The sequence below is a fragment of the Bubalus bubalis genome, chromosome 16, assembly GCF_019923935.1.
Source record: "Bubalus bubalis isolate 160015118507 breed Murrah chromosome 16, NDDB_SH_1, whole genome shotgun sequence".
Taxonomy (NCBI): domain Eukaryota; kingdom Metazoa; phylum Chordata; class Mammalia; order Artiodactyla; family Bovidae; genus Bubalus; species Bubalus bubalis.
This window is the reverse complement of record NC_059172.1, coordinates 26,621,290-26,693,378: the sequence shown is the minus strand read 5'-3', so window position 1 is coordinate 26,693,378 and position 72,089 is coordinate 26,621,290. Positions and strand designations below refer to the sequence as shown.

The following is a 72,089-nucleotide window of genomic DNA, read 5'->3' as shown; positions in this document are numbered from 1 at the left end:
GGGGGCTCCTGAATGCTTGGGTTTATTCTTTGAGCTAGAGTGAGCCATCAGAAGATCTTAAAAACTGAACAACTACAATTAAAACTATATTTTAGAAATATAAACAGAGGAAGAAACCTAGATTCTCATAGCAGATAGTAAGAAAATTCCTTTAATTCCTTTAATTCCTTTGCTTGAGCATTGTCTGTTAAGCTCCGGTTTTTAGAAAGTGCCAACTCTGCAAGAATGGAGAAATTCCACATAATTGGACCAGGTGAGGTGGTATGAGGTGATATAGGATGGGCGGTGAGATGAGAAGGGACAAGAGGGTAGGGGAGAAAGACACTGCTGAATTTTTTACTCTGAAATCCTTCCCTGCAGTCTCTGAAGCTACCGTAATATTTACAAAAATCACAACATGCTTGTTACCTTTGAATTTCCTGTGGAAGATGACTTTTGGTGGGTTGAAAGAGCATGATGGTAAGAATGGGATCCCAGTGGCTAGAAACGGGGCAAAGGATTTGGATGCTTTTGGAATAAGCAATTTCATCGCCCACTCCTTCCTTTTACGTTCTATAGTCTTGCTTCTCACATCTTCTCATGCTCCCCTAACAGTCCAATGTTTACCTGCCCTTCTTTCTCCATGACTTGGCTTTTCTTCTCTGATCACCCTTTGAAGCCCACTTCTAAAGGTCTATTCCCTGTACTTCACTTTTACATTACCAATATTGTGTTGTGTTTACTAACACATTTGTTTTCTCCAATCAGATAGTGAACGCTTAGGTTCACTAGAAGGATAGAGATGGTATTTCATTCTTCTTTGACTTTCAAGCAGGTCGCAAAGTATCTGGCATGTTACCCAAGCTTAGTGATCATTCATTGTATGAAATGTGGGTAAGGCTGGTGAGTGGTTTCTACGGTTTCAGACGGTAGCTCTGGACCTAGCTTGCTTTTACATGGCTGTTGTTAAAATGATACTTTCCCTTCTTATTAATTTTCTGTTTTGAACTTCATCTCCAAGCTTAAATATTTCCTTCCAATGGATGATATCAGGAGGAAAAAATACCCATAGTATGGTGTTAAGCCTGAGTGAATGGACTAAAATCAGGTTTCAATATGCTTTTTAGAAAGCTTCCGTGTTATTAATTTAACATCGACCGCTTATTAAGATCCCATTATTAAGGAAACGATTGTAAAAATCATTAAGAGCATTTCTACAAATCTAAGCCAGAGTCATCTTGCTGGTTCTCAATGAGCTTGGGCTGAATATCTCCTATTCAGAGTAGTGGGTAAAATTTTGTTTTTCTAATCATCAGTAAACATTTATCTGTGGGCTGATTTTTATGTATTTTTGTTGTTGATGTGAAGAAGGTTCTATATAGGAACAGCTGCTGTACATATGGGACAGTGCCCAGGTATGGTTTTTGAAGACCCTTTCCCAAAACATCTTTCCCCACACTGGTGGCATGCAGGGTCTCTGGTCTCAACACATAGTAAGTATTTCCATTGAGTTAAAGCATGAAGCCTCTAGTCTTATTCCCTCCTTTTGGATTAGAGTATAACTCTTGTGGTATCAACAACCTATATTTGGAATGTGAATTTGGAGTGGAATTCTGGACCTAGAGGTAGGGGAGATGTCTCTTGGGTTGTCATTGCTTCTATCAGATCAAGTTTTCTTCTCTCTTAAATAACTTTGGTGTGAAGTTTGTGACATCATTACTAGGTACCCCTCAGTATTGCTGTCATCTGCTGACTTGAGGACACTCCCCACATTCCTTACAGATTTAAGCTCTGAGCTCACTCTCACTTATTCCAATAATAAGCCTATCATAAGTCTTAGATCCAAGTAAATGATCATTCTGATACTCTGGCCTTTGACTCCCATGACCTCTTCTCCTCTAATGACCTCCTTCTCTCTCAACCTCAATCACTCATTCCAACCCGTGACCCCCAGAATGGACCACTCATCCCCTCCCCTAGACCTTGCTATCTCCCATATTTTACTCCCAAATATCCCACTTTAGGATCCCTACCTCATATCCTTTCAGTTTTCTGTCCCTCCCACTCTGACTTGAAAATACTTTGACCAGACAATTCATTGTCCTACTCACTGTCCACACCCCACATATCCTAACTTACCTCCTCATCCATCCTAGAATTTATAGTTTATCCTAATAATCACTTATATTACACAGCAGCTCTTGGGCACTTCTCTTACTTCTTTGTCCTTCTTTGGCAAAACTCCAATCCTGGTTATCTACAACTCTCTTCCCACTCTGCACTTGTTTCCTGGCAGCTGAACTTGGCTAGAAGAAAACACCCAGTGTTGCTGCATGGTCTTACTTTAAAGTTATGAATCAGTAAACTCAAGTGGGCCCAGCAATTCTAACTCACTTCCCCAGTCTATTCACTTTTACTTCACAAACAAGATTTCAAACCTTCTTTCCCTTCAAACTCTCAACACTTGCTCTTTCTTCATCATTCTCATCTAAAGACCTTGATTCTTTTTTCACTGACAAAATGGAAGCAATCAGAAGTGACTTTCCATGTGCTGCTTCCACCACTTCTACCAACCTACTAGCGTCTATGCACATGTTCCATCTGCCATTTGGTTACTCTGAGCATGCCTCTCCCCTTATCCACCAGTCTCAGAACCCCGTATCTACTCAAGGAGATTACTTTGGTAATTTTTCTCCAGAAATTTTGGAAATGCTCTCTATTCTTCTTTATCAGTGCATTTCCATCAGCATATAAACATGTTATGCTTTTCCTATTAATATGCTCTCCCTTGAGTCAATGTTTCCCTCCAGCCACCTGCCCATTTCTCCTATTCCCATTCCTATGGACAGAAGAGCCTGGTAGGCTACAGTCCATGCGGTTGCAAAGAGTTGGCTATAACTAAGCATACAGGCAGGCGCACACACACACACCCCTACAGCATTCTACCAAAACAGCCCAGGTCAATATCTTCAGCAATTTTCATGTTGTCAAAGCTAATTGTCAATGCTCAGCCCTCATCTCACTTGAAACAATTGATCATTCCCTTTTTTGGAATGTTTTCTTCATTTGATTTCTGGGCTATCACCTCTGGAGTCTTCTCTGACCTCATTGGACGCCTTTCAGTCGTATTTAATGGTTCCCCTTTTTAAAAAGATGATTTATTTATTTATGACTGCAGGGGCGTTTGTCGCTGCATCCAGGCTTTCCCTAGTTGCTGAGAGTGGGGCCCACTCCGAGTTGCAGTGCATGGACTTTTCCCTGTGGTGGCTTCTCCTGTTGTGCAGCACAGGCTCTAGACTCAGGAGCCTCGGTAGTTGCAGCACTCAGGCTCTGTAGTTGTGGCATTCAAGCTGTAGATCACTGGCTCAGTAATTGTGGTGCTTGGGCTTAGTTGTCCCTCAGCATGTGGGATCTTCCTGGAGCAGGGATTGAACCCATATCCCCTGTGTTGCCAGGCAAATTAAAAACAACAACAACAACTTAATTTATTGATTTATTTTTGGCTGCACTGGGTTTTGTCGCTTTGCTAGCCTTTCTCTAGTTGTGGCAAGCAGGGGCTACTCTCTGTTACAGTGTGTAGCAGGCAAACTCTTAGGCACTGCACCATCAGGGAGGTCCTAATGGTTCCTTTTTATCTCCCTGGGCTCTTAATTTTGCAGGTCCCCTAGAATTCTACCCTTAAACTTCTTTTGTTCTTTGTCTACTCTTACTGTCTAGATGATCTTCTCCAGGCTTATAACTACGTCCTAAGCTATATTAGCATCGTCTGATAGAGATAGAATGTGAGCTACCAATGAGTTTTAGATATAATTTTGAATTTTCTAGCTGCCTCTTTTAAAAAAGTGAAAAGAAACAGGTTAGATTATTTTAATAACATATTATTTAGCTAAATTGTAGCCAGTATTTTAACGTATCAATATGTAATCAATCTTAAATTATTAATTAGATGTTTCCCATTCCTATTTTCAAACTAACACTTTGAGATCCAGTGTGCATTCTACACTTAGAGCACATCTCAATTTGGATGAGCCACATTTTTTTTAAAGACTTGTTTTTTTAATCGAAGTATGATTAATTTACAAGTTTCAAGTATACTGCAAGGTGATTCACATATATTCCTTTTCAGATTCTTTCCCATTAAAGGTTACTACAAGATATTGAATATAGTTCCCCTTGTTATACAGTAGGTCCTTGTTGTTTACCTGTCTTGTATATAGTATTGTGTTTATGTTGATCCTAAACGACAAGCCAGATTTTAAGGGCTCAGTAACCACGATGGCTACTGTATTAGACAGCATGGTTGTTCATAGATGCTGAATACTGGCTTTTATTGAATGAGATGAAGAGTCATTGGAAAGTTTCAAGGAGGGAAATAACTTGATTTTTTTCTAGAAGATCATTCTGGCTGCTGAGTTAAAAATAGACTAGATGGGAGCCAGGAGGAAGCAGATAGATCAGGCAAGAGGCTAAATGTGTGAAAAAGAGGAGGACACTGGGGAAATTATACTTTAGGAAATGTAGCAAGTGGTTATATTTTGAAGGTAGAACAAAAAGGATTTTCAGATGGATGTTACAGAAAGTAAGGATGCCAGAGTGACTCCTGGACGTTGTTTGTTGTTTTAAATCGCGGTGTAGTTGATTTACAATGTTGTGTTAGTTTCAGGTGTACAGCAAAGTGAATCAGTTATACATATATCCACTCTTGTTTTAGATTATTTTCCCACATAGGTCATTACAGAGTGCTGAGTTCTTTGTGCTGTATAGTAGGTCCTTTATTATTTATGTGTCCAATGCTTTGCAAACTCATGGACTGTAGCCCACTAGGCTCCTCTATCCATCGAATTCTCCAGGCAAGAACATTGGCATGGGTAGACATTTCCTTCTCCAGGGACTTTATATATAGTAGTTTGTATATATCAGTCCCAATTTCCCAATCTATCTGTCCCTCCTGGGTTTTTGACCTGAGCTACTGGAAGAATTGCAAAAACAGAGCTGTCTTTAAGCAAGGGGAAGGGAAACTGAAGATGAGCATGTTTGGAGAAGGCAGATGGGTAGCTCAATTCTGGATTTGTCAAGTGTGAGGTCTTTATTAGACAGAAAAGAGAAGAAGATAGTTTCAAATAGTGATATATGTCATGAAAAAAAGAGAACAGCTGTAGAATGACTGGGGAGGTGCTCCTTAGGTGGGTTTATCAGTGGGAGCATCTCTGAGTCAGGAACAGTTGAGCTGAGTCTGGAATGATGAAGCAAAAATCTGAATGAAAAGCATTTCCATCAGAGGGTACTGCAAAAACAAAAATCCTGAGGCAGGAACGTCTGAGGAAGAGAAAAACAGCCAATGCATCTGAAGTGAGTACAATGGAAAGATGAGGGGCGGGGAGCAGCCATCCAGCGCCTTGTCAGATGGAGGAGCAGCCATCTAGCACCTTGTCAGGTGGAGGAGCTGGGGTTCTGTTTTACGTGCACTGGGAAGCTTCTGGGAGGTTTCAAGCTAGACGTGGCATGATCTGATTTATGTTTCACCAAGAAAACTCTGGTTCCTAAGTGGTGAATGGATTTATATTATATTACATTAATTATTATCATTATTCTTATTATAGGGGATGAAAGTAAAATCAAGGAGAACAATCAGAAGCTTTTCCAGTAACTGGCTAAGACTTTATGGCTCTTCCCATGGCACAGCTCTACTAAGTCTTTTCCTGAGTACAAGGAATTTCTGGTGGTCGAAAACAAATATCCCTCCTCTCTCTATCCTCCCCATGCCCAGCACTGTGTCCTGCTCGCATTTGTTGTTGTTGTTCAGCTGGTAATCAGTTCAGTTCAGTTGCTCAGTCGTGTCCAACTCTTTGTGAGCCCATGGCCTGCAGCACTCCAGGCTTCCCTGTCCATCACCAACTCTCAGAGCTTGCTCAAACTCATGTCCATTAAGTTGGTGATGCCATCCAACTATCTCATCCTCTGTCATCCCCTTCTCTTCCTGCCTTCAATCTTTCCCAGCTTCTGCTGCTAAGTCGCTTCAGTCGTGTCCAACTCTGTGCGACCCCATAGACGGCAGCCCATCAGGCTCCTCTGTCCCAGCATTGGGGTCTTTTCCTTTGAGTCAGTTCTTTGCATCAGGTAGCCAAAGTATTGGAGTTTCAGCTTCAGCACCAGTCCTTCCAATGAATATTCTGGACTGATCTCCTTTAGGATTGACTGGTTTGATCTCCTTGCAGCCCAAGGGACTCTCAAGAATCTTCTCCAACACCACAGTTTGAAAGCATCAATTCTTCGGAAGTCAGGCTTCTTTATGGTCCAACTCTCACATCTATACGTGACTACTGGAAAAACCATAGCTTTGACTAGCAAACCTTTGTCGGCAAAGTGATGTCAAGACTCAGTGTGTGTTGTTGAGTGCATTATAAGGCTCTACTCATCAAGGCTCAAAAGCAATTTTTGCACATATTTGTCTTTCTTATATGTTTACATTTTGTCTGTCTCTTAATTGAAACTCAGTAACTGTTGTCAGGGTGGTGCAAGGCCTCTCTTCAGATAACTGATTTACTGAAAGGGACTTTGAAGACCCAGAGGTAGTAGGGAGAGTGTTGGCCTTGCACAGGTGAAGGGTAGGGGGAGGTCAGGGAAGGTGGGACGTGTGGAAAGGACAGAAGCGGGTAGAGACCTCAACCTTGAGCATGTCAGAGACAGATCTGGCCTGATCTTTAATTTGGCCCAGGGCTGGTGGGTGGTGATGTGATCCCTCTGTGTGGGAATGACTGAAACAGTTTGACTATCGCGGGACCATAATCCATCATCCAAATCCTTCATTAAGAAGCTCTTGCTGTTCAGCCTTGTTCAAAACCAAGCCTAGAGGAATTTGCCATCCAGCATCAAAATTCTCTCTGTTGATACTGATGCTGCAAGTCCCAGCAAACTCAGGACGGCAGGCTGAATCCAAGCTTTCTGGCACTCTTCCTTTCCTGGCTGGGACAGATGTCCTCAGGCCTAATAGCAGCCTGGCAGAGGGCTGAAAGTTGGGCTGACTCTCGGCTTTGCTGCATGTGCTGGGTTTGAGTTTGATTCTATCCCATAGATGTTTGCAGACCAGAAGGATGACATTTTGGTACTGAGATAGAAACCCAGGTGTCTTGCTGGTTTTCAGTCTCAAAAGGCTTGTTCTTTTCCTTTAAGTCTCTGCAGCCCTTTGGAATTCATCTCTCATCACAGAGAAGTTTCAGTGCCTTTAGATTAGGGATCTACACCCACAAATGATGATCCACTGGACTCTGATCCTTGGCCTTGGAGAAGAGCCAACAGAGCTGGTTACAAATTCATTGTTAATTACTGTGTGTAATCACAGTAGATCCAAATATGGAGACACCCTACTTTGTTATTGTTTGGGATTTGAGATATGTATAAAATGCTTTTTAAAAGCATGCCATTTTTGCTTTCTAATTAGGATACAGGGGTTTGGAGTAGCCCCATTATGCTGTTATTTAATCATGCCTTTTCTGAGGAGGGAGGAAAGGAAAAGATTTTCCTTTTTCTCTCAACAATTACTCTCATTTCTGCATTAAGAGGGTGGAAACTCGGTTCCTCCCTCATCCCCTTCAGGCAAAGAGTCTATGGCTCAGATTCACAAAGGTTGTTGATTTTGACTTTAGGTTGCCTTGCTCTGTTTTTCCCCTTCTCTGCTGCTCCCTAATACAATAGGTAAGTTCTTTTAGCCAACACTCCCTAACGGTGGGGTAAGAAAGGCAGTCCATTTAAGTTTGTTTGTTTTTTTTTAAGCTTTGGGTGATCAGCTTTTATATTCGCCAAAATCAGCCAGGCTGGTGGCATATTTTCCTTTGTTGTTACATTTGAGCTGAACTTAGAGTTTAAATGGTGCCAGAACGGATCATATCGCTTGCATTCTTGTGCTTGCATTCTTGTAAGGAACTGCAAAACATTCCAGGTTTGAGAGCCAAACATCCCCTGGAAGATGGCTTGCATGGGGATGTCACTGCTGCCATATTAGCCACTCCCTACTTTGCTAAACACTTGCATTTCTTATATACTGTCCCACCCCACAGAGCAGAGGTCCTCAATATTTTTGGCACCAGGAACGGGTTTCTTGGAAGGCAATTTTTCCATGGGCTGGCGAGTGGAAGGGGGATGGTTTTGGGGGTGATTCTCTTAAGAAGTGTGCAACTAGATCCCTTGCACATGCAGTTCTCAGTAGGGTTTGCATTCCTATGAGAATCTATTGCCATGGCTTATCTGACAGGAGGTGGAGCTCAGGCAGTAAAGTGAGTGATTAAAGTGGCTGTAAATACAGATGGATCTTCACTTGCTTGCCACTCACCCCCTGTTGTACGCCTGTTCCTAACAGGCCACAGAGCAGTACTGGTCTATGGCCCGGGGGTTGGGGACCCCTGTCACAGAGAACTGATGAGATTCTAATATCATTCTTGCCCATCATCTCCCTCTTTTGAGAGGGAGTCAACATTTCCCCTTTCCTATCACACCCTCCCATTCATACTTTCTTGCTTTACAACCTGAGCCTCAGTTTCCTCATATGAATAACAGGGACAATAAGAAATAACTGGCATGCTACATGCCACAGAGTTGTTGAGGATCAAATGAGATAATGGCTATGAAAGTGCTTTATTTCTACAAATGTAAACCACTGGCACTATCATTTGCTTACTGTCCTTTGTTAGCCAGTGTTAGAGAGGAAGAAATTTTCCTCTACCCTTCTGGGGTTCTTCTGGCTATTCTAAGAATTAAACTGACATGAGACAGGTTAATGGGAGAAAATCAGATAAAAGTTTAACAACATCAAACCAGTCAATCCTAAAGGAAATTGACTCTGAATATTCAAGGGAAGGACTGTTGCTGAAGCTCCAATACTTCCACCACCTAAAGTGAAGAGCTGACTCACTGGAAAAGACCCTGATGTTGGGAAAGATTCAAGGCAAAAGGCAAAGGGGTGGCAGAGGTTGAGATGACTGGATAGGATCAGTGACTCAATGGACAGGAATTTGAGCAAACTCTGGGAGACAGTGGAGGACTGAGAAGCCTAATGTGCTACCGCCCATGGAGTTGCAAAGAATCAGACACGACTTAGCAACTGAACAACAGCAACAAATACGTGGGAGAGACCCAAGAGAATTGTGTAACTTGCAAAATGGCCGAAACTCTCACCTTAAATAACATATTCAGCTGAAGACAAAGGACCGTGTTGGGGTCAGTGGTTTAGGACTTCAAAGGGGAAGAAGACAACTGACATGGAGATAGAAAAGCAAATGCTTGGTAAACACATGTTTGTTGGGCATGCAGAGAAGATGGGACACAGATAGGGATTTTAACAAGCAGACTTTGCTCGGTTCCTTTCTGTCTATATGTTTAGTTTATGCTATAGTGCAGGGGTCCCAACCTCTGGGCCACAGATGGGTACCAGTCCTTGGCCTGTTAGGAACTGGAATGAGGGGCACACAGCAGGAGGTGAGCAGAAAGCAAGAGAATGAAGGTTCATCTGCTGCTCCCCATCGCTCCCATGACCACCTGAACCACATGCCGCATCCCACCGCCCCACCCCCGGCTCTGTAGAAAAGCTGTTGTTCATGAAACCAGTCCCTGGTGCCAAAATGGTTGGGCACCACAGCTATATAGCATTATAAGGTGACAGCTCCCTTCCTGAAAAAGGTCCTCTATCCACATTCTTTCGGCAATTAGGGGAAAGGTCAAAGTTTCTTCTTGAGCCTTTTGGGTTTTCATGCGAAATAATCCACATGCCAAAGAGACACTTTGAGGAGGCAAACTTTGCTCACCTCCACTAGCTACATGATGTAGCCTACCTTGTGTTTCAAAGGTGGAAGCTCTATTGGTCCTGCTAAGTTGAGGACCATTTCAAAGCCCTGAGAAAAGGACCTGATATGAAAGCGTATAAGAAAAACTTCTTGTTGCATGGTTGATTCATTTACTATGCATGTTATTTATATTCTTTTCACCCAGGCATGGGTTGAATGTGGCTGCCCGGGCTGTGAAATAAAAGGCAGCATCATAAGTCCTTTGGGGATCAAGCTTTTCCGTCCAAATGGCCGCCACTCAAAATTGGATTTCCCCTTGATTCTCAATAAATGGAGAACAACAGAATGTGATTTGTTCTAATTATATAGCAACAGGAATTCTAAGCATTGCTTTACAAATAGCTGCTTTTGTGTCATATTAACGAGTTTTGAGGGGAAGCATTCTGAGCCTTTGTGGCATATTCTTTGTTTTCTCTATTTGATCCCCTTGCAGAAGATGGATAAACTGAGGGCATGAAAATGAATGTAAACTCTCCAAAGCCGTAGAATTATTGGCTGAGCTATGACAGCTTCTCACCTCCTTCTTCATTTACACATTTTAAATGTTTTCTACAAGCTTGATAAAATATAATTGTCTATGTTTAGAATTTTCACACTGACTTTTACTTTATTTTTGGTTAGTGTTCACTGTAGGTTTCTGAGGACTGAAAGTTACCTGCTAAAACCTGCATTCTCTGTCCCGAAAAGAATGTTTAACCACTTCTACCAAGTCAGATCTGCCGGGTGAAGCACGTTCTGACACAGGAAAAAGCACAAGGAAGTCGTGTTCATCAGTGTCTACTCTATGTGGGGTCTCATGCTAGGCTCTTTAAACAGGTCATTTTATTTAATCCTCACATCAACTCCACAAATTATGTAAAATTGTTTTCATTTTATTGACAAGTGCACTGAGGCTACTAAGTTACATCTCTAGGACTTCTCTACCTATGAAATATTTAATTCCCTAGATGTTCTGGTCTATGGCATTTACATTTTTGAAATATTTATAATCTTTTCAAAATTATAGTCACATCTTTCCCCACTTGACAGACCCCACTGTCTTTGATTTTTAAAAAAAGTATACCCTCCATCTACAAAGTAGTAGTTCAGTTCAGTTGCTCAGTTATGTCCAACTCTTTGCGACCCCATGGACTGCAGCACGCCAGGCTTCCCTGTCCATCACCAACTCCCGGAGTCTACTCAAACACATGTCCATTCAACCATTTCCTCCTCTGTCATCCCCTTCTCCTCCTGCCTTCAATCTTTCCCAGCATCAGGGACTTTTCAAATGAGCCAGTTCTTTGCATCAGGTGGCCAAAGTATTGAAGTTTCAGGGTCAGCATCAGTCCTTCCAATGAATATTCAGGACTGATTTCCTTTAGGATGGACTGGTTGGATCTCCTTGCAGTCCAAGGGACTCTCAAGATTCTTCTCCAACACCACAGTTCAAAAGCATCAATTCTTCAGTGCTCAGCTTTCTTTATAGTCCAACTCTCACATCCATACATGACTACTGGAAAAACCATAGCTTTGACTAGACAGACCTTTGTTGGCAAAGTAATACCTCTGCTTTTTAATATGCTGTTTAGGTTGGTCGTAACTTTTCTTCCAAGGAACAAGTAATAGAGACTTAGTTATATTCTAAAAGTTAAATATAAATCTGCAAAAATGCTAATAATACAAATAATTTATTAATAATTTTTCATCAAATACAAAGATAGAATATTAGTGGTCCTGCATATATCATTTTGTGAAGACTTAGCCATTTTAATTATGATTTACATCAAATATTTCAGACTGCATTTTATGGTTCTAATAGAGTATGCAAATAGTACTTATCATTATTCCTTGAATTAAAAGATTCTCTGGGTACAAAGACTTCCGTGTGGCTGGGAAACTACCAGAATGCACACTGATGAAAGTACACTCAGGAAGTACAGAGACAGTCCTGTGGTCTGAAGCTTTCATTTCTGAAGTCCCATCAGTGTTTGTATCTGCCTCTTCACAGATGAGAAGGTTGTATTATCTTTGCTCAAGGTAAGCCCTTACTGTTATCTTTTTCAGTCAAATCTGAGCCACTTAACCACTTTGAGCACTGAACCATCACCCCCTAGTGGAAACTTGCAAATGACATTTGTACCTAGAAACTGAAGGGCAGAAAAGCAGATGGACTACCACCTTTTCAATTGTTTTCTGGGGAAGGGAAGAGAAAACTATAATTTGTTGCACAAATACTCCATACCTGGCTTTCCTAAATAACATTATCTGATTTATATCTCATAACAATCCTGCAAGGAAGATATAATTATCTCCATTTTTTTTCAACAAGAAGTGGTTAAGTATCTCACTCTAAAGTTATGTGGAGGCCCAGATTTAAACTGAGATCAGTAGTATTTTTCTGCTACAGGTATATCAGTAGTTCTTCATTGGGGGGGAACAATTACCAGGATTTTCTTCATAGAAGAGTTATCAAATACAGTAGAACAAGTAACTTTTAAAAATAATATGAAAAAGCAAGGACCTACTGTGTAGCATAGGAAACTACATTGAGTATCTTCTAATAACCTATGATAGAAAAGAATCTAAAAAGAATACATATATATCATATATATTCCTGTGTATCTCTCTCTTTATAATCCAGGTCGCCCGCATTACAGGCGGATTCTTTACCAGCTGAGCCACAAGGGAAGCCCAAGAATATTGGAGTGGGTAGTCTATCCTTTCTCCAGCGGATCTTCCCGACTCAGGAATTGAACTGTGGTCTCCTGCATTGCAGGCAGATTCTTTTACCAACTGAGCTATCAGGGAAGCTCACATATGTAAAATTTGGAGATGAGTGAAATAGTGTCTACTTATTTAATTTATAATTTTAGATGACATAGGTATTCATAATGACATATCATAGAAAAATATTTATTCAGAAATATGGCTTTTGTGAACTCAGATTTTACCACCCTTTCTCCATGGGGTCTCAGCACTGACTACCCAATGCAATCTCCCTGGAGGTTTAAAAACTTCATAATGCTTCCTGGAAACATTTAGTCAGAATCTCTGGGATTGGACACCAGGCATTAGTGATTTGCAAATCTTCCCTAGGGTTGAAAGGATTAAAACCTCTTATGTCGTCCTTCTGAAAATGTGAAGAGTAGTGACCTATTGGAAGGGTTGGGTCTGAACTGAGAAAGCATCTGTAAAATGTACTGTTTCTTTAAGTATCTCCTCTGCACCCCTAGTTGCTCCTAATATCACTATTATAGAGTTAGACACAGGAAGCCCTGGCATAGCCCCAGCGAAGAAGCTGAATGCTTCCGATTGGATGGGACATTACTGGTAATGGGCAGTCTCATTTCTGAATTGAATCTGAGTGCTGGGAAAGCATATTGGCTAACGTTTCAGTCCTTTGGTTGAATCTATATATTTGACAACAGATGCTGGCTCTTGGGGCTACACAATTCTCATCTCTTTCCATTTCCCCTCACCAGAACAAGCTTCCTCTATGTATTTTTTTAACTTTTTATTTTGTATCGGGGTATAGATGATTAACAATGTTGTGATAGTTTCAGGTGAACAGCAAAGGGACTCAGTATACAGTATACATGTATCCGTTCCACCTCAAATTCCCCCTCACCGCACCCCCCCCATACAGGGTGCCACATAACATTGAGCAGAGTCCCACGTGCTATATAGCAGGTGCTCGTTGATTACCCATTTTTAAATATAGCAATGTGTACATGTCCATCCCAAACTCCCTAACTATGCCTTCCCTCTATCCTTACCTCTGGTCACCACAGGTTCATTCTCTAAGTCTGTGACCTCTATGTGTTATTTCCTCCAATGGGGAAGAGGAATGATGTCAGTGACCCTTCTCTTCAGCTATAGGCTGCCTCTCTGCAAGTTGTAAGAAGGCAAAAGAGTAGGTAGTAAAGACAAGAATCCTTCTTCTATGAAGGTAGCCTGTTCCGAAGGTGGTCAGTTTTAGAGATGAAAACCAAGAGTACCAGTGGGGAGCAGTAATAATACCTTACAAGGGTAGGATGTGTTATAACTTTTAAAACACTTGGGTATTCATCACTTTTCCTTTGAACATTTCAAAGAGATTGATGGAACAAATATCGATAGTCTCATTTTAGGGTGAAGAAACAACAGGGATGCTGTTGATGAATCAGTTCCCCAAGAGCACGAGGACAAGAACCGAGGTGGGACTAGTACCTGGATCTTCAGGTATTACTCACCTTGAGCAGCGTAAAAGTCATATGATAAACCAGGAGTCCTCAGATCTGCCTATTCACTAGAACAGGCTTGGAAGATCATAAAATAATACAATTACCTAAACACACCTGGGGGGCTCTAACTCAAAAGGACTGCAGCTCAGGGAATCTGTCATTTAAAATAATTTCCCTGTAGGTGTTCTCAATTCTGACTAAACTTTACAATCACCTGGAGGCTTTAAAAATAAATCCTCTTGTCCAGGTTGTACCCAAGACCAATCAAAACAGAATTTCTAGTGTTGGCACCCAGCATCAGGTTTTTTAAATATTCCCAGGTAATTTCAATGTGCCACCAAGCCTGGGAAACACTACTCCAGACCAGAATTTTACAAACTCTTTTTTTCCTGAATTGCATCACAGCAGGTAGGGAAAGACGAGTGTAGAATTGGGAGTGAAAAGACCAGCATTCAAATTCTGTTTCTGCCTTTTGGGAAAGTCACTTCATCTCTGAGTCTCAGTTTTCTATTTTATCAAATGTGGAAAATGATAGTACTTTCCTTGCAGAGATATAAGGAGAAGTAGATGAGATAATGGAGACAAAGTTGCAAGGTACCACCAGTTATCAGCTATTCCTATCACTTTCCAAAGAGCTCCTTTAAAGAACATGTTTTTTTCACCAGCTGTTCCCTTTGTGTCTGAAGGTCCCATCCTCAACCTTACAGAGAGTTAGACCTCTAGGGAGCAGAGCTGCATCTGTTAGTTTCCACTCATAAAAGAAGGTTTGGAGATTGGAAGGATGTCCTCCAGGCTTCTTTTCGCTATTGCTGTCGGCATGTTCAGCACACTGGAGTTATGAATCTGCCAGTTTGCTAAATGTTTACTCAGAAGGGCAATTTTGTTTTCATAATACAGGAACACTTTAGCTATCACTATTCACCTTCCCCATTTCTCCATCTAGCTCAAGTTCCCCTGAATGTGCCCCCAAACACCTCTTGTTTAGTCCCATTCAGCAAATTAGGGCAGGTTCTAGTATGCGTTTATTATCCAGTAAATGCTGAGTTCACTGTAACCCAGGCCCACTGGAGAACAAACAAACCCATACCATAAACACCCACTCCTTGGCCTAACAATTTGTACTGGTTAGAACGGAATCTTCTAATATTAGGAATGGTAGCGTGAGGATCATTTCATAATGGCAAACACAGGCAAAAGCAATCATGAAATTATGGCTGACTCACTGTCAGAGGAACTCTTGAATCATCTTGGTCAACCCCCTGGATTCATCGGATGGGGAAACTTTTGCACCAAATGCATACTGTGCTATTTGTCTTCTCTCTGATTGTTATTGCTGGCTTTGTCTTGACCATATCAGATATATTTTTAAACCTCTTACAATTCCTTCCTCACTAAGTAAAATATTTGTGTGTGTGTGTGAATACCTTGCTCTTATTTCTTATATATTTCCTGGCTTCTTTTGCAAACTACACAATGTGTTGAGGACACAGATTACATCTTCTTTCTCTTAAATAAAGTAGTACCTGATACGTAATACCTTTTCCTCTGACTGACGTGGGAAGCCACTGGAGAACTGGATCTGATTGATGTTTAAAAGCATCCTTCTGGCTGTGTGATAAGAACAGTGGATGGGAGGGTAGGGGTGGAAATGAGAAAACCAGTTGGGAAGTTATGTCAATAGGACAGGTAGCCTCCATGAGTTCATGACAATGGAGGAGGTGGAGGTAGTAGAGAAGGAAGAAGTCTGGATAAATTTTGAAGGTAGAAGTAATGGGATTTGCTCTCAGATTGACTGGGTCATGAGGAAAATTAAAAATTACTCCAAGTTGTTTGATCTAAACAGCTGAGGGGATGGACAGATGGGGTTGCCAGTAATTGAGATGAAAACATCCAACAGAGAGGATTTGTGGTGAAGGGGAAGATGATGTGTCTGTCTCTATCTGCCTATCTATCTATCTAATAAGACCAATATTATATATGAGATTAAAATACAGAATAAATAATTTGCTGATAGTCTCATAGCTAATATGCAGTGATTTGACGTTTAAAGTATTTTAGACTTCAAACCCCCTACCCAGCTAGGCCCTTCTCATATAGGTATTATCACTTTTAAGTCTCACAATCCTCTCACTTTATCCTCATTTTTCAGTTTAAAAAACTGAAGTTCAGAGAGTTCAAGTAACTGGCTTTAGCCATGTTAAGAGAGAAAGCAGAGATTCAAATTTGGTTTCCGATGCTCACATCTATATTCTTTCTATGAAACTATCCTCCCTATTATCTATAACTTATAGCAGGGGTCCTCAGCCTCCAGGATCTAATGCCTGATAGCCTGAGGTGGAGCTGTTGTAATAATAACAGAAGTAAAAGTGAACAACAAATGTAATGCCCTTGAATCATTCAAAAACCCTTCCTCCTCCCCCTGGTCTGTAGAAAAATTGTCTTTCACGAAACTGGTCCTTGGGACCAAAAAGGTTGGGAACAACTATCTTATAGGACAATGGCAGAAATTAAATGTGTGTACCCAGTACATACAATGTCTGACACACTGTATGTTTTAAATAAATGATGACTATTGCTGATTGATGTAGATTTAATTTGTATACATATTGTGTTTCCCCCAAAGGAACTGTTTAAAACATACGGCTTAGAGTAATTCTTTTGTAGCCTCAAACACACCAGAAATATTTATTAATAGTTACTGAATGAATCACAAAGTGTGCAACTGAAACAGTTACAAACAACATACCATGGACACTTTCACAATGAATATGGGTGTTTCCTAGTAGAAGAGACATAAAAGTAGGAGTGTGTGTGACTGAAGATAATACATGGGGTTACCAGAGTGCCTTTTAGTAAAAATGATAGAAAGCCTTGCAGAAGAGGCCACCACTCTGCTGCAGAGAATGCTTTGTTCTTTGCTCCCAAACAACTCTTACCTATTATAACTCTAATTAATTTTGTACTGGACTATCTACAGTTTTCCCATTTGGAATCAATTTGTTCCCCTCTTTCAAATGAGGTGATGGGTTCATTAATTTACCAATATCTTGCCTGTGTTCAAATTAAATCTGATGCACCCTAAGACCAGGTCTGAGTATTCTCCTACCACACAAAATTTTCCACAAAATTTTTAAAAATAAATATCATTATATTCTTGTCTAAGAAGAAAAGTTCTCAAATCAATAACCTAGACTCTCATTAAAAAAAACAACTAGAAAAACAGGAATAAAATAAATACAAAGAAAGCAGAAAGAAGGAAGTAATAAAGGTAAGAGCAGATATCAATAAAATTGAAAACAGAAAATAGAGGAAAACAATAAAACAACAATGGCTGATTTGCTGAGATTAGTAACATTAACAAGCCTTTAACAAAACTAACAGAAAAAAAATAGATAAGACATAACTTATCAATATTTGGAGAAAGAGGGGGGATATCACTACAGATCCCATAGACATTAAAGAGGTAGAAGGCAATGGCACCCGACTCCAGTACTCTTGCCTGGAAAATCCCATGGACAGAGGAGCCTGGTAGCCTGCAGTCCATGGGGTTGCGAAGAGTCAGACATGACTGAGTGACTTCACTTTCACTTTTCACTTTCCTGCATTGGAGAAGGAAATGGCAACCCACTCCAGTGTTCTTGCCTGGAGAATCCCAGGGATGTCAGAGCCTGGTGGGCTGCCGTCTATGGGGTCGCACAGAGTCGGACATGACTGAAGTGACTTAGCAGTAGCAAGGGGATACTAAAAACAACTCTATTGACATAAATTTGAACACATAAATGGAATAGAATAATTCCTTGAAAACAACACACCACCAAAACTCACACAAGATGAAACAGATAACTCAAATAATTCTATACAAGTTAAAAAAATTGTAGTTAAAAGTTTCAAAAAAAGCAATCTTCAGGCACAGATGGTTGCACTGGCACATTCTACCAAATATTTAAAGAAGAATTAATGCCAATTCTATACGATCTCTTCCAGAAATTAGAGGAGAACACTCTCAGCTCAGTTTATAGGCCAGCACTACCAAGTTACCAAACTTAGACAAAGATAGTACTACAACAAAACAAACAAAAATCCACTGCAGGCCAAATATACCTCATGACCATAAATGCAATAGAAGGAAAGAAAGTGAAGTCGCTCAGTCATGTCTGACTCTTTGCGACCCCGTGGACTGTAGCCCATCAGGCTCCTCCGTCCATGGGATTCTCCAGGCAAGAATACTGGAGTGGGTTGCCATTTCCTTCTCCAGGGGATCTTCGCGACCCAGGGATTGAACTCAGGTGTCCCACATTTCAGGCAGACGTTTTAACCTCTGAGCCGCCGGGGAAACCCAATAAAGCTCCATAAAATACCATATTAAGAAACTGAATATAAAGAACAATCATATGATCATATCAAATACAGAATCAGTATTTGACAAAATTCAGCATCCATTCATAAGAAAGACTCTCGGCAGTCTAGGAATAGAAAGAAACTTTCTTAACCTAATAAAAGGCACCTAGAGAAACACCTAGCTAACATCATACTTAATGGTGAAGCACTGAATGCTTTTCCCCCTAAAAGTATGAACTATGGAAAGATATCCACTTTCAACACTCAACATTGTATTGGATATCTTAGCCAGTATAACATAAGAAATAAAGGCAAGCATATTTTCAGATGCTAAGATTCCCATGCAGAAAATTCCAAGGGGAATCCACAAACGAATTCCTAAACTAGTAAGTGAATTTAATTAGATTGCAGGAAACAAAGTCAACATTGTGTTTGACAACTAGAACACCAATGTAATGTAAAGACTTTCAGAGTAAGAGCCCAGGGACATAGCTTTAGGAATGAATGAAAAGTAAGGGAGCATCTTCAGAAAGACTTGGCTTACTTCAATTTGGATTTTTGAATACGGTTTTGGTGTGAAGATTACTCTCATCTCAAATCACCAAGCCAAGCTAAATTAGAATTTCAGTGAAGCTTTGCATTTCTGGCAAAACATGAAGCCAAGTAATAATTATGTGTTTAGGGTTTAGACACAATCCTTTTCTTTTTTTCTTTTTTGAATTAGCAGTCAATCCAGCATTGCTAATTGAGGACTGACAGTGTTGCAGACAATGAAAGACGTTTAAGATGTACAAGAAATTAGAACCCAGTTTGTTTAACCTATCCTCTTCACTTGAAAGATGAAGAAACTGAGACTCAGGAATGAAGCAATTTGGCCAAGACTGTGCTTAATCTGCTCTCCTCCTCTCCCACTATGTATTTTGCTAGTTCTTATATTTTTCCCTTTACATAGCGCTCTTCTCCACCACAAGTATAGTATATGCATGCAGTAGATACTCACAGCCTATTTTGGTCCTTTTCTAAGTGGATTTTGTGCAGCTGGGTGAACCAGAAATTTACGGGAAGAGGGGATTACTGTCTCTGGCAGTAAATGGGCAACAGATTCAGTGTGTACAGGGCATGAGTGGAGTATTGATGGATTCATGGGTGTGTGCTCAGTTGCTTCCAACTCTTTGCAACTCCATGGACTATAGCCCACCAGGCTTCTCTGTCCATGGAATTCTCCATGCAAGAATACTGGAATGGGTTGCCACTTCCTCCTCCAGGGGGTCTTTCTGATCCAGGGATCAAACCCGCAACTCTTTGCACTGGCAGGCAGATTCTTTACCACTGAGCCACCTGAGAAGCCCCTGATAGATTCATAGACTTGGTATCAACAGAAAGACGAGATCCAGATACACTCAGAGGTATTTGCAGGTTCTGTTGCAGATCACTACAATAAAGTGAATATCACAATAAAGTGAGTACATGATTTTTTGGTTTCCTGATGCATATAAAAGTTATGTTTACACTATATTATAGTGTATTAAGTATGCTAAGAAATTTACATACTTTAATTAAAAAACACTTTAATGATAAAAAATGCTAACCATCATCTGAAAATCCAAGGTTGACATGAACCTTCCATTTGTATTAAAAAAAACAAATGCAATATCTGTGAAGTGCAAAAAGCAAAGTGCAATAAGATGGGGTGAGCTTGTGCAAGGATATGGACAAGCATAAAAAAAATATTTAAAAAACATTTATTGATGGATTTATTCAGCCATGCCAGGTCTTAGTTGCAGCACATAGGATCTTTTTGGTGGCATGCCTGATCTTTCGCTGGCATGCAAGCTCTTCATTGCAATGTACAGGCTTCTCTCTAGTCGTGGCGAGTGGGCTCAGTAGCTGTAGCATGGGCTTAGTTGCCCTGTGGCATGTGGGATCTTAGTTCACCAACCAGGGATTGAAACTGTGTCCCCTGCATCAAGAGGCAGATTCTTAACCACTGGATCTCCAGGGAAGTCCCCAGACTGACTTTTGAAGGCAAAACAAGACCTTTGGCAGAAAAATATTGTGATTGATATGTACACATGAACAGATATTTGATTCTCCCCCTAACTGGACACTATCCTTCTATCCATCTTTGCTAAAACACTGAAAGTTTCTGTGGTTTACTCTCATAAGAGAGATTGTTCCTTTAATGTAATTCCAAATAGTATTTTGGGGGAACATTGTTGGAAGAATTTTGCTGAAAGATATCTTGGAGAGGGAGAATGGATAACCCTCAATGAGAGACTATACTGACAAGTGTAGTGAATACACGTTTTGGTGTTCAAGTTAAATGGTGGATCTCTTTGCTGAGTTCATTGTTGCCTACAAGATGCATAACCTTAAATAAATGTCCTGATCTCTCTAAGCCTCAGTTTCCTCCACTATAACATAGATAATGTGTAAATACTGAAAAGAATACATAGGCTGTCCTTCATATAGCACCAGGCTTATTAAATGACCAACTTAATGAATGTTAGGTTTTATTTTTATTATTAATCAGGAGTGCAGCTCTCTTCTGTAGGAAATGGCGGAAGATGATATAAGCCAACATTTTGGACACAAATAGTTCCTGTTTTTTGTAAATGGATCTTTATGTGACTTAAGCTGGCATGGCTAGCCTTCTCACTGGGAATTGGAGATGTATTTAGAGTTGAATACAAAAGCCTGAGCTCAAATGGGATAAATGATGAGAGGATACTAAAGATATAAATGGACAGACACTCTACAAGGGAGTTGGGGGTGGGGCAGAAGCATTATTTGTCACGTGACATCAATGTCCCCAGTAGACTGGACCAGTGGGAGGAGGGGAGATGCGGTGGCAGTTATTACTGTCAAAGGGGCCTGAAAGCAGAGAGCAGGGTGATGCTGATCTAATTTCTTTAGGATGATGAGGATTATAATGTTCTAAGAGATCACTCCAGCTTCTAAAGAGAAAGTAGCCAGATCTCATTTTCCTGTCCCTGAGAATTTATGGCTTTGGATGCCACCTTTCCAGTGCTTTTTTTTTTTTTTTTTTTTAAGATTTTTTTATGTGGACCATTCTTTTTAAAGGTCTTTATTGAATTTATTACAATATTGTTTCCATTTTATGTTTTTGTTTTTTGGCTAAGAGGCATGTGGGATCTCAGCTTCCCAACCAGGGATGGAACCCACACCCCCTGAATTGGAAGCATGGAGTTTTAACCACTGGACCACCAGGGAAGTCTCTTTCCAATTCTTTTTATTCATCCATTCCTCTGTGGTGGATTCATTTTGATATTTGGCAAAACTAATACAGTTATGTAAAGTCTAAAAATAAAATAAAATAAAAAAAAAATAAAAATAAAAAATTCATTGAAAATGAAGATGACAAGATTAGAGGTGAATATGGTCACTTCATGTGTTTGCTGTAGATTTGTTCTTGGACTCCAAAGTAGGAAGGTGATGGGGTGCGGAGTGCAATTTATATTCTTTTCATCAATCACTGCTGTCACTTGGATGTTTAATGTATGTGTGCTTACATATGGATGTACCCAGACAAAAGATGCTCTATAAAATTCATTTATGAGGGCTCATAGTTGCATTGCTTAAAAAAAATGTCTGGCCTAGTCATGTTTTTTTTTTTTTAATTTTTTATGGGATTTGTAAAAAATCGTGTGTCAGCAGTTACTTCTCCCCTGAAAGTAAAATTCCTGGGTAGATCAAGAGCTCATTAAGAAGGCCCATTGGTCCTCAGCCCTAACTGGACTGTAAACTCAGTTCTACAACTTAAAAAAAAAAAATGTGCCTGGCCTGGGCTCCACTCCACAACATTTAAATTAGACTCTCCAGAAGTAATTTCCTTTAATTTACTCAAAGAATCTAAGATTCTAAAAAATAGAATTGGCACAACATTTATGTTTCTTACAACAAAATTCTTGGTATAAGGTATCTTCCCTGAATAACTTTTAGAGTATTAAAATTTTGCAAACTTTGACCTAGCATATCAATTTTGAAGAACAGGGCAGGAGGAAATGATCCTGGATGCATGCAAAAATTTATCAACCATGAGTCACTGAAGCCATGTTTTTAATGTTAATTGTAAAAACATGTTAAAAACGTGAAGCCATGTTTTTAATGTTAATTGTAAAAATTGGAAACTACCTAAATGTGTAACAATAGGTTTTTTTTTAAAGTTATGATACAACCATTTAATGGGCTACTTTGCAGCCATTAAAATAAGGTTATGAGAAATCCTTAATACATACAACATGTATACAATTCCATTAAGAGAAAGAAAGATGTTACATGTACAGTGAGGAGTACTTTGTAAAAAAGGACATTAGAAAAAAAGTGGAGGAATATATTCTAAAATAGTAACATTTATAAGATGATAGGATGGAAAATAAGATGATTTTTATAGGCTTCTAGGCCTAACATTTTCTACATCAAGCATAGATTGTTTTTTATAATGAGAAAAAACTTAATATTATCTTTATGATGAGAAAAATGTTGTTAAGTCAAACACAGTCATTTATATGAAAACATTGCTCTGTGGAGTCACTGACTTTGTGTTTAAAGTAACCCACATTTCTCATTTTGTATATGCTACCTATGTGGATGGATTCCACAGGTAAAATTATCTTACAGTAACAGCTTAGGGAGATCCAACCAGTCCATTCTAAAGGAAATCAGTCCTGAATATTCATTGGAAGGACTGATGTTGAAGCTGAAACTCCAATATTTTGGCCACCTGATGTGAAGAACTGATTCCTTTGAAAAGACCCTGATGCTGGGAAAATTGAAGGTGGGAGGAGAAGGGGACGACAGAGGATGAGGTGGTTGGATGGCACCACTGACTCAATAGACATGGGTTTGAGTAAACTCCGGGAGTTGGTGATGGACAGGGAGGCCTGGTGTGCTGCAGTCCATGGGGTCGCAAAGAGTCGGACATGACTGAGTGACTGCACTGAACTGAACTACTTAGAATTTTCTCTGAAGGTAACCATAGGAGGGTCCATAACATCACCCTGGTTTAGGATGGAGAGTCTAGAACAATGACTTAATTTGGCAAAGACAGAGAAAGATGGGATTTTATGCTCCATGATTGGTTTCTGCAGTTGTTCTGAATTAATAGGCTGCTTTCTTCCTTAATGATTTATAATAAGGAACAGCTGCTCTGTTCACAAGGTTTCTTCCTCCTGTCAACTCCCCACTCTTGGAAGTCACATCTATCTTTGTAGTGAAGAAATGGGTAGAAAAGATAAGGAGGGCTGGCAAATTTATACATGTCTACTTTGTTTTATTTCTTTAATAGTATTCTGCTTTAAAACACAAAAGTGGGGATTTCCCTGGTGGTCCAGTGGTTAAGACTCTGCACTCCCAATGTAGGGGGTGCAGGTTTGATCCCTGGCCAGGGAACTAGAGCTCACATGCTACAATTAAGAGCCCACGGGTCACAACAGATATCCTGGACATGGCAACAAGGACCCAGTGCAGCCAAATAAATAATAAAATAAACTCTAAAACACGAAAGTAAAGTGCCCTGTGGGATGTGGTGGTAGAGCATTAATATCTTCCTATAAAATGTCTTTCAACATTAGATTGAGAAAGCACAGTAATGTTAATTGACTGGGCAATTGATGTAAACAATCATATTAATAAAAATGAGCACACTCCCTTCTCCCAAACCAACTGGCGTTCAGATCAGCTAAGAAGCCAAGGATGCGTTTAAGGCTGCATTGTCTGAGGACATATCCCTGTCCTGTGTGAGAAGAAGAAATAAGGAGTGCTTGACCTTAGTAACTTTGTAGGCTAAAATGAGAACATAGTCTCACTCCTTTGTATTGATATATGCTTCTTAGTTGTGTATGTTTTTAAAAAAATTTTTTTAAATATTTTATTTAGCTGAGCCAGGCCTTCCTTGTGGCATGTGGGATCTAGTTCCCTCACTAAGGATCAAATCTCAGGCCCTCTGCATTGGAAGCAGAGAGTCTTAGCCACTGGAGCACCAGGGAAGTCCTTGGTTATGTATGTTGAGATCAGCATATTCCCAAACTGATGGAACCAGAAAGCCCCCACGACCCCTCTCTCAAAGGAATGGTGTATCTCAAAGGGGTGGGCCTCTGCTGATACCTTGAGGAGTTGCTGATAACTTCCCCAATCTCACCTCCTCACAGTCACTACCACCCCATGAGTGGAGACTGGGTGAGCTTTGGAGAGGGCAGAATTTGACTGTTGAAGATGAATCTCGGAAATCATCTGCCTACTCGTGTAACTTCCCAGATGATGAAGCTCGCACCAGGTTAGCCAAGAACACCCAGAGTAGGAATGGTGGAATTCAGATTTTGCTAAGCCCGTGTTCTTCAAGTGATTTCTTTCCCCCATACAGAAAACAGGAAGAACTGTAGGGAAGAAGACAGTGTCTGTCCCCCCAAACTCAAGGGCTGATGTGAGATCTCATAGAATAGTCACTGTGGGGAAAAAGGAGGGGGGAAATGGCAGGGGAGAGGGATTGAGGGGAGCAGAACAGCACAGTTGCCAAGCTCAGGGGTGCGGTGACCAGGTCAGTCTGGGGTGATGGGAGCTCAGATGGGAGAGAGGACCAACTATGAGAATGTAAGGGAAGATTTTACCACATTTGGATATAGGCCAGCTTCCTCTGTCCTTTGCTAAATTAAATGAAATAAAAAGCCCTTGGCAGCATCCCTAACATTTGGTACAGCCTCGGTACACAGGAGCTTTTACTAACCACAGACTGGACATAATACAAGCTACAAGTGAGAGAGTCCCAACACTTGAATAAGCCTTAATGAATCTGCCATGGTCCCATTGTTAGGCTGATTCTATATTTTTGTGGGGCTAACACAGAGCTAAAGGCATATCAAAATAATGTATTATAATGATAACATGTTTTTAGAACATATTAATACTTGCCCTTAAAAATGTTGCTTTATCACTTTCTGTCAACATATGTACATATACACATACACATTCATATCTCTTATATATGCACAAGGCATGTTCACATTATCTAGAAGTAGATACACGTATACCAAGCTATCATCAAGTTTATATGTACTTAAGGCCACATGAATTTTATCTAGGTATATCTCTCTATAATGTACTATATGTCTGTATGTAAATCTATATATTATTCTATCACCAATCATAAATTTCTGGCTACCACAGGAAATGGTCTGTGTATTTATGACCAATACAAGTACAAAAGATTTTACATATTTAAATTGTATCAGTACATAGTCTATGAATAAAAATGACATTACTTAAAATATGGCCTTTGACATTTACATAATGCCTTCATGATTTTTGAATAAAAACTGATCTATACATTCATTTTGGGGAAATAAGTTTTATAAATGTGATAAATGAGTTTTTCCCCTCAGTCCTCAAAATGACAGTGTAAGGAAATGGGATTTCTTTTGCCTGAAGATGAAACTACCTGAGGGGTATAATATTTCCAGAATGGATATTATAGAAGTGGTGGGAAGCTGCTGTATTTCATTTCCAATGAAGCCACAAGAACATGATTGTAGCAGGAAGTTGTGGTTTGGGCTTTAAAATGCCTTTCCTGTGAGGTAGCATAGAAGGAATTTATGTATTCTCTCTCTCTCTTTTTTTTTTTCTGTCTCAAAAAGGCAATCAGTTATCTGAGATTAATTAAGTCAGCCTATTCTGCAGCCCTGTTCTAAGAAGAAATGTCTCCATCCTTCTCTCAATAATCTCTGTTGAGGTGGTGGGTGGGTGGAGGAGGCAAGTTTTATGTCACCATGACTCTGGTACTATTTTCTTTTCCCCCAGGAACACCAGCTGATGGGATCAGAGGTGGGAATAGTAACCAACAGGAACCAATCAGAAAAGTCTGAGACATCATGTGGGCTGGCATTGAAATACGAGCTGAACCTATCCTATTTACTTTCTCAAGAAATTGCTAGAATGTTTGCAAATGAAGCAATTAAGGGATTAATCTCCAAAATATTAAAACAGCTCAACCAACTCAATATCCAAAAAACAAATGACCCAATCAAAAAATGGGCATAAGTTCTAAATAGACATTTCTCCAAAGAAGATACACTGATGGCCAAAAAGCACATGAAAAGATGCTCAACATTGCTAATTATTAGAGAAATGCAAATCTAAACTACAGTGAGTTATCACCTTATACCAGTCAGAAGGGTCATCCTCAAAAAGTCTATAAACAAAAAACTCAGGAGAGGATGTGGAGAGAAGGGAACCCTCCTACACTGCCGCTGGGGAATGGAATTTGGTGCAGCCACTATGGAGAAAAAACAGCATATGGAGGTTCCTTAAAAAGCTAAAAATAGAGCTATCATATGACACAGCAATCCCACTCCTAGGCATATATCCAGAGAAACCATAATTTGAAAAGATGCATGTACCTCAATGTTCATTGCAGCACTCTTTACAATAGCCAGGACACGGAAGCACCGAAATGTCCATCGACACATGGATGAAGGAGATGTGGCATATATATATTATGGAATAATACCCATAAAAAGGAATGAAATAGTTCCATTTGCAGAGATGTGGATGGACTGAGAGACAGTCATACGGAGTGAAGTAAGTCAGAAAGAGAAAAACAAATATCAGATAGTATCGCTTATAGGTGGAATCCAGAAAATTGGTACAGTGTGAACTTATTGGCAAAGCAGAAATAAGTACACAGGTGTAGAGAACAAACCCACAGTTACCAAGGAGGGAAAGAGGAGGGGGGTGAATTGGGAGATCGGGATTGACATACATACACTGCTACGTATAAAATAGATAAATAATGAGAACCTACTGTTTAGCACAGGGAACTCTACTCATTGTTCTATGGCGACCTAAATGGGAAGGAAATCTAAAAAAGAGTGAATATATGTATATGTGTAACTGATTTACTTTGCTGCCCAGCAGAAACTAACACAACATTGTAAAGCAACTATACTCCAATAAAATTTTAAGAAGAAAACAATAAAACAACTACAAAAGGCAAAAAAGAAAACAATAGAAAACATGCATTTTAACAATGGCAGCAGAAGTTGAAAAGAAGCCATTAAAAAGATGAGAGTTGTGACCAGCCATTTACTTAAAAAAAAAAAAAAAAAAAAAGCAGGCAATGAGTAAGCAGAGGAAATGATGGCTAAAGAAAGGAGATTGAAGAGAGAAAATTAGTAAGAGTGTTCACATGACTGAGAGAGCTTCCTAATTCATGATGCTTTTTCCAGACTATTGTCAAGCACCCTACCCCCTTTCTCCTTTATTTATTTTTTCTTTTTCCCCCCCCTTTCTCCTGAAGGAACTTGAGTCGCTGTATCAGTTGGATGATTTTGGCCACAAAGAATAGAAAAGCCAACTGAAGTTGATTTAAGCTAGGGACTATTTATTATCTCACATAATACAATGTCTGGAGACCAGGATGTTTTTAGGGATGGTTCTGTGATGTCATCATAGACAGAGTTTCATTCTATAAAGACAGAATATATAGTATAGCTATTTTCTATACTCAACATCTTGGATTTTGGCAAAGGCTAGTTCCATCACTGATGCCAGATTCCTTTAACAGCACCATTTATCAACCTTATTTTCTCAGAGATATATCCTCCAGATCAGATCAGATCAGATCAGTCGCTCAGTCATGTCCAACTCTTTGCAACCCCATGAATCGCAGCACGCCAGGCCTCCCTGTCCATCACCAACAGAACCTCCTAAATGGCACCAATATAGGCTAATTTCTCTCTAGGCTCCCCCACCCAATTCGTATCCTGAAGTCTGTCTCCACCATCATCCTGGAGTCTCCTGGGTCTATTTTTTGTGTTGAATACCCTGCTTCCCAGATTTCTTGTCTTCAATTCTCTTGGTTTATTCCCTTGGTAGAGTAAATCCTCTAGTACCTTTCAGAGACAGGGTACACGAGAAATACATTTTTTGAGACCTTGAATAGTTGCAAATATCTTGTTGTGTTCTAATATTTAATAGTTTGGCTGGGTATATAGTTAGTAATTTTCACTGAGAGGTTTGAAGACTCCACAACCTCCCAGCTTCTTATGTTACTGTAGGGAAATCCAATGTCATTTTGTTTCTTGTTCCTTAATATGTAATATGATTTCCTCCACCTCTATAAATAGACTCTCTTTATCCCCAGTGCTTTGAAATTTCATGTTGATGAGTCAATGTCTTAGTATAGACCTATTTTTATTATTTGGCACTTTGGAAAATCCCATGGATGGAGGAGCCTGGTAGGCTGCAGTCCATGGGGTCGCTAGGAGTCGGACACAACTGAACAACTTCACTTTCACTTTTCACTTTTGTGCATTGGAGAAGGAAATGGCAAGCCACTCCAGTGTTCTTGCCTGGAGAATCCCAGGGACGGGGGATCCTGGTGGGCTGCCATCTCTGGGGTCACACAGAGTCGGACACGACTGAAGCGACTTAGCAGCAGCAGCAGCAGGACACTGAGCCTCCCTGGTAGCTCAACTGGTAAAGAATCTATCTGCAATGCAGGAGATACTGGTTCAATTCCTGGGTCAGGAAGATCCTCTGGAGAAGGGATAGGCTACCCCCTCCAGTATTCTTGGGCTTCCCTGGTGGCTCAGATGGTAAAAAATCTGCCTGCAATGTGGGAGACCTGGCTTTGATCCCTGGATTGGGAAGATCCCCTGCAGGAGAGCATGGCAACCCACTCTAGTATTCTTGCCTGGAGAATCCCCATGGGCAGAGGAGCCTGGCAGGTGATAGTCCACGGGGTCACAAAGAGTTGGACATGACTGAGTGACTAAGCACAGCACAGCACAGGACCCTGGAAACTTATAACCTCTGATAATGGGATTTTTAAAAAGTTATTCTTTCATTTTATATCCCACTAGGCTTTCTTTTTCTAGAATTCTATTATTTGGGCACTGTACATTTTTTGCTCTACTATTGCTCTTCCTCTGTCTACCTTTGTTTCACTTCTTGATCTATTTTTAGGAAGATTTCCTCAGTTTTAAAATCTAATCCTTTTATTGAAAACACTCATTTTTCAAGAGGTATATTTTATTCTTTGAATCTCTCCCTCATCTCTTTTGTAAAAAATAGCATTTTGTTCTTTGTACCTAGATGCAAAATACACTCTTACCTCTCTGAGGACATCAATTACAGTTCCTTGAAGTTTTTTTCTCCCTGTATCATAGCTGTCTCTTCCAAACTGTTTTTCCATATTTGCCTTGGACTCTGTTCTTCATGTTAGAGACTTCCTCTTATGATCCTTTACAGTCTAAGCTTAGTTAAGAGTGGGCTGCTAAAAAGCTAGTCAAAATTCTTTACACATAACTGGATCTTATTAACTGAGAGCTTCAATGCTGTGTGATCTGGCAGGGAAGATCTACTGGAGGAATCCTTGATAATATGATCTTTAGTGTTTTGTTGTTGTTGTTGTTTTTTTTTTTTTCCTTTTGTTGGCAAGATTGATTACCCAGAGAAGAATCCTGCTTGGAGGTTATAATTCTGGGGCTACCAGCATTTTGGGAACGCTACTTGTGGAAGAGGTCTGAGGATCGCAATAATGAGTATGTAGAATTTCACTTGATTTCCTTGGTATGCCCCACTTCACCCCCATCTTCAACTTTTCTTGGTGTTCTCTAAATGAGAGGTTCTCTGTCCCCTCCTGGAAAGTAACCTGTTAGTATTGGAAGAGGTAATTAGATGTACAGAGGGGATTCTAGATGTCTTTTTTCCCCCTTTAACAGATTTTTCAAACTTCCTTTGTTTTCAGCCTGGTCTTTACCTCTGTGACCAGAATTTCTTCCTTTTTCTGATGTTTTTGAGAATTCTTGTGAAACTGATTTTTTTTTTTCTCTCAACTTTCTCCACTGATGGCTTAGGATTCTTGCGATTCTTAGATCTGCAGTGGGTTCCTACTTTTAAATGTTTAGCATTTAAAATTTTGTTGATCTTCTACCCTACTTTCCTTGTTCTTACAGATTTATCCTTTAAAGAAAATTTCTTTACTGACACTTTTTTTTTTTTTTTTTTTTACAAGAATCATCTTTGTTTTATTTATTTTACAGAGTAATGGTTTAAATTGAATACATTTGGGCACAGTAAATATTTTGACATGAAAAGCATCAGAATGGGCATCAGAAAAATAGCAACTCATCTTACACACAATAACTAGAAAATATTTTTGTCTGATCATTTAAGGGTTACAAATCCTGAGAATGTTAGACATTGAACAAACTAGGTACTACCTGATAATTAAATCTTGCTTGGAAATCATTGTTTAAAAAAATGTTTTGAGGTACAAATCACCTATGTATTAAACATGAATCTTTTACATTTTACAAAGACTTTAAACAAATATATCAAATGATTATACATCAGTGGCTCTAAAACAGCTATCAGTCAGGTTCCAGGACACACTGTTCCACGATCTCCCGTAAGTTGGGGTTCTCCATGGCAGCCGCCACTCGCTCTTTGTCGTTTATCTGCTTGTTGATATCTTCCTCTGTTGAGTGGGTTCCTTCAGAAATGTAGATTTCCAACTTATGTTTAAACGGTAAACACCGCTGAAGTTTTACTCTTAAGCACAGCCCAATAAGAGTCGCCAAAGAGCAATGAGGTACTGTTGGCGTGAACCTTATAATAACCAAATAGTCGTCTTCATTTATCTCCTGAACCTCCACACAACTTTCCGTTACCACTTCCAGTTCTTCTAAAGTATTGGGCTTCTCTGGGTCCCGGATGGTTCGAATCAAATCATAAACTTCTAGCGCTTTCTCTTCCATGATCCGGGGCTGCCGGGCAGCTCCCCGCTCAGAGAGGCCCGAGAGCCACAGGAATCTGCTCAGCGTCCAAGACAGCAGTCCGGACACCCGCTCCATCCTTACGTTCCGCCATCCCTGGCGACTGTCCCATCCGAGCCACCGTCTCTCAGTCCTTTACTGACACTTTTGACCAAGCCACATGGCATGTGGGATCTTAGTTCTCCACAAAGGATTCAACTGGAACCCCCTGACTTTGAGGCACAGAGTCTTAATCACTGCACAGCCAGGGAAGCACCTCATTATTGTCTTTTTAGTGGGGCTTTGGAAGGAACCAGTGGTGAATACATGTATTCAATCCACAGACTTTATTGTGAATCCTATAAGACATCTTTTTTTAAGAATGAAGACATTTTCCCAGAAGTGTCCCCATTAGACTTATTCTTTCATTGGTCAAAATGGGGCTACCTGCTAAAACCTAAACCAGTCACTGACAAGGGGAATGATGTCACTTATACAAACTGTAGTTTGTTCTTTGGGGGTAAGGAGGAGTCCCTTCCCTTATCCTTTTCTATGGAGTGTGAAAAACAAGAGTGCTATTCAAAATACTCAGCATCAGATATAGCCTGCTGCTGCTGCTGCTAAGTCACTTCAGTTGTGTCCAACTCTATGCGACCCCATAGACAGCAGCCCACCAGGCGCCCCCATTCCTGGGATTCTCCAGGCAAGAACACTGGAGTGGGTTGCCATTTCCTTCTCCAATGCATGAAAGTGATATAGCCTAGCACCTACCAATCAGAATGGAGATGCTGCCTAATCAGAGCAAATGAAACCCTATGAATACCAAAGCAGAATCTGATTCAGCCAACAAGGAAGGAAATGAAAGCAGATTTGTGCAGGTCCTCAAGGATGGCTGCAAAATCCTCTGTTCCTGGCACCTAAACAGCAATCATAAGGAAAAAAAAGCACAAAACTGCTTTGGTGTGTGTGTGCTGTGCTCAGTTCTGTCTGACTCTTTGTGATCCCATGGCTGGTAGCTTGCCAGGTTCCTCTGTCCATGGGATTTTTCAGGCAAGAATACTGGAGTGGGTTACTATTTCCTACTCCAAGGGATCTTCCTGACCCAGAGATTGAATCCATGTCTCTTCTGTCTCCTGCATTGGCTCTTCACCACTGAGCCACCTGGAAAGACCAAGTCACCTTATAAGGGTCATCCCAGCCTATAAGTTGTCAACTCAAAGAGAATTGTTCCATTTAATAATTTTTTCTTAGAGCAATCTACCAACCTGAACTGGACTCCAGGGGGCTAGAATAAGTAAGTACAAATTACAGAGTTGAGGCACTTTCCAATTCTGGCATAACAGAAGGTTTTATGGACAAGGTTGCTCGAAGCCTTTAAGAATGAACTTGGGAAGAAAGGTTTTGCCTCAGAGGTGTTTACAACTAATCAGCTTTATCTCATTTGCCAGCTCTTGCTTGATGTAAGTAAGTAAGTAAGTGTTAGTCGCTCAGTTGTGCCTGACTCTTTATGACCCCATGGACCGCAGCCCACCAGGCTCCTCTGTCCATGAGATTTTCCAGGCAAGGATACTGGAGTGGGTTGCCATTTCCATCTTCAGGGGATCTTCTCAACCCAGGGATCGAACCCAGGTCTCCTGCACTGCAGGCAGATTCTTTACCAACTGAGCTCTTGCTTGATGATGTCTGTCTAAAAGATTAGCCTGGGTAGAACTCTGGGACCTGACTGGGATCAGCTAGAAAAAGCACTGTGTTCATTTAGCAGTGTGAGTGTGGGTATTGGTATGGGTAGTGGGAGCACACAAGCTGTGTGTTTTCTCTCTTCTTTCAGACCATTCCCACGTGGGTCAAAATTTCATGGAATTACCTGAGCTGGAGGCTTCCAGTTGCAAATTATACCTAGGACAAGGAGATTATCTTTCTTCTTGGATGACATTCTCAGTCAAGGAAGAAGAGCATCCTGGAAGAAAAGATCTTAGTGTTTTGCTCTTATCAGAGTCAAAGGATAAGGAAGTTTTGTTGAGCCTCATCTTGAGAAGGAAGCTAGAAGACAGAGGTTCAAGGGTGTTTCAGTTACTATGAAATGAAACATGGATGAAGAACCATAAAAAGTCTCCGGAGCTCTGTGACTCACAATGCCAAGTTGACTCTGTTTGTTTCCTGGAGCTAATTAGCAGTCCAACAACTTGTGTGTTTGAGGTCACCAAATATGACTGTGGATAGGGAGAGCGACTATACTTGAAGCAACATGATTCAAAGGATGGAGTGGGTGGTGACAGTTATCACAGGAGAGGAAAGCAGGTTGAGTCTCTGGCCCCTGCCGTAAAGAGGAAAGAGAATGTGAGGAAAGGCTGAGAGGGAGCTTTGGGCTGAGTAATAGAAAGGCTCTCATGGAGGTTTCCAAAGATAGTGCCTTGTACTATCTGATGCATGTTCTCACCGCCATATCATGCAATTCTCTGACATCTCTGTGGGTGAGGTGCAGTTGACATGTTTAGCTCTGTTTTCCTAATAAGTAAATTAATTTTCGGAGAAGGTAAAGTCACCCAAAGTACACAGCTTGATAGAATTTGGTCCAAGACTAGAAACAGGTCCATCTTACAGCTCAGGGCTATCTCTCTATGTCTTAATGTCATTAGGGACCTAAAACAGCACTTCCTGGTCTGGAGACTGTCTAGGAGTGTGAATGTGAGTTAAGGAAGAGTGTTCTAAGCAGAAGAAACAGCCCTTGCAAAGCCTGAGGAAGGAGGAAGCTGATGCTTTCCAAGATCCAAAAGCAAGCCAATAAGGCTAGAGTAAGAGAAGCAACATGACCATTGGTGTGAGTTAAGGCTAAAATATGTAGCAGTGGACAGATTGGGATGGTCCCTGAGGGCTAGTTTCCACTTCTTCAGCTAGACCTGCCTATCTCCATCAGCAGATCCCCTCCTAAATAGCATCAGCAAGCTCTCTTCTTGGGTCTTTTGTTACAGAAAATGGTACCAACCTTTGAGTCACTGGTGGCAGGCTCGGGGGAGGACATGGGATTATTGTAAGTACATAACTCTTTTGGACACCAATCAGTCTGAATAAATAACATTCTGCACTTTTATGTACTATTTTTTCAAACAAATAAAGATACTGTAATGAATAAAACTAAAATTCATTTCCTGAATTGTTAGGAGCTTTGAGCTAGGGTGTGTATGCATCCTATGTCTTTGGCCTCATCAGCCTGTGACAACAAATACAGTTGTAACTGCTTTTGCTCTACAAATTGTGGCTTGAAAATTGCCCTACTCAAAATACATCCTGAGCGTTTCCATCAGAACAGGATAGGTCTCTCGGGTTTCTCATCTTGTCTCCACACTGGTTTTTCTGCTCCCCTTGTGGTTCACTTCACCTCTAACCCACCTCTGTTCATTCCCACCTTCCACGACCCTACCACCGCCTTGATGTCTTCCCATCATTCATGTCTCCTCTGCTGTCTTTGCTCGTCCCCACTGGTCACGTCAGCATCACTACTCTTGGGTGCAAAGGCTCAAATAATTTGCCCCCTGCTTGTTCTGGAAGAGCAGCATTACCTCCTGAGATTAGAGGGTGGTCTTGGGGTGGACCTCCCCTCCAGCTACCATCATCTGCCCTCTGCATCTACAGTTGCAACCGAAGTAACTCGTACCAGCACAGATGCCCATTGAAAGCAAAGACGTGGGCCTCCTACCCTGTTCCAGCCTCCTCCCAGGGCAACTTGCTCTCAGCAATGGAACTTCTCTGACTTCACAAATCCTTGTGAATCCACACAAAGGATTCCAGTCCAACTGGCTCTGCAGAAAGAGAGGAAGCTTTTTATTGCTGTAGTCCAGGCGTCAGCAAACTATGACTCAGGGGCCAAATCCATTGTCTGTCTGTTTTTTGTAAATAAAATTTTCCTGGAGTACAGCTCCATTCCTTTATTTACATATTGTTTATAACTGCTTTTGCCCTAGAGTGGCAAAATGGAAAGGCTGTGACAGAGGCAGTACGGCCTGCAAAGCCAAACATATTTGCTATCTGAGTCTTTATAGGAAGAAGTTTGCCAGCTCTTTCTCCAGTCATTAGGTCTGCCATATTTTCTGCCTGGAGACTTACTTCAGCCCAGTAGAAGTATCATTCCCTTCAGTGGAAAATTATATTCCTCCTTGCTAAGCTATGTTCTTGTCTCATGGATGCCACTTAACAATCTCATTCTGAAAATAGATGATTTTTCTAAAAGCTGTGCTTTTCAGTCTTATCGATGGCAACCTTGTTATTTGTACTTTTTGTATGAATCAGCAATAATATTAACACTATCATGTTAATAGTTTTGTTACCGATCTACCTTACTATCTATCCATTTATGTATCATATCTACATAAACATAATTTGAATAACATATACACATATACATTTGTGTAACACAATATTTCCATACAAAAATATGACTAACATTATTGACTGAACACTGAATCAGAGATATTATTGTTTTAAATGTTGTCAGTATTTATTTAACAACTCTTCTATTATTGTATATTTAGGTAGATCACAAATTTAAACTTCTCCATGTTAACTTATATTTTCTCCATAAAGACTTCATTTTCACTTCAGCAAAAGTCCCTTGGAAGGTTCCCATTGGCCTGTCTATGATCTTGTGACCATCAGTGGAGAAGTACTATGTATAGGGGATGATGTTCAGTTTCTCAGTTGTGTAACTGTGTATAGGGAATAGCATTTTCTAATTGACCATGTGGGGGGTCAAAGGCCAACATTGAAATTTGAATTTGGAGTCAGCCCCACTCAATATGAACTAAAAAAGAAAGGACTCTTACATAAGATAAGTCCTCTGTTGTTGTTAAGTCACTAAGTCGTGTCTAACTCTTTGTGACCCCATGGACTGCAACACGCCATACTCTCCTATCCTTCACTATCTCCCAGAGTTTGCTCAAATTCATGTCCATTGAGTTGGTGATGCTATCTAACCATCCCATTCTCTGTTGTTCCCTTCTCCTTTTGTCATCAATCTTTCCCAGCATCAGGGTCTTTTCCAAAGAATCAGCTCTTTGCATCAGATGGTCAAAGTAATGGAGCTTCAGCTTCAGCATCAGTCCATATTTCAGGGAACGAATCTAGTTCCAAATCCTTCCTGTCAGTTCACATGGTTATTTTGTCAGTACTTAACATGTGCTGAGCCAATTCCAAGATATAACAAACATAAAGAAAGGTAGATAGTGGTCCTGTGACTTCCTGATCTTAAAAATGCCAATTCTGTGCTTTATATTCACTTACCTAAACTGTTTGAGGATATTTTCATGGAATGAGAGGTGATAACTCTCTCTTACTCTCCCCTCTAGAGTTCTTTCTCTGTTCATCCTATACACTTGTGTGCTGATGACTCCAAAATTTACAGTTTCCATCCTGTAATCCACTTTGTATTCACTGCCCCCTGAATTTCTCCAGGTGGATATTCCCCAAACACTTAAAGTCCAATCTTTTTAAAAACTGAACCATTTGCTTTATTGATCCTTTACCTTTTCTTCCTCCCATATTCTTTGTACTGATGAATGGCCCCATCAATCACCTCTTCAAATAAGCAAAAGTGTGAGAGTCATCCTGAAGTCATAAAATCTTCCTATATTTTTATGCTACAGTCTATCAGGATTCTGTCTCTTAAAAACATTTTTAAAATTCCTTATCTCTTCTACATTCTTACTTCCTTAGTTCAGTCTTTTAGTTTTCACAATGACTAGTCATTTCCTGGCTTCTCCCTTTGCTTTAGTCTTGTTATGACTTAATCCTTCAAGGAAAGAACCAACTGACCATCATCTTCCTATCCTCTGTTAGGAACTGATGTGAGGTGGGCGTATGGAGATTCCTTGTTGAATATACATTCACTTCTAAATAAAGAGGACAGTCAGGGCTGCATGTGTCTCTTCCTTCTGATACTCCTTCTGAATTAAGGTTTTCTCTTATCAATATTTTCCTTCTGGGTTTTAGAAAATTCTTCCAGTGCTATGGAACAGTGGTCCCTGATCTTTTTGGCACCAGCGACTGGTTTCATGGAAGACGATTTTCCCACAGATCCAGGGTGGGTGGGGGAGACAGTTCAGGCAGTAAAGTCAGAGATGGGGAGTGACAGATGAAGCTTCACTCATTTGCCTGCCACTCACCTCCTGCTGTGTGGCCCAGTTCCTTACAGGCTGTAGACTGGCATACAGATCTATGGCCTGGGGGTTGGGGCCCTCTGCTATGGAAGACCCTCAGATGAGGTTTCTATTAAGACTCTGAGAAAATTGGAAGCCTTTTAAAATAAAAAGTTATAGTTTTTTCACAAGCACTGCTATGGCTCACTTTGGGAGGTGGGAAGGCCTTCTGCTGGGGTGAGAATACAAGTCAGTCTCCTGAATTTTCATAACGGAATGTCAGTCTTGCCACCTGACAGCCTAAAACATATGCCTAAAGCATATGGATCTCTTTTCAATCAACACAGTGTCTTCACTTCCTCTAAAGAGCTCAATCTTGGCCTGACTGATACCCAGCCCTGTCAAAAAGCTTAGCTGAGAAGAGTGATATTTGAGGGATATTTGGAGCTGGTTAGTCCCTACATTTTAGCTTGAAACCAAGTTAAAAGTTTGTTTGGACTACAGCTCTAATTCCATTAGAAATGTCATCACTGGATAACATTGAAATAATATGCTATCTGGTTTTAGGCAGGGATGGAAAGAGACATCTACTTTTGAAGACCCACCTCTAAAGTATTTTTTGATTATTTTACTAAATGTATCATTAAGAAAAAAATGTTTCTAAAGAAGTGGAATTTTTTTATTTTATGTAATGAGAGCTATATTGGTTCTGTTCAAAATAAAGTTTTGATCTTTGATCCACTCCCTTCTTCTGGGAGTAACAGTTATAAAAAAAAATAATAGTAAAAGAGAAACCTTAAATGACAATAACACTCTAAGGAATCAAAGTAATGTTTCTTCGGATCAGGAAGAGAACAGAAATACAAACCCACAAGTGGGGCCACTCCTGAGGTTCTGCTGAACTCTAGCTCTGTAAAAAGGCAGAGGCAACTAGAGTAACTCCCATGGAGTCATAAGCTATTACGATGTCAAGCAAGTGGGGATCAGACCTGGGATCATTCTTTAAAGCTTGGGTATAGGGTACCATTCCATGAAAGGAAGCTTACAAAAATCACCCCTCTTGCCTACCACCACCTGAGTATCCAGAAAAGTAAGATGCAGACACAGTTTTGAAGCCAGGATGTTAGCCAAAAAGACTTTTGCCTCAGTGACCAGTGCTCTAATGTCACAATTCCTGCCACATTATCTTAACCCTATCCCATTAGCATGTCCCTATGGGGCAAAATACCTGATGTATCTTGATCTAGATAAAGATCTAGCTCTAGCTTGGAAGCTTACCAGGGTTGGGTGGGGGCAACTGAAAAACCACCAGTGGGGGGAGGGGAAAGGAAAGAAAGGATAGAAGGAGGAAGAAAATCCTAAATAACTGACAAAACTTCCTCCTACTCAAGATAAGCCTGAAAATCTAAATTTCATTATTCATGAACAAAAAAATGCTAAGAAAAGACAGCCATCAAAATATTGATAATTTATAATGAATAAGTCATTCATTCTTTTCCAGATGAAGTGAAAATAATAGAACAACTGAAAAAGTTTTTATGGTAAGATATAAACAAAAACAGTCATATCTAAATACAGCCTATTAGAAATTTTGGAAATAAAATTGCATAATCTTTAGAGAAGGCACAATCAAAACAATTAAGTAGTAAAGCAAAAAAGTAGAACTGAGAAATTTGTGGAAAAAAGCAGTTTGAATAAATGGAGGGTAGACTGAGGAGGTTTAGAAGAAGCTCCAAAAAAATTAGAATAGAGGAAAGAGTGGAGAAGGAATAGATGAAGAGATTCTGGTAAGCATTTTTTTCAATGCTGAAAATCCTGAGATTAAAAATGTAATCCATGTTCTAAGAAGGACGTTAAAATAAATGTGTGCTTAGATGTATCATAACAAAATAAAAAATACATAGAAAATAATAAAATTTATTAGTGAAAAATCAGATGCTTACAGGAATGACCATTAGACAGGCAGCTGACTTCCCACTGGCAACTACAGATATCAGGTAACAGTGGAGCTATATTTACAAATTGCTGAGAAAAAAAAAAAAATCACTCTCAATCTAGAATCTCATGCCTGGCTAAAAAACCTGAGAGTAAAATATCAACATCAGTTCTGAGACCTAAACACAATAAAACTTTCCTGCACACACCTAGGCCAATTAATCTTTGACAAAGGAGGCAAGAATACACAATACAGAAAAGACAGTCTCTTCAACAAATGGTGTTAGGAAAGCTGGACAGCTGCATGTAAGTCAATGAAATTAGAACACTCCCTCACACTTTAAACAAAAATAAACTCAAATTAGCTCAAAGACTTAAATATAAGACACGAGGCCATAAAACTCCTAGAAGAGAACATAGGTAAAACATTCTCTAACATAAACAGTACCAATGTTTTATGTCAATCTCCCAAGGCAATAGAAATAAAAGCCAAAATAAACAATTGGGACCTCTTCAAACTTATAAGCTTTTATACACCAAAGGAAACCATAAACAAAACCAAAAGACAACTTACAGACTAGGAGAAAATATTTGCAAATGATGCAACTGACAAGGGCCTAATTTCAAAAATATATAAAGAGCTCATACAACCCAATGACAAAAAAGCAAGCAATCCAACTGAACAATAAGCAGAAGATCTAAATAGACATTTCTCCAAAGAAGACACACAGATGGTCAATGGGTACATGAAAAGATGCTCATCATAACTAATTATTAGAGAAATGTAAATCAAAACTACCATGAGGTATCACCTCACACCAGTCAGAATGGCCTTCATTAAAAAGTATACAGATAACAAATGCTGGAGAAGATACAGAGAAAAGAGAACCCTCCTACACAGTTGGTGAGAACGTAAATTGGTACAGCCACTATGGAAAACATTCTGGAGGTTCCTCAAAAAAACTAAAAATAGAGTTGCTATATGATGTAGCAATCACTAGGCATATATTTGGAGGAAACTATAATTTTCTATGTTTATAGAAAGCTGGTATTCTTATAGCAGCACTGTCTACAAATAGCCAAGATATAGAAACTACCTAACTGCCCATTGACAGAGCAATAGATGATGACAATATGGTACAGAGAGGGTACCACTCAGCCACAAAAAGAATAAAAAATACCATTTGTAGCAACATGAATGGACCTAGAAATTATCATACTAAATGAAGTAATTCATAAAGAGAAAGACAAATACCATGTGATATCACTTATATGTAGAATCTAAAATATAAAAAATGAGCCCATCTATGAGGCAGAAATAGACACACAGACATAGAGAACAGACTTGCGGTTGCCAAGGTGGGGGATGGAGTAGGGACAAACTGGGAGTTTGAGATGCAAATACTGAGATAATACATACGGCCAAGGCAATTTTTGAGATGCAAATAGATGCAAACTATTATATAGAGACTGGATAAACAATAAGGTCCTACTGTAGAGCACAGGGAACTAGATCCCATATCCTCTGATGAACCATAATGGAAGTATGAAAAAAAACATATATTTATGTATAACTGAATCATTTTGCTATACAGTAGAAATTAATACACATTGTAAATCAGTTCTAATAAAAATAATTGCTTAAAAAAAGACTTTCCTGGAAAGAAAAAAATTTCCTTCTCAGTAATGTCTTCTCACAGCATCATTCCCTTGGACACATGTGAGTTAAGATAAATGTGGAATGTTACATATTAAGAGACAATTATCTGCATTATTTACTGTGAAATTTTTGATTGATGGGAGTCCATCTGGACTGAGGCTCCTGTAAGTGAGTGTACAAGCCTTGGGTCTGTGTGACAGGAACAAAATAAAAGACTGATGGGAAACCAAGGCACCGGCCTCTCTGAGCCAAGTTAAACCACACGCATATTGAAGGTACCCCTATTTGCTGCACACATCCTGTTCAAGTAAGAGGAGAAATAAGAAGCTATGCACATATATAGCTCAGGGCCTCCCCAATGAGAAGAATACTATTTCTCCTGAATTGTTCTATAAATCCAAATAAATGTAACAATACATTCAATCTTACTGTGTTATGTGTGTTTCATGAGTTTGATTGTCTAACTTGTGATCACTGCTAATATACACTCACTAAAAAGGAATAAAAATTTTTTTCTACATACCAAGATAAAGGAAATTTTTCACCCACAAGACATCCTGAAAGAACTAGGAAAGATATGATTTAGCAAGAAGAAAATTGAACTCAGAGAGGAAGACTGTGACGCAAGCAGAGAAACTGCAAAGACTCAATGAAGCAGAATCCAAAAAAGTGAAACTAAATCTGTAAACAACAGTAATAGAAAAAGGAATCTTCACTGGATACTTAGTGTTTTATAATAATATTTTTGTCCTGTTTGAAATGAGGATAAAGATACTGATGCTGAACGATCTTATACTCTTCTTGAAACACTTATAAACTATTTTTAAAATTTAAGAACCACCATTAAAGGGATGGAATCCTCTCTACAGCTTTCAAATTCATTGACGAAAAAGAGAAAACAAAATTTTAGTAGTTCATCAGAAAGTAGGAAAGGTAACCAGAGTAACTAGAAAAGCAAAATGAAAGAGTAGAGCTAGATAACCGGTGTGTTTCCCTTTTTTCCATAGCTGTCAGGAAGCCAAGATAAATTTTTTTTCTCAACTACTTCATCCTGTGTTCCTAATATGTTTTGTCTTTCCTTATACAAAATAAATTTTCATCTTTTTAACCTTCACTTAAAATATCTACATATTCAAGTTAATTTTCTTTTTGTATTAAAATCATAGAATTTTGGACCTGGGAAAATTCTTAGGCATATTCTTGTCCAGGGATTAAAAAACAAAGCAAATATGGTATTGTGATCTTACCTTGTGCTTAAGGCTGACATTACTAATTAAATATAGTGTTTCTTCTCACTAATCATGGTCTTAGAGGACTTCTCAAAATGTCTTCCTACTTCATTTTGTTGGCTTGAGAGATGGAACCTATTTACCAATCCAGATAGAGTCCAATTATGTCTTTGACAGAGGAAGAAGCTGAAACAGAGAAAAGTGAGGCAACTCGCCCAAGGTCACATAAAAACTGAGAGGAGAACTAAGCCTACCAAGTCCAGTGTTTCCTCTTCTACATCAGACTGAGTCAATAAATCATGGAGATGTCCTCCCGTCAAAGACACTTCTAGAAACCCTAAGAATTTTGTGATTACTCTCTTGAAATCTTATTTTTAACTCTATTTTTTAAAAAATCAGTTGTAGTCTTCAATTCTGGATATGATAGGGGAAACACATTCCATTTTACTCCTCCCACTAATCACAAAAAACAAACCCTGACAAAGCACATAAGCCTGGGACTTCCCTGACAGTCCATTGGTTAAGACTTTGTGCTTCCAATGCAGGAAGTATGGGTTTGATCTCTGGTCTGGGAGCTAAGATCCCACTTGCTTTGTGGCCAAAAAACCAAAACCTAAAAAAAAAAAATCCCAGAAACAATATTGTAACCAACTGAATAAAGACTTAGAAAAATAGAAAAAAATATATATATATAAGCCTGAAAAATGGAGCAAGAGGTGGTAGATTGCCTAGGGACTTCAGGACTTGGGGAATTTCCTGGAAGTGAATCCCCTGTGGCTTTTTCTTGCCTCCTGTTTGTCCTGTCCTTGGAACTAGAAAAGCCTTCAACCTGGAAACAGGTGCAGACAAAAAAAAAAAAAAAAAATGCCCCAAATGCAGCTGGGACTTTCCAGCCAAAGAGTTGTGAAGAGTTCTTTGTGAAAACTAAGGCCTGAGGGTCAGAAACCTTCACTTATATTTGTCTGCTCTCAATGTGGATACCTTGAGCAAACCATGCCCCTCCTCCACCCTGATGGCCACTGCAGGGGAGAGTCCATGGGCAGGACCCTGTTGTCCAGACACCTTGCAGTAAGGAGGTAGTGGTCTTCCCCTGCAAACCTGTGGGTAGAATTCAGACTTTCATCCTCTATTAGTCTGCTTGAGCTGCCATAACAGAATACTGCAGACTGGGTGATTTAAGCAACAGAAATTCATTTTCTCATACTTTTGGAGGCTAGAAGTGCAAATTCATGCCAGCAGGGTTGGTTTCTGGGAAGTCTCTATTCCTGCCTTGCAGAAAGCTGCCTTCCTCAATGTGTCTCCATGTGACTTTTTTTCCGCGCATGTGCAGAGAGAAAGGGAGTCTCTTCCTCTTTTTAAAAAGACACTAGCCTTATCGGATTCCCTAGTGGCTCAGTCAGTAAAGAGTCTGCCTGCTATGCAGGAGACCCAGGTTTGATCCCTGGGTTGAGAATATCTCCTGGAAAAGGGAATAGCAACCCACTCCAGTATTCTTGCCTGGAGAATTCCATGGACAGAGGAGCCTGATGGGATACAGTTTATGGAGTCACTGTCGGCCACGACTGACTGACACACACAGTCCCATTGGATTAGGGCTCCACCTTTACAACACCACTTAACCTTAGTTACCCTGTCAAGGCCCTCTTTCCAAATACAATTATACTGAGGGTTAGGAGTTCAACATATTGGTTGCAGGTGAGCACAATTCAGTCCATAACAAACACTGTTCTTCAGTAACGAAGAGGTGACCCTCTCTAGTGGAACCTGTCTGTGGAACCCTGACCTCCATCCCTGTCTTGCACTAGTGAGGAAACAAAATTGTTGTTTCATTTCATCAGAAATAAAATTTTTTGTTTTCTGTAAAATGCCTGCTAAAAAGGATGGAAAAGCAAGCCACGGACTGAGAGAAAATATTTTCCCATCACATCTCTGTTAATGAATTTGTATTCAGAATACAAAAATACTTCTCTTAATGGTAAGAAAACAAACAATCCAATTAGAATATTGGTAAAAGACTTGCATGGACGCTTATCTGAAGAGGACATACTGAAAAAGTGTTCAACATCATAAGCCTCTTTGAAAATGCAAATTAAAGCTTTATGCACTATTACACACATATAAGAATAACAAAAATAAATCATACCAATAGTGCCATGTGCTGATGAGAAGTATAAAACGGTATAGTCATTTCAGGAAAAGTTTGACAGCTTTCTACCAAGTTAAACATACACAAACCATACGACTCAGCAAAAGAAAAGTTAGATTCACACAAAAACCTGTACATGAACATTCACTACAACTTTGTAATGGTCAGAAACTGAAAACAACTCCAAATGTCCTACAGCAAGTGAATGGATAAACAACTTGTGGTACAGCTTATACTATGGAATAATACTCAGCAATAAAGTGGAATTAATTACTGATACATTTAACAATCTAGGTGAATTTTAAAGAAACTACGCTGAGTGAAAGAAGCCGATCTCAAAGGGCAATATATGTTGTATTTCCATTTATATAATATTCCTGAAGCAATGAAATCATAATGGTGAAGCAGGTAGTGATGGCCAGGTGCTAGCTTTGGGGACAGGATATGACTAACCTAAGGCATAAACCAAGGGAGTTTCTTTGTATTGACAGAACTGTTCTGTATCCTTAATGTGGTGATGGTTACATCACTGATAGAATCACACGCTTGTATCCACCTCCCACCCCTCCACACATACACACAAGTCCATGCGAAAACTGGTGAAATCTAAAAAGTTCTTTTCCTGAGCATAGTGTTGTACCCAGGTCAATTTCTTGGTTTTGGTGACGCACTGTGGTTATGTAAGATACTATCCTTAGGGAAAATAGGGTAAGGGTATATGAGAGTTCTATGCAGTGTTTCTAGAATCTCTTGTAATTGTAAACCTGTTCCAAAATAAGAAGCTGTAATTAAAAAAAAAATCAATTGTAACAAATTTTTGAAAATATTCTAGTCTCAAGCCTGGAAAACCACTGCTCTTATCTGCTATCTAACACTAGAAAATATCTACTGGGAAAGCACCTATAGGCAGAAATAAAGGCCTGTCCTAGCTACTCAACATTCTTTTTGTCTGCTTAGAGCTTAGGAGAATAAAGCACAAAAGAGGAAATGGTTACTTGAGACAATTATGGCAGTTGAGGTGGGATGGTTTTTATATACCAAGTCTCTGAGGATAAATTCCATTTGTTCATTGTAGAATGACCTCATATTGTATTATGAAATTTTCTTGCTAGGTTTTCACATCTATATTCATACAACACCTTATTCTAGGCAGTCTTCGCTTGAAGATTATTTTTGTTAAAATATCACGCTTCAGAAAGCTCTTTCCTATCATTTTGGTCAGTTAATTGAGAGCTAAACTGAAGGGAAACCTACATGTTTAAAATAAGCTTTTGTAAAAGTTGGAGCCGATACGCTTTTCACTCTTTTTCTTACCCTAATACCTCATTAGTGTTATCACATTCCTGAGATACCTAAAATAGCTAGAAGTGTAAAAAGCAGGGTATTGAGAGACCTTATGAGACTGCTTTGTGAAGCTCTCAAAAAATGCTAACTGGGAAATACATAAAACAATTCTATTTGTCAGGGTTAAGGTCATGGGAAATACATCTGTTTGCATTTGTAGAGTGTCAGAGCAAAAAGTAGCGTGCAGTTACATCATCTGCTAAGCATGTATATCACAAATTGCTTGAAAGCAATCATCATAATTTTCTGGGTCCCACCAAAATGTTATGATTAAACAGCCACAACAAAGGCTGTGCCCAGAAGGCCCCGCTTTTGTTCTGAGTTGGGTTTATTTGAAGAAAATGGAATGTGATTTTAATAAGAAGCCAGGGCCGGCTCTGTCTCTTCAACTCATTAGGCTGCTGTAATGTGCATGAGGCAGGAGGGTGCCGGCAGGGGTGGGGGTGTGGACAGGCAAGGGGGAGGCTTGTAAGTTCCACACGACACCCTGGGGCTTGACAAGGGAAGAGGGGGTGACAGGTGCAGTGGAGACAGATGAAGTTCTCCATCAGATGAGTCCCATGGGGTTGGAGCCCTAGCCTTCAGGGCAAAGAACTCTCCAAGGGTGGGGAGGGGGTACACTCCATCATAGTCAAAAATTCCAGTGATGCATTGTTCATGAGAAAAATCAGACAAGGCAATTACAGAAAAGAGCAGGAAGCCACCTCTGTCTTCCAATCAGATTTTCAATATTTAACCATCACCTCCGAAGTACCATTGGGCTCAGTGAATTATGCAGTATCCACAGGCTGTCCAAGGAGATTTGCTCTTAATAATGGATTTTTGCATCACAGATGAATAGGGCTTTACAGTCATCTCTCTTTCCTGTGGTTACCTCTGCCTAATTTGCATTTTCACCCGTGACTTTGGCTTTATTATAAGAAATGTGAAAATATGAAGAATCCTCTCTTATGACCATGGTGCACTAGTGCCCAAACTGGTTGATCCTATATTAATTAAAATGCTTGTTTGGGTATTTTGTTCTCACTTGAATGCAGGGCTTCACATATACAAGTCATATCCAGTCAAGTTCAAAGGTGCTCTTTTGCTTGGAAGAATAAAAACTGGCACTGGCCTGCTCAGAGCCAAAGGTGACAGAACAGAAACAGGTGTAGCCGAGATGGAGTGAATAAAAAGTGGGAATCCAAGCACATAGAAACAGAGAGTAGAATGGTGGTTACCAGGGGCTGGTGGGTTGGGACTTGGGGAGATGTTGGTCAAAGGGTGCAAATTTGTAGTTAGAAGATAAACACTGGAGATCTAATGCACAGCATAGTAATTACAGTCAGCAATATTGTATTATGTATGTTAGAGTTGCTAAGAGACTAGACCTTAAATGCTCTCAACACCTAATGCTACAATGGTAAAACTGTAGTCATGTTGCAGTATAGAAATGTATCCAATAAACTCATTGTACAGCTTAAACTTATACAATGTTATATGTCAGTTACATCTAAGTTAAAATGATTGATTGTTTGACATTAAAAGAAACAGTGGAAAAAATAAATAGCGGGAGCCTGGGGCATTTCTCAAAACAGTACTGGAGCAAGTGGTGGCTGGGAACTGCCTACTGTCCTGTGAGTGGTTTTGGTGCTATAGGGAGGTCATTCCATGGAGCACGTTACTCTCAGGCTGCAGGGGGAAGGCTGACGAGCTTTTCTCCTGCAGAAGGAGAATGCTCACTTGTGAAGGGACTGCCTGGGCTTTGGCTTTTTCTGGGCACAATGTAAGTGTTAGGATTTCCAGATGTTAAGGATATTAATTTCCAGGCATTAAGGATGTTGTAATGAACTCTGCTTTCTAAGACTTCTGATCCTTAAATATAATTCAAGGACAGTAGTGGCTTATTTTCATCTGCATATATTCTCATGCCTTTATTTATCGTTTTTCAGTTTCCTTTAGATATAGCTGACCTGCAATATAGTGTAAGTTTAAGGTGTTGATCTGATAACTTATATACTGTAAAACGATTACCACTGTGGTTTAGCTAACACCTTTATCATTACACATAATTACCATTTCTTTTTGTGTGTGTGTGAAAACATTTAAGATCTACTCTCTTAGCAACTTTCAAACCCATAATAGAGTATTAAGTATAATCACCATGCTGTAGGTTAGATCCGTAGGACTTACTCATCTTATAATTTTGACTTAAACTTTAGTCAAAAGTTTGTGCTTTTGATTAAAATCTCCTCACCTCCCCCAGTCCCTGGAACCCACCACTCTGCTCTGTGTTTTTATGACTTAGGCCTTTTTAGAGTCCATATATAAGTGATACCATACAGAATTTAGCATTTGTCTTTCTCTGTCTGACTTATTTCAATTAGCACAATGCTCTCCAAGCTTATCCATAGACACTGAGGCGGCTTTCATATCTTGGCAACTGTTTCTAATTCTGCTAGGAACATTGGGGTGCATGTATCTTTTCAAATGAGTGTTTTTGTTTTTTTTTAGATACCTACCCAAGTGTGGAATTGCTGGAGCAGATGGTAGTTCTATTTTAAGTTTTAGCATAATGCCCTCAAGTTGCATCCATATTGTGGCAAATGGCAGGATTTCCTTCCTTCTCATGGCTGAGTAGTTTTCCATTGTATGTATATATACCACATCTCCTTTGTCCATTCATCTGTTGATGGAAACTTAATTTGTTTCCATATTGCAAATAATGCTGCAAGAAACATGGCAGTTAATGGCTTTATTAAGGCTGTGCTTGGAAAAGGGAAGGACACCTATATAATGAGCAGTCTTCTTTCCTTCCTTCCTTCCTCTCCCCCTCCCTCAGCAGAACTTTTTGAGTGCCAGCTATGTGGTGGATAGATACTATGCTAGGCTCTGGGGAAATCACAGCTAACAAGATTCAGGCTCTGTACAAGGGATAATTTTTATTATCTAGAATGAAATATAGAAAAATAAATAAGCAACTGCAACCCAGTATAGTAAGCTGAGCAGCATCTTATGAGGATAATGATAACAATAATAAGGATTTAAATTCATTAAATATCCTCACAACTATGCCTTGAGCCAGGGACTAGTACTATTCCTATTTTACTAGTGAAAAGCTTGAGGTTTAGTCAATTTTGCAAGTTCATGCACTTAGCAAGTGCCAAGCTGGAATTTGGATCTTGGCCCGTGGAATTTGGATTCTGTCTGAGAAGTCATAGAATTTGAGAACTTTGACGCTAATCAGTTGTGCGGGAAAACACGATGATGGGAATGTGCAGCTAACACAATCTTGGAAGATGCAGTGGGTGGTCAGGGAAGGCTTCTTAGACGAAGTTACATCTAATCTGAGAACTGAAGAAAGATTGATAGTGGAAAGAATAAGACCTGAAAAATAAGATAAATTTAGGTCTGAAACCTGCCTATCCGCACTGCCTAGTTTGGGTGAAGTTTTGACTTCTCAGCCTTAACGGCCTTATCTAATGAGGCTGATATTATTCTCACTTGAGGATTGTTAAAATGAAATGAGACAGCATACCTGAAAGTTCTAGCATAGGGCTTGGCATTTGGAAGATACTTGGTAACTGTTTCTTTTCTACACTATGCCAAGAAATAATATTTTGCATTTCACTGTGTGCCAGGGAACATGTGATCCGTATTAACCCCAATGCCATGGAATAATTCAGATAGTTTAAAATGAGAGTGTAGAATACATATTCTACTTTTTATTAGCACTAACCCTACTATTTCCTTGGTTATTTGGGGGTGTTTCATTTATCTGCTTGCTTAACAACTCATTTGGCTATTACTGGATATATTTTAAGATAAACATTCATGGAGGAAAAAAGATGTTTGGTTATTTCTCAGAAATAACAGAGTCTAAAAGGAACATTTATCAAAACAATTGAAAAAAAATCTCTGATTGGTTGCTGAGATAAAAAGACATGAATCTAAAACATAATCAACTTGCTGATTCTCAAGTTCTTGGCCATTTGTAACATTTTTTAAAAATGTATACTTTCTGATAGAATCACTTCCAGATGTCAGAAACTCCTCCACACCATTTAATAAAACATTAGATGCTGTTGAAACTGATGCAATTAGTTTAGGACAAATGGATATACTGCAGATACTTCAAGATGGACAGTTCTAGCAAGATTCATATTTATATTTAAAACTTTTTCCTCTTGTGTGTCAAATCAGCTAGTGACATCACTATTCTCTTCACTGCTCAGGCTAAAACCTTTGAGTGATTTCAGTCTCCTGTGTTAAATCAGCTGTTAAACATGGTAGGCAACTTGGCAGGCCCGATTCTTATCCTATGGTGTAACACATTCTCTATAATCCCTTTCTCTCTCTCTTTTTTTTTTTTTTTCTTTTGTGGCTGTATCGTGTGGCATGTGGGATGTAGGATCTTAGTTCCCTGACCAGGGATTGCACCCATGCCCCTGCAGTGGAAGTGTGGAATCTTAACCACTGGACCACCAGGGAAGTCACAATAATCCCTTGAGTGTAGGGAGGACCTATGAATAGATGGATGTCACTCCAATGATTAGGTTACATTATATTGGCACAGGGCTTCCCAGGGGGCACTAGTGGTTGCCTGTCAATGCAGGAGACATAAGAAATGCAGGTTCGATTCCTGGTTGGGGAGATCCCCTAAAGGAGGGCACGGAAACCCACTCCACTATTCTTGCCTGGAGAATCCCATGGACAGAGGAGCCTGGAGGGCTAGAGTCCATGGGGTTGCAGAGTCAGACAGACTGAAGCGACAACACACAAAGGAATTTTGCAGATGTCATTAAAGTCCTTAGTTAATTCTGAGTCAATCAAAAGGGGATCACTCTGAGTAGCCCTGACCTTGAGCCCAGAGGAAGCAGCAGAGATTCTTCTGTTGCCCTTGAATAAGTGAGCTGCAGTGTTGTGAGGGGAGGGATTCCATGGCAAGGGTCTGAGAGCTCCCTCTCACAGTTGAGAGGTGCTCCCCAATGATAGCTGCTAAGTAAATGGGGAACTCAATCATATAACCACAAAGAAATGAATTCTGCCAACAAGCCAGGTGACCTTAGAGGTAGAGTCTTTCCCAGATAAGAATTTATCCAGTCTCCAGATAAGAACATAGACCAACTGACACTTCAGCTGTAGCCTGTGAGACCCTGAGCAGAGACCTAGCTAAGCTGGGTCTCATGCCCAGACTCATGACCCATAGAAACTGAGATAACACATGAATATTGCTTTAAGTGACTAAGTTTGCCTCAATTTGTTATACAGCAGGGAAAATGATCCCCAAGTTCCTCTAATTCTCCCTTTGCAATGTCTTTATCAATCCCGTTTTCTGTACTGTCATTGACCTCGTGCCTGTCATCTGAACTAATGCCTTCCTAACTAGTCTTCTGGCTATCATTTTCTCACTTTTCCAGGAAATTTATTGCCCCTATATTTTATCTTCCAGGAATCTTTGATTATGTCTCCCTCTCAAAAAATGTTCCTTGCTCCCACTTTCTCCACAATCAAGGATGTACAGTCACTTTTGCCATAGGTCTTGGACTTAGAGAGCTCCAGATTTGAATCTAAATTCTCACACTTAACGAGCAGTGCAAACTTGGGTATGTTAATAAATCTCCTTAAGTCTCAGTTTGCAAAGTGGAAATCCTAATTATATCATTCTTCTAGGGTTATTGTAAGAATTAAGTGAGATAATGCATATAAAGTTTCTGTTAGCTATATTTGCTCAGTTCATAACTATCATTGTGGTTATTATCGAATTAAATCCAAACTCCTTATTCTGGTATTTAGAGTCATTGATGATCTTCAATAACTTTCTCAGTCACATTTCCTTCTATATCTTTCCACAAATTACACTCATCAGCCACACCAGTCTAATCAATGTACTTGAAATTCTTGGTTTCACATTAGGCAATCCTTTTTTTTTTCCAGTGTTTATTTTCTTCCTGCCATTCTACAGCTATCCAAATTCCACAGATTATTTGAGGCTCAGCCTTTATGAGACCTTCCCTCTGACCAGTGGAAATCTTCAGCTGGCACCCACTGCTATCACCATACTGCATATTCAATGACTGTGTATATTCTGATTTATCAGAGGTCTGTTCTGATTGGTAGTATAGGCGGTTGTGGTTTTAGTAGTAACCCTACCTACAGTCCTTCCCTTTCTTTGATCTCTTAACTTAAAATTATTATTTCCTCTCTTTGTGTTCCTGTAGCAATTTTCTTGAACCTATGTTTAGTATTTCAAACTATATATTGAACTTCAACCTGCTCACATGATTGTCTTTCTCACTGTATAAAAATAAGGGATCATCTTTAGAGTCTCAGTTCACTAGGCACATAATAAATGCTCAAATCCTTATTGGATGATTAAGAAGTAGTTTCACTGGCCTACTTGTCTGTCTCCAGAGGGATAAAGCAAATTTTTGTAATGGATGATATCTACTAACAGTTGACTGGCTTAAGCAGCACCTTATTTGGCTTAAATAAATATTCTACACAAGAAAGCATCAAGGTAAACTATGTATGATTTACAAAGCACAATAAAATCTATAAAGATGTGGATCGCCAATTTATTTAAGTGAGAATATCTCTATCTTCATATCAGTGTTTCTTTGTCAGAATAACTTCAGCAACTGATTTCTGCAACAAATCTTTTATGTCAAGCAATTGTATTTATGATCCTAGAAAAAATCTGACACAACACTGTGTCTATGGAACTGGAGATTTGAATCCATATAAACAGTGGAAACAGTGTCAGACTTTATTTTTTTGGGTTCCAAAATCACTGCAGATGGTGACTGCAGCCATGAAATTAAAAGACGCTTACTCCTTGGAAGGAAAGTTATGACCAACCTAGATAGCATATTCAAAAGCAGAGACGTTACTTTGCCAACAAAGGTCCATCTAGTCAAGGCTATGGTTTTTCCTGTGGTCATGTATAGATGTGAGAGTTGGACTGTGAAGAAGGCTGAGCACCAAAGAATTGATGCTTTTGAAGTGTGGTGTTGGAGAAGACTCTTGAGAGTCCCTTGGGCTGCAAAGAGATCCAACCAGTCCATTCTGAAGGAGATCAGCCCTGGGATTTCTTTGGAAGGAATGATGCTAAAGCTGAAACTCCAATACTTTGGCCACCTCATGTGAAGAGTTGACTCATTGGAAAAGACTCTGATGCTGGGAGGGATTGGGGGCAGGAGGAGAAGGGGACAACAGAGGATGAGATGGCTGGATGGCATCACTGACTCGATGGACGTGAGTCTGGGTGAACTCCGGGAGTTGGTGATGGACAGGGAGGCCTGGCGTTCTGCAATTCATGGGGTCGCAAAGAGTCAGACACGACTGAGCAACTGAACTGAACTGAAAGTAGGAACTATGTCTTATCTCTCTTCTAACCCACCTTTTGGTACATACTCTCTTTGCCTGGCTTCCTCTTCTCTTTCCAGTTGAACACCATTCTTGCTGGCAAATGTAGGTTTCAAAGAGAAAACATGGAGCTCTGCCTTCTCGTTTTCATCTGGTAACTGTGTGTGTGTATGTGTGTGTGTGTGTGTGTGTGTGTTAGCCTCTCAGTCATGTCCGACTCTTTGCAATACCAGGGACTATGGCTCACCAGGCTCCTCTGTCCAAGGAACTCTCCAGGCAAGAATACTGGAGTGGGTTGCCATTCCCTTCTCCAGGGGATCTTCCCTACCCAAGGATCAAACCCCGGCATCCTGCATATCAGGCAAATTCTTTACTGTCTGAGCCACCAGGGAAGCCCAGTAACTTTGCATAATAGTCCCCAAACAGTACATGTATTCTGTTCCACATCTTCTTCCCAAAAAAATGTAGCTGAAGAAATCTTATCTTTAGAAATATAACTTCATTTCCTCCTGAGCACTATTCTTTTAAAACTCCATCCTTAGAGGTTTGTGATAGCCTTTCGTGTTCATTCTTAGTCATATCCTCCTTTAGTCCACGTTCTATTCATTTTAAATCTGAGCTATCTAGTTTCTTTCATGAACTTACTTCTTCCTTAGAATTTGAGAGTGTGTGTGTGTGTGCATTTTAAAAAATGCTTACTATTTATCAAACACAGTACTAAGTAATTTACATGAATTTTCTTAGTTAATTCTCCCAAGAAAACTATGTGGCATATATAATTACTTTTTTTTAAAATACAAGTTTAGAAGTTAAACGATTTCCCCAGGCACTTTGTGCTTTTCATACTATTCTTATTTTGCAAAGGACAGTCGAGATTTAGAGAGGTTTTGCTTAATGCCACACAACTAGCGAATGGCATACCTGGCATCCAAACCTATATTTTTCTTGAATCTGTAGTCAGAGCTCTTACATTCTGTGCTATAACTTCTTCCTTTCCTTTGAAGCTTTGACATCTGCGTCTTAAAATCTTCAGCACACATCAGCCTCTGCCCTATATTTCCTTCCCTTATTACAAATTCCAAGATGATGTGGTAACCATTTAGTTCTTCCTTGTTAGAGAAAAGGTGGTCCAAAATATTAGCCTCTTTGGTGTAGTCTCTGTTATTTCTGAGATACTTTCAGTAAGTAAAACAATTTTTAACCACCTTACTTTGTCCTAGTAGATGTCAAGAGAGTTGAGATTGCTCATCAATGTAAAACTTGCCTCTGTGTGAGTTTTGTCATGGAGGCAGTCCATCGTTTTAGTATACAATAGTTCCCTAAGACTGTGCAGGACATCAGATGTATAGATATTAAATAGCAGACTTGGACATTATAATGGAGGACTGTCGCCAGAATAATTAAAAATTCTTAATTATACCACAGTTTTTGATTTAAAAAGTTGAGTGTTTCTGCTTTTTTACATATTTTTTTTTCCTTTACAACTAAGCATCAACTGGAGAGCTTAATCCCCATGATCTCAATTGAATGCAAAGAACTTCTACTTTTAAAAATAATTTATTTATTTATTTATTTTTTGGCTGCACTGAGTGTTCATTGCACATGCTTTCTCTAGTTGCAGTGAGCAAGGGCTACCCTCTAGCTGCAGGCAAAGGATTCTCATTGCAGTTACGTTACAGGGCATGGGCTCCAGGGCACGTGAGCTCAGAAGTTGCACCCCTGGGCTCTAGAACACAGGCTCAATAGTTACAGCACATGGGCTTAGTTGCTCTGTGGCATGTGGGATCTTCCTAGATTAGGGACCAAACCCATGTCTCCTACGTTGGCAGCCGGATTCTTTACCACTAAGCCACCAGGGAAGCCCAAGAATTGCTATTATTTTTTAAACAATTTATGGCTTCTATCTTGGTTTTAGTTGTGCTAAGCTTATGAGAAATATACTTATTAGTAGCATTGATACTAATCTTACTATTTCCCACTCACATTTTAGAGAACAACCACAAAGATGTAATAGAATACTCAAATAATTACACAAACACTCTAGTAAGAGCAAAGGTACATAGCTGAAACTAAGCCGTTTTGGCCAACCAACAGGCATTGTGATAGCTGGAAACATTTGTTGTAAAGCTCATGGATAACTGTCCAAGTTCAACATATAAAGGTAAGGTGAAGAGTCTCAAAATGTAATTATGAAAACCCAGGGTTCCTAGTTTATTTTAAGAAGGCAAAATCACTTGTAACTTCCATTCTATTAAGCAAGTAGTAGCATGACACAACTGAGCAACTGATTTGATCTGAGCATGATTCCGGAGGAGGCAATGGCAACCCACTCCAGTACTCTTGCCTGGAAAATCCCATGGGCGGAGGAACCTGGCAGGCTGCAGTCCATGGGGTTGCTGAGGGTCGGACACAACTGAGCGACTTCACTTTCACTTTTCACTTTCACACATTGGAGAAGGAAAGGGCAACCCACTCCAGTGTTCTTGCCTGGAGAATCCCAGGGACAGGAGAGCCTGGTGGGCTGCCTTCTCAGGGGTCGCACAGAGTCGGACATAACTGAAGCAACTTAGCAGCAGCAGCATGATTCCATAACTATCATTTGTTTCTTATTTTAATCTCACTGAAATGGTTATCCCTCTTTCACTGTCAAATTTAAGAATCCCCACTAATCTTATGCCTCATTTATCCCAGGACTTTCTCCCTTCCTTTTATATTTCATCCATTTTTTTCCAAGAAGATATTTCCTTTGGCTCTCATATTCTTGAAATGAGTTTCACCAAATATCAGGAAGGCCTATAAGTTATAATTATTTTCTTAAAAATCACATTTTTTTAATCTGTTTTAGTCAATATTATTTATTAGCAACTAAAACATTGCTTAAGAAAAAACTTATTGAAAGGGAACAGGAATGGCTCACTAAAACTTAGGATAAGAAGTAAAGCTGAACTTTTTGAGGATCCAAAACCAGCACTTGCAAAACCAAGAGACAAGGAGTTGCTCTTTATCTCTGTGGAGTTACGGGCTACTAACTTGGTGGTTAGGTCCTTTGGTTTTATAGGAGCCAAAACCAATGAACCATTCTCAGAATGGTTCAAAGATCTCATGGGATGCTTTTCCATTATTTTTGTAAATAAATATTTTTATCATTGTTAATTTTTCACATTTTCACAATCTCCAATAATTTACTGGGTAAGCATAACATCCCCCTTCAAGTATCACTGTCTTGTCATGGTGAAGTGGCTTGTGTAACTCAGTGAAGCTATGAGCCATGTCATGCAGGGCCACCCGAGATAGATGGCTCATATCAGAGAGTTCTGACAACATGTGATCCACTGGAGGAGGGAATGGCAAACCACCCCAGTACACTTCCTATGAGAACCTCATGAACTGTATAAAAGGTCAAAAAGATATGACACCAAAAGATGAGTCATCCAGGTCTGAAGATGTCCAATATGCTACTGGGGAAGAGCAGAGGAGAATTACCTTTATCCCCAGAATGAATGAAGTAGCTGGGCCAAAGCAGGTACATTGCTCAGTTGTGGATGTGTCTGGTAACAAAAGTAAAATCTGATGCTGCAAAGAACAGTATTGTATAGGAACCTGGAATGTGAGGTCCATGAATCAAGGAAAATTGGATGTGGTCAAGCAGGAGATGGTAAGAATAAACATCGACACCCTAGGAATCAGCGAACTAAAATGGATGGGAATGGGTGAATTTAATTCAGATGACCATTATATCTATTACTATGGACAAGAATCTCATAGAAGAAATGGAGTAGCCCTCATAAGCAATGAAAGTCCAAAATACAGTACTTGGGTGCAACCTCAAAAATGACAGAATGATTTTGGTTCATTTCCAAGGCAAGCCATTCAACATCAAGTAATCCAAGACTATGCCCCTAAAACTGATGCTGAAGAAGCTGAAGTTGATCAGTTCTAGGAAGACCTAGAAGACCTCCTAGAACTATCACCTCAAAAAGATGTTCTATTCATCATCAGGGATTGGAATGTGAAAGTAGGAAGTCAAGATATACCTGGAGAAAGGCAAGTTCAGCCTTGGAGAACAAAATGAAGCAGGGCAAAGACTGACTGAATTCTGCCAAGAGAATGCACTAGTCATAGCAAACATCCCTTTTCAACAACACAAGAGGCCACTTTATACAGCGACATCACCAAATGGTCAATACCAAAATCAAATTGATTACATTCTTTGTAGTTGAAGATGAAGAAGCTGTGTACAGTCAGCAAAAACAAGACCTGGAGCTCACTGTGGCTCAGATCATCAGCTTCTCATAGCAAAATTTAGGCTTAAACTAAAGAAAACCAGGAAAAACACTAGGCCAGACAGTTATGACTTAAATCAAATCCCCATATGAATTTGCAGTAGGGGAAACAAATAGATGCAAGGGACTAGATCCAATTAACAGTGTGCCTGAAAAACTATGGACAGAGGTCCTTAATATTGTATAGGAAATGGCAAACAAAACCATCCCAAAGAAAAAGAAAGGCAAGAAGGCAAAGCAGTTATCTGAGGAGGCTTCACAAATAGTGGAAACATGAAGAGAAATGAAAAGCAAGGAAGAGAGGGAAAGATGCATCCAATTAAACATAGAGCTTCAAAGAATAGCTAGAAGAGACAAGAAGGGCTTCTTCAATCAACACTGCTTAATAATAGAAGAAAACTACAAAAGGGGAAAGACTGGAAATCTCATCAGGAAAATTGGAAACATCAAGGGAGAAACCCACCCAAAGATGGGCACAATAAAGGATAAAAATGGTAGAGACCTAGTAGATGCTGAAGAGATCAAGAAGAGATGGAAAGAATACATGGGAGAACTGTATAAAAATATCTTAATGAACCAGATTACTATGATGATGTGGTTAGTGACCCAGAGCCAGACATTCTGGGAGTGTGAGGTCAAGTGGGCTTTAAGAAACACTGCTGTTAATAAAGCTAGTGAATGCGATGAAATTCCAACAGTTATGCAAATCCCTAAAGGATGATGCCATCAAGGTTTTGCATTCATTATGTCAGCAAATCTGGAAGATCCAGAAGTGGCCACAGGACTGGAAAAGGTCAATCATCATCCCAGTCCCCAAGAAGGGTAGTACCAAAGAATGTGCTAACCACTGGACTACTGCACTCATCTCCCATGCTAGTAAGGTCATGCTTAAAATCTTATATGCTAGGCTTCACTATTATGCAAACCAAGAACTTCTAGGTGTCTGAGCTGGGTTCAGAAAAGGAAGAGGAACTAGAGATCAAATTACCAACATTTGCTGGATTATAGAGAAAGCAAGGGAATTTCAGAAAAACATCTATCTCTGTTTCACTGACTATGCTAAAGGCTTTGGCTGTGTGGATCATGGCAAACTGTGGAAAGCCCTTAGAGAGATGGGAATACCAGATCATCTTACCTGTTTCCTGAGAAACCTGTATGCAAGTCAAGAAACAACACAACCCTGTGTGGAACAACTGATTGATACAAGATCGAGAAAGAAGTATGACAGGGCTGTCTGCTGTCACCCTGTTTGTTTAACCTATACACTGAGCACATCATGAGGAATGCTGGGCTGGATGAGTTACAGTTCAGTCCAGTTCAGTCACTCAGTCATGTCCAACTCTTTGTGACCCCATGAACCGCAGCACACCAGGCCTTCCTGTCCATCACCAACTTCCAGAGTCCACCCAAACCATCCATCCTCTGATGAGTCGGTGATGCCATCCAACCATCTCATCCTCTGTCGTCCCCTTCTCCTGCTGTCCTCAATCTTTCCCAGAATCAGGGTCTTTTCAAATGAGTCAACTCTTCACATCAGTTGGCCAAAGTATTGGAGTTTCAGCTTCAGCATCAGTCCTTCCAATGAACACCCAGGACTGACCTCATTTGAGATTACTGGTTGGATCTCCTTGCAGTCCAAGGGACTCTCAAGGGTCTGCTCCAACACCACAGTTCAAAAGCATCAATTCTTTGGCACTCAGCTTTCTTTATAGTCCAACTCTCACATCTCTACATGACCACTGGAAAAACCATAGCCTTGACTAGACGGATCTTTGTTGGAAAAGTAACATCTCTGCTATTTAATATGCTGTCTAGGTTGGTCGTAAGTTTCCTTCCAAGGAGTAAGCATCTTTTAATTTCATTGCTGCATCACCATCTGCAGTGATTTTGGAGCCCAGAAAAATAAAGTCAGCCACTGTTTCCCCATCTATTTACCATGAAGTGATGGGACCAGATGTCATGATCTTAGTTTTCTGAATGTTGAGCTTTAAGCCAACTTTTTCACTCTCCTCTTTCACTTTCATCAAGAGGCTCTTTAGTTCTTCTTCACTTTCTACCATAAGGGTGTCATCTTCATATCTGAGGTTATTGATATTTCTCCCAGCAATCTTGATTCCAGCTTGTGCTTCTTCCAGCCCAGCGTTTCTTATGATGTACTCTGCATATAAATTAAATAAGCAGGGTGACAATATACAGCCTTGATGTACTCCTTTTCCTATTTGGAACCAGTCTGTAGTTCCATGTCCATTTCTAACACTTGCTTCTTGACCTGCATACAGGTTTCTCAAGAGGCAGGTCAGGTGGTCTGGTATTCCCATCTCTTGAAGAATTTCCCACAGTTTATGGTGATCCACACAGTCAAAGGCTTTGGCATAGTCAATAAAGCAGAAAGAGATTTTTTTTGGAACTCTCTTGCTTTTTCGATGATCCAGCAGATGTTGGCAATTTGATGTCTGGTTCCTCTGCCTTTTCTAAAACCAGCTTGAACACCTGGAAGTTCACGGTTCATGTATTGCTGAAGCCTGGCTTGGAGAATTTTGAGCATTACTTTACTATCGTGTGAGATGAGTGCAATTGTGCAGTAGTTTGAGCATTCTTTTGCATTGCCTTTCTTTGGGATTGGAATGAAAACTGACTTTTTCCAGTCCTGTGGCCACTGCTGAGTTTTCCTAATTTGCTCGCATATTGAGTGCAGCACTTTCACAGCATCATCATTCAGGATTTGAAATAGCTCCACTGGAATTCCATCACCTCCACTAGCTTTGTTTGTAGAGATGATTTCTAAGGCCCACTTGACTTCACATTCCAGGATGTCTGGCTCTAGGTTGTGATCACACCATTGTGATTATCTGGGTCATGAAGATCTTTTTTGTACAGTTCTTCTGTGTATTCTTGCCACCTCTTCTTAATATCTTCTGCTTCTGTTAGGTTCTTACCATTTCTGTCCTTTGTTGAGCCCATCTTTGTATGAAATGTTCCCTTGGTACCTCTAATTTTCTTGAAGAGATCTCTAGTCTTTCCTATTCTATTGTTTTCCTCTATTTCTTTGCACTGATCGCTGAGGAAGGCTTTCTTATCTCTCCTTGCTATTCTTTGGAACACTGCATTCAAATGGGCATATCTTTCCTTTTTTCCTTTGCTTTTCACTTCCCTTCTTTTCACAGCTATTTGTAAGGCCTCCTCAGACAGCCATTTTGCTTTTTTGCAGTTGTTTTTCTTAGGGATGGTCTTGATCCCTGTCTCCTGTACAGTGTCACGAACCTCCGTCCATAGTTCATCAGGCACTCTATCAGATCTAGGCCCTTAAATCTATTTCTCACTTCCACTGTATAATCATAAGGGATTTGATTTAGGTCATACCTGAATGGTCTAATGGTTTTCTCTACTTTATTCTATTTCAGTCTGAATTTGGCAATGAGGAGTTCATGATCTGAGCCACAGTCAGCTCCCGATCTTGTTTTTGCTGACTTCATAGAGCTTCTCCATCTTTGGCTGCAAAGAATATAATCAATCTGATTTTGGTGTCGACTATCTAGTGATGTCCATGTGTTAAGTCTTCTCTTGTGTTGTTGGAAGAGGGCGTTTGCTATGACCAGTACATTCTCTTGGCAGAAGTCTATTAGCCTTTGTCCTGCTTCATTCTGTATTCCAAGGCCAAATTTGCCTGTTACTCCAGGTGTTTCTTGGATGAGTTACAAGCTGGAATCAAAATAGGCAGGAGAAACATCAACAACCTCAGATACGCAGATGATACCACTCTAATGGCAGAAAGTGAAGAGAAACTAAGGAGCCTCTTGATGAGGATAAAGGAGGAAAGTGAAAGAGCTGGTTGAATACTAAATATTCAAAAAACTAAGATCATGGCATCTGGCCCCATTACTGCATGGCAAATAGAAGGGAAAAAGTGGAAGTAGTGACAGATTTCCTCTTCTTGAGCTCCAAATCACTGCGGACGGTGACTGCAGCCATGAAATCAGCAGATGTTTGCTTCTTGGCAGGAAAGTGATGACAAACCTAGACAGTGTGTTGAAAAGGAGAGACATTACTCTGCCAACAAAGGTCCCTATAGTCAAGGCTATGGCTTCCCAGTGGTCATGTATGGTTCTGAGAGCTGGACCGTAAAGAAGGCAGAACGCCAGAGAATTGATGCCTTCAAACTGTGGCACTGGAGAAGACTCCTGAAAGTCCCTTGGACAGCAAAGAGACCAAACCAATCAACGTTAAGGGAGATCAACCCTGAATATTCACTGGAAGGACTGATGCTGGAGCTGAAGCTCCAGTATCTTGGTCATCTGATACAAACAGATGACTCATTGAAGTTCCTGATGCTGGAAAAGATTGAGGGCAGAAGGAGAAGAGGGCTTCAGAGGATGAGATGGCTGGATGGCATAACTGATGCAATGAACATGAACTTGGGCAAACTTCAGGAGATGGTGAGGGACAGGGGGGCCTTGTGTGCTGCACTCCATGGAGTCACAAAGAGTCGCACACAACTGGGCGACTGAACAATAACACGCATAACGTCATCTACCTAATATATACTGAATAAATATGTGTTGAATAAATAAATGTTATACCTATTGCAGTGCTGTTACATATCCCTTCTTGGATGTCAAAAAGATGCGACGGTGACATTCATCACTCCATTGACTGACACGATTTATTTGACTGATCTGGCATTTAATCTTTGTGTTTCCTGCAGATCTTAATTTTCCATAACGTGCATGAATGTCTTAGAAGATCAAATAATACTAGTTCAGGATAATTATTTTAGAAAATCATTTTTCTTTGAAAGCCAGGCTTCCCGACTTGAAAAAAAATTTTTTTTTTAATAATTTAACAGTTTGAATTAAAGATCTGAATTAAGGAAAACTTTGTAAGGCTAAACTTAATTAAAAATGCTAGATGGTACAAATTCCAACTCTACTTGAGTGCCAAAAACTTAATGCTTTAAGACACCCTGATGGTGAGACAAGGTCAATAAAAGCTGGAGGAAACAGTAAGCAGTTCCTTGGCAAAACTGTCATATCAAATCCTCCCTGTCTCAGATTTCTTCCTCCACCTATTGTTCCTGATCAGGTTTGGTCCCTGGGACCCTGATTCATGGACCTGCTATTCTCAGCATCTTTATCAAGTCCTTTCTGATTCCCAAACTCTTGCAGTTCTATTCTCAACTCCAGTTTCTTTCTCTAGAACTTATCTTTAAATATCTCTTGGCATCCTTCTGTAAAAATACTAATTGTGACCCAACTGCATGAGCTAGCTCCTCCTCCCACACTACAGATGAAGACTGGTTTCTAATCACACATTCTTGTGACAGATTCGATCCCCTCTTGTGAGGGTACAGTATTAATCATTAGCATATTCTCAAGCCTGGGTTCTTGTATCTGCTCTAATGAAGAAATACAGCTCATTTATTACTATTCACATCAATGGCAGAGTTACCATATAATGCATTGCCTCCATTAGGAAATATCTGAGACTGAAAGGAAGCACTAGTAAAAATTGCTCAGGAGTAATAGGTACCCATCTGGAGAAGGCGATGGCATCCCACTCCAGTACTCTTGCCTGGAAAATCCTATGGACGGAGGAGCCTGGTAGGCTGCAGTCCATGGGGTTGCTGAGGGTCGGACACAACTGAGCGACTTCACTTTCACTTTTCACTTACATGCATTGGAGAAGAAAATGGCAACCCACTCCAGTGTTCTTGCTTGGAGAATCCCAGGGACGGGGGAACCTGGTGGGCTTCCGTCTATGGGGTCACACAGAGTTGGACACGACTGAAGCGACTTAGCAGCAGCAGCAGCAACAGGTACCCATCAAGGTTGCTGGGTAAACTGGTACTATTTGTTACTCTAATCATTAGTGATCATCTGGTTTCTCTAAGAAAAAAGCTTTCCATTGAGATTCATTTACTTTTCTTGATGTGTTTACATCTCTCTTGGACTTTGCTACTTTTTGGAAACAAGTGATTCAAGAAATAGGTTAAGGACCAGACTTTTTGAAGTGCTCTTTAAAAGCAAACAAAGAACCATCCCAAGGGCCTTAGACTTTCAAAAATGAGGAACATTTAACATTTCATAAGTTACTGGACAGGGACACTTTTCTTTTTAAAATAAAGAATTGATTATAGTGTCAGAAGGAGTTAAATACTTCTTTCTTCATTCACGAGTAATTATCAGCTTGTTTACATGAAGCCTTTAGCTTCTTTTGAAAAGCCTCTGTAACTTGGTCCAGCAAGGACTGTAATTTAAAGTTCTTTTATAGAAACATACATTAAAAATTAACTAAGTAGTTTAGCCTCTTTTGTGTAGCAATTTCCAGACTTCTAAGTTTAGGAGAATTCTTTATATTCACATATATAATCATAGAATGTCTAAATTGATATGTACCCCCAAAACCATCTTAATCTCCAACACAGCAGCATAGCTGAATATTTGTGTGCTTAGCTGCTCAGTCATGTCCAATTCTTTGCACCCCTATAAGCTATAGCTTGTTAGGCTCCTCTGTCCATGGAATTTTTCAGGCAAGAATACTGGAGTGGGTTTCCATGCCCTCCTCCAGGGGATCTTCCTGACTTAGGGATTGAACCTGTGTCTCCTGCATTGCAGGCAGATTCTTTACCAGCCGAGTCATGGGGAAAACCCATAGCTGAATATTTGGGGAGCTTAAAAATTACTTCTGTCTCTCCTATTTCCAGAAATTCTGATTTAAGCAGTCTGAGATGGGTCTCAGGAACAGACATTAAAAAAAAAAAAAATGCCTGGGGGGATTTAAATGAGCGGTTGGGAACATGGACCTCTGATTTCACTCAACTCTTTCATTTTCCACCTTCATCTGTCACTGTAGGTTAACAATCCAAATATCCCTGTGAATTGTGAGAGGTTTTCAAAAGGGCTCTGTGAATGTGACATCACCTTCTTTATTTAGAACTGATCACAATTTTTATGGCTTTCAACAGATGTCTTGGTTTCTGGAATTATCCTTTCACGTCACAGAGTTTCTAAGGCACTTGCTGCCAAACAGCCGGAAGGTATGTCTCTTTTTTTCATTTTCCAGGTAGTAGAGCATATTTTAGATTTTTATTTCTTGCCACAGCTTTTGCTTCAATTTCTTTATGTATCTTTTTTGTCCACTGAAGTTTGTCATCTAACACTTTAGACTATGTGGATTGTATCCCTGAAGATCTCACAACTGCAAACATAATTTTCTCTTACCTTTATGCTTGAGTGATAGTCTAGCTCAGGGGTTGACAAACTATGACCCATGGGCCACATCCAGTTGGCTTTTTGTAAATAAAGTTTTATTGGCATATAACAAAACCCATTCGTTTATATATTGTCTATGACTGCTTTCAGGCACTAGAGTAGAGTTGTGACAGAGACTGCATGAACCACAAAGCTGAAGGTATTTACTACTAGTCCTTTACTGAAAATGTTTTCTGATCCCTGCATTAGCTGGTTTTAATTCCTTGATCAACAAGGTGTTTGTAGGCATTGCTCCCTTATTTTCTAATGTTAAATGATGCTGTGGGATGTCAGAGGTCAACTTCATTCCCATCCACCCTTCCTTTACCTCCAAGATTGGGCCTTTTTGTCTGGATGCCCAAAGGATACTTTTCTTTGAAATCCAGTAACTTCTAGGTGTCAGGTTTTAAGATTTATTTTTTTGGAATATTACATTTGACTCTTTTTTGCTTATTTTTTTTAATGCTATCTTGTTTGTATACAGAACTGAACATCTGTAATCCCAAAAGACCAATTATACACATTTTAATCTAACTTTGGCTTCCATGGTGCTGTCTTTTTTTCCAATTTATTTTATTTTGCTCATTTTTTACCCCCATCCTCAGTATACCCTACAGTATTCACAATATATCTATCTATTCCTTCCTTCCTTGACTATTGCATTCTGCTTTAAGATAGTTAAAAGTCATTAAATTCTTGGGGTATATGGCAATATGCTTGATCATAAGTTTATCTGCTTGATAGCAACTATTTTGGTAAATGATCATCATCTGCCATTTTTTCTCTTTCCTTTTTTTTTCCTTGTAATATTTTTATGTTGTTTGTGTGCTGGTTCCTTTTTAATGACTAGTTACCTCTGAACAAGTTTCAGTTCTTTCTGGACTAGCCACTTGCAGGAGGTTCATAGAGACAAAACAAGGTCGTATTTTTGAGTTATAAAGAATTCTTTCTAGTTCACAGTTGTGGTAGAAACTACTAACTGTATTCTCCAACATCCATTTCTTTCTTCTGTAATAATAGGAACCAGATTCTGTTCATTGTCATTGTGCCCAGCCAAAACTCTAAAGTTCCCAGCTTTCTTTATAGCTGGCTATGGCCAGACAGACAGACTAAGCTCTACTGATGTAAAGCAAGTGTTGAGTGTGGCTTCCAGATAAGCTCCTTAAAAGTGAGAGGAGAATAAGGCCTTCTTCCTTACTGCTGTAGCCTGAAATATAGATGTAATGACTGGTGCTCCAGAAGCCATCTTAAACCATGAGATACCTTGAAGAAAGAATCCATGTACAGAAGGAAACCGAGCAGAAAGTTAGAAACTGGGTTCCCTTATGAGACCATGAAGATGTTGTACAAACACTATTTTTGAAATTCTTTAAATGAGAAAGAAATAGTCATCTGTTGTATTAAAGTTGGGAGGTGGTGGTTTTTGTTATATAGCCGAGCATTATGTTAACTGATAACAGTAGTAAAACATCCCTCAGGTTTGCATAAATGAATACATGTGGCCATGCACAAGAGTAGCTTTTGCCTTTGATTTTTCACTGCTAGGAAAAGCTGATAGCTGGCGATTTACATCTTCTCCACTTTGCTTCATCTCACCCATATATTGCTTCCGGTTAAAAGGTCACATTTGTGTGGCTCTGCTTTCAGCCCATTTCCCTACTTCTCCAAGTTGACAAATGAGGACCAAAGAAGCTTCCATTACAAGCCTGCACGTTCCATGTTTATTGTTTAAACAAGGAACTGCTGGCTTCTCTCCTCAGGGTCTCCCATTTCTTAGGAGAACAATGCTCTAAGATTTTGCCTTAGCTTGCATTTCCAGGTGGGTCCTGACCTTGTCTTCTCACTGGCCTCCCTGGTGGTTTCTGCATTGAGAATCCCCTTCCTCATATATCTTGGTTCAGATGTCTAGCTGTTTCCTAGTTTTGTCAGAGATGGAGCTTTGTTCCTATTATCCTGCTTCTTGCTGGAGGGCAACTTTGCAGAAAAGAAGGTACACTGATGTCTTTACCCCTCCATTTTAAAACCAGAAGTCTCTTTGCTTTTATTTTTAAAATAACATTTTTATAAATTAGAAAAGAATGTATGCTCCTTATGGAAATGTTAGAAAATGCAGAAAAATCCAAAAAAACCAAAAATGAAGGAAAAATTACTAATTTAACCAGTCTAAACTTTTGTTATCATTTTAGAGAACATTCTTTCAAATTTTCTTTCAATCTACCTATATTGATAAATAGAATATATGTGTGTATATATACACACTTTTCACACACATGTTATTTTTTAACCTGTTTATTTAGCTTTTGGGGAATATGACAGATTTTTATTCAATAGTCTACAATATTATTTTTAATTGCTCTTTGGCATTCCAATATATTAATATAAGTTTTATTAACCAGTCCCTTAGCTTTGAGCACTAATCTTTTCCACACATTGGCTATTATATATAATGCTGCAACACATTTTTTTTTACATAAAAAAATGAGCTAAGTATGGTTTTTTTCATATTTCCTTAGTAAAATCTTTTTATGGTAAAATTTCAGCTCAGGTCAAATGGTCATTCATTATAAATCAGTAGTGGAGTAAGCGGAGAAGGCAATGGCACCCACTCCAGTACTCTTGCCTGGAAAATCCCATGGACTGAGGAGCCTGGTGGGCTGCAGTCCATGGGGTCGCTAAGAGTCGGACACAACTGAGCGACTTCACTTTCACTTTTCACTTTCATGCATCGGAGAAGGAAATGGCAACCCACTCCAGTGTTCTTGCCTGGAGAATCCCAGGGACGGGGGAGCCTGGTGGGCTGCCTGTCTATGGGGTCTCACAGAGTCGGACACGACAGAAGCGACTTAGCAGCAGCAGCAGCAGCAGCGGAGTAAGAGGTTCTTATTATTCAAGGTCCATGATGATACATAACAGTAAACGGGAGCCTGCCTGTGTGCCTAGTAACATTGGACTCTAAGGTCTCTAGCCCGCCAGGCTCCTCTGTCGATGGGATTTTTCAGGCAAGAATAGTGGAGTGGGTTGCCATTTTCTCCTCCAGGGGATGTTCCCTACCCAAGGATCGAATCCATGTCTCCTGCGTTGCAAGTGGATTCTTTACCCACTGAGCCATCAGGGAAGCCCAGGGTTCAGCCATTACTCCAGCCCCACTAGAGTTGAGGCAATGCTCTCTGACACTGTGACAGGCTCAGGCTGCCACTCTGTGTATGCACAGAGGCACAGAAGGCCACAGACTGCCAAGGACTGTGATACTTGCCCTGCTGGGTATTCCTAATCCGTAAAGGCCTCCTCTGTCTACCATGGGGGTCCTTTTAAAAAGTCTTTAAATGAATTTTAAATTTACAAAAGAGTTGCAACCACATACAGAGTTCCCTCACCCTGCATTTCTTAAGATAACCATCTTATAGTTAATAAGTTATCATAATAATATAGTTATCATAGTATAATGATCAAGAACAGAGTATTATCACCAGCACTCAGTTGGCGGCTCAACTGTCAGACCCTGTTTGAATGTCATGACTGAATGACTAAACAGTAACAACAACAATTTTTCCCATTAATGTCATTTTTTTTGTACCAGGGATCCTTATGGTGATCCCACCCTCTCTTTAGCTGTTACTTCTTCGTCTCTTCTAGTCTGTAACAGTTCCAAAGTCAGAAAACATAAGGAAAGACCAATTTCCTTACCTTTTCTGACTTTGGTATTTTTGACAAGTACTGATCAATGACTGTATAGGATGTCACTCAATTTGGATGTGTCTGCTATTTTTCCATGATTAGATTGAGGCTATGCATTTTTGGCAAGAACACTACAAAAATGCTTTCGTATCTTTTCTCAGTGCATCCTATCAAGGGGTTCAATGATGTCAATATGTCTTATTGCTGCTGATATTTTTACCTTGATTACTTGGTTAAGTTGGTGTCTGACCAGTTCTTTCACTGTCAAGTTATTACCTTTCCTTTTGTAATTAATAAGCATCTTGGGAGAGATACTTTCAGATTATGCAAATTCTATTCCTCCTCCCTTTTGCCCAGTAATTTTGGCATCCATCAGTGTGTCTTGTGTGAAACAATTTCTCTGATGTTTGTCTAATGGTGATTCTATCATTTTCCTCTTTCCTTCCATGTTTATCAACTGGAGTTTATTGTGAAAGACAGCAATCTCATTCTCCCATTTTTTATTATGCCTGTATGGAGACATAGGTATTTATTTTATTCTATGGATTAAAATCTAATAATAACGTTATTGGGCTTCCCTGGTGGCTCAGCAGTATAGAATCCTTCAGCAATGCAGGACATGTGAGTTTGATCCCTGGGTTGGGAAGATCCCCTGAAGAAGGGAATGACTACTGGTCCAGTATTCTAGCCTGGTGAATTCCATAGACAGAGGAGCCTGGTAGGCTACAATCCATAGGGTCACAAAGAGTCGAACACGACTGAAGTGACTGAGCACACAATATCATTATTAGATAACATCAAAGACTCAATGGACATGAGTTTGAACAAACTCCAGGAGAAAGTGAAGGACAGGGAAGTTTGGCGTGCTGCAGTCCATAGGGTCACAAAGAGTCGGACACACTTAGCAACTGAACAACAACATCATTATTTGTTGTTCAAATTATTCCAGCTTTAGCCATTGGGAGCTCCTTCAGGTTGCCTTCTGTTTTCTTCCACATGTTCCCATCTTATTTTCAACAGTTTCTTACTAGCTGTCACCATAATAAGTTCCAGGATCATCTTGTGTTTACTCTGTCTTCAATTTGAAATCAACTGCTCTCCTAAGAGTTTGTGTTTTTAGAGATCAAGATTTGGGCAATGAGTGTGTTCATTATTCTTTGGTGTGTGTGCTCAGTCATGTCTGACTCTTTGTGACCCCCTGGACTATAGCTCGCCAGGCTCCTCTGTACTGGGCTATTATTGCTTCCAGGCCTTCTCAGCAGACAGAGCTAGAAAATATATTATGAACCAACATAAATATATATATATATTTCTGTATTTATATGTTTACATATATACTAAAGCCCATGAATCTATGCTGATACCTTTGATTACAGTCCAAACCACAGGGTTTATTCTAATATTCATTTGTCCTTATTTATAACTTCTTTTCCCAACAATAAGAAACACAGCTCTCATTACCTACAATTTATCTACTTATTTGTTAAACTCTAGTGTATGCAGGAAGTTGTTTCAGAATTTCTAGCCCTTACCCCTGTGAGAAACGCTTTCACTAACTAGATTACAGCATCTCTGCTATTGCCTTTGGGTTTTGAATCATCCATACAAAGCCTTTCCCTACACTGAGGTTAAAGAAGAATTTACCTGTGGTTTCTTTTAGCACTTGTATGATTTCATTATTTGACATTTAGAGACCTAATCCACTTGGAGTTTATTAATATAAATGATAAGAGATATGGTTTAATATGATTATGATATAGAATAAACATCCACAAAATAATTATTTCATGGATTACTATGATTACTATTGTCCTGGGGAAGTGAGCCATGGTCAAGGAGAGAAAACTGAATCACATCAAGCATCTTCTCCAACCGTAACACTATGAGATTAGAAATCAACTACAAGGCAAAAAGCTGAAAAACAAACACGTGGAGGCTAAACAATATGCTAATAAACAGCCAATGAACCACTGAAGAAATCAAAGAAGAAATAGAAAAATACCTAGAGACAATTGAAAGCAAAAACATGATGATCCAAAACCTATAAGCAGTCCTAAGAGGGAAGTTTATAGCAATATAGTTTTACCTCAGAAAACAAGAAAAATTCAAAAACAACCTAACCTTATACCTAAAGCAACTATGGAGAACAGTTTGGAGGTTCCTTAAAAAACTAAAAATAGAGCTACCTATATGACCCAGAAGTTCCACTCCTATGCGTATATCCAGATAAAGCCATAATTCAAAAAGACACACACATAAAGTTTTTATTCCAGCACTGTTTACAATAGCCAAGACATGGGAGCAACCCACATGTTCATCAACAGAGGAATGGATAAAGAAGATGTGGTGCATATACACAGTAGACTCAGCCATAAAAAAGAAAATAATGCCATTTGCAACAACATGGATAGACCTCGGGAGTGTCATACTAAGTGAAGTTAAGTCAGACAGATAAAAACAAATATCATATGATATCACTCATATGTGGAATCTTAAAAAATATATTTATTAACAAGACAGAAACAGACTCATAGACTTAGAGAACAAACTATGGTTACTGAAGGGGAAAGGTGAGGGGTGACAAATTAGGAGTTTGTAATTAACATACACAAACTATTAATATATGAAAATAGATAACCAACAAGAACTTACTGTATAGCACAGGGAAATCTACTCAATACTCCGTAATAACTTAAATGGGAAAAGAATTTGAAAAAGAATAGATATGTGTATATGTATATCTGAATCACTTTTTTGGACACCTGAAACTAAAACAAGATTGTAAATCAACTATACTCCAATATAAAATAAAAAAATTTTTAAAGTCTCCCTCACCGTGTATGTGGCCCATTGATGGTGATGACTGTTTTGCTCACAGTACCTGGTACAGAATGAATTCTCAATATATGCTTGCTGAATAAACGAATGAGCGCATGCAGGCTTGTCGTTCTTCAGTTGTTCCCTCCTGGGGGCCACTGTCAATCTGGTACTCAGGTCACCAGTAACACTTGCTCTGAGGTGCCATCTTATGCTGACCAATAGATGGGACCCCGAGAGACACAGAAATCATGGAAGTCACACTGGTGCTTTGTGTCACTGATGCCAGTTTCACTCCTGCATCCAGGGAGGTATGGCACAGGGAAAGAGGAGAAGAAAGGGGAGGGGTGGATGGTGGTCTCTAACAGTTGTTCCCTTAGACTTGGCACCTCTCCTGTAAACCTCATCACACTTATTACCTATTGAATATCGTCTTGTTCAATGTCTTATTTTCCTGTTACACAATATGCTCCCTGGGAGTAAAGACTATGTCTTCTTTACTTATTGCTATATCACAAACACTTAGAATAGTGTCTAGAAAAACAGATCACATCAGTCACTCAGTTGTGTCTGACTCTTTTCGACCCCATGAATCGCAGCACACCAGGCCTCCCTGTCCATCACCAACTCCCGGAGTTCACCAAGACTCACGTCCATCGAGTCAGTGATGCCATCCAGCCATCTCATCCTCTGTTGTCCCCTTCTCCTCTTGCCCCCAATCCGTCCCAGCATCAGAGTCTTTTCCAATGAGTCAACTCTTCGCATGAGGTGGCCAAAGTACTGGAGTTTCAGCTTCAGCATCATTCCTTCCAAAGAAATCCCAGGGCTGATCTCCTTCAGAATGGACTGGTTGGATCTCCTTGCAGTCCAAGGGACTCTCAAGAGTCTTCTCCAACACCACACTTCAAAAGCATCAATTCTTTGGTGCTCAGCCTTCTTCACAGTCCAACTCTCACATCTATACATGACCACAGGAAAAACCATAGCCTTGACTAGACGGACCTTTGTTGGCAAAGTAATGTCTCTGCTTTTCAATATGCTATCTAGGTTGGTCATAACTTTCTTTCCAAGGCGTAAATGTCTTTTAATTTCATGGCTGCAGTCACCATCTGTAGTGATTTTGGAGCCCAGAAAAATAAAGTCTGACACTGTT

General features: G+C 39.7%; 1 protein-coding gene and 1 non-coding gene across 2 annotated transcripts; one reads left to right on the top strand and one right to left on the bottom strand.

The window, feature by feature from the left end:
* The first annotated feature begins 23,691 nt into the window (after nt 1–23,691).
* Nucleotides 23,692–23,764, top strand: TRNAG-CCC. The gene has a single exon. It is a non-coding gene; the product is annotated as a tRNA-Gly (tRNA).
* Nucleotides 23,765–30,447: 6,683 nt separating this feature from the next.
* On the bottom strand, nt 30,448–31,268 carry LOC123465004 (cytosolic iron-sulfur assembly component 2A). The gene has a single exon (XM_045162923.1). The coding sequence runs from the start codon at nt 31,222–31,224 to the stop codon at nt 30,742–30,744; it is 483 nt and encodes a 160-aa protein (XP_045018858.1). The 5' UTR covers nt 31,225–31,268; the 3' UTR covers nt 30,448–30,741.
* Nucleotides 31,269–72,089: the final 40,821 nt, after the last annotated feature.

Excerpts from the sequence above, each read along its gene's own strand:
- LOC123465004 (XM_045162923.1), bottom strand. The coding sequence starts at position 31,224 with ATGGAGCGGGTGTCCGGACTGCTGTCTTGGACGCTGAGCAGATTCCTG.